The sequence below is a fragment of the Salvelinus fontinalis genome, chromosome 28 (genome assembly GCF_029448725.1).
Source record: "Salvelinus fontinalis isolate EN_2023a chromosome 28, ASM2944872v1, whole genome shotgun sequence".
Lineage (NCBI taxonomy): Eukaryota > Metazoa > Chordata > Actinopteri > Salmoniformes > Salmonidae > Salvelinus > Salvelinus fontinalis.
This window is the reverse complement of record NC_074692.1, coordinates 10,801,881-10,873,401: the sequence shown is the minus strand read 5'-3', so window position 1 is coordinate 10,873,401 and position 71,521 is coordinate 10,801,881. Positions and strand designations below refer to the sequence as shown.

The 71,521-nt window shown below is 43.9% G+C and overlaps 4 protein-coding genes across 10 annotated transcripts; 2 read left to right on the top strand and 2 right to left on the bottom strand.

Annotated features, from left to right (window-relative positions):
- Nucleotides 1-14,481: 14,481 nt before the first annotated feature.
- LOC129826114 (protein crumbs homolog 1-like) lies at nt 14,482-34,253 on the bottom strand. The gene is made up of 13 exons (XM_055886459.1): nt 34,021-34,253; nt 27,460-28,152; nt 26,827-27,022; nt 26,084-26,223; nt 24,574-24,759; nt 24,304-24,417; nt 20,049-21,047; nt 19,251-19,810; nt 18,914-19,079; nt 17,884-18,745; nt 17,651-17,767; nt 17,285-17,411; nt 14,482-17,013 (listed from the first exon to the last, which is right to left on the bottom strand). The coding sequence occupies exons 1-13, from the start codon at nt 34,088-34,090 to the stop codon at nt 16,792-16,794; spliced, it is 4,452 nt and encodes a 1,483-aa protein (XP_055742434.1). The 5' UTR covers nt 34,091-34,253; the 3' UTR covers nt 14,482-16,791.
- Nucleotides 34,254-41,930: 7,677 nt separating this feature from the next.
- LOC129826117 (folylpolyglutamate synthase, mitochondrial-like) lies at nt 41,931-50,303 on the bottom strand. 6 transcript variants are annotated; one of them, XM_055886466.1, is made up of 16 exons: nt 50,098-50,303; nt 48,879-49,010; nt 48,599-48,652; nt 48,395-48,459; nt 47,861-47,975; nt 45,277-45,363; nt 44,910-44,987; nt 44,754-44,833; nt 44,543-44,645; nt 44,342-44,419; nt 44,079-44,226; nt 43,846-43,929; nt 43,566-43,716; nt 43,181-43,256; nt 42,946-43,012; nt 41,931-42,709 (listed from the first exon to the last, which is right to left on the bottom strand). In XM_055886466.1, the coding sequence occupies exons 1-16, from the start codon at nt 50,203-50,205 to the stop codon at nt 42,327-42,329; spliced, it is 1,809 nt and encodes a 602-aa protein (XP_055742441.1). In that variant the 5' UTR covers nt 50,206-50,303; the 3' UTR covers nt 41,931-42,326. The 6 variants fall into 6 exon arrangements, with proteins under 6 accessions (XP_055742441.1, XP_055742442.1, XP_055742443.1 ...); XM_055886467.1 differs by having other exon boundaries at nt 44,754-44,815; nt 50,098-50,293; XM_055886468.1 differs by lacking the exon at nt 50,098-50,303 and adding an exon at nt 49,744-49,973.
- Nucleotides 50,304-59,796: 9,493 nt separating this feature from the next.
- im:7150988 (Golgi-associated plant pathogenesis-related protein 1) lies at nt 59,797-61,556 on the top strand. Of its 2 annotated transcripts, none has more exons than XM_055886483.1 (6): nt 59,797-59,831; nt 60,030-60,058; nt 60,266-60,475; nt 60,654-60,731; nt 60,907-61,056; nt 61,281-61,556. In XM_055886483.1, exons 2-6 carry the CDS (start codon nt 60,052-60,054, stop codon nt 61,358-61,360), a joined length of 525 nt encoding a protein of 174 aa, XP_055742458.1. In that variant the 5' UTR covers nt 59,797-59,831; nt 60,030-60,051; the 3' UTR covers nt 61,361-61,556. The 2 variants fall into 2 exon arrangements, with proteins under 2 accessions (XP_055742458.1, XP_055742459.1); XM_055886484.1 differs by having other exon boundaries at nt 61,255-61,556.
- Nucleotides 61,557-66,994: 5,438 nt separating this feature from the next.
- LOC129826121 (tubulin beta-1 chain) lies at nt 66,995-69,754 on the top strand. Its single transcript, XM_055886475.1, has 4 exons — nt 66,995-67,128; nt 68,107-68,215; nt 68,326-68,436; nt 68,542-69,754. The coding sequence occupies exons 1-4, from the start codon at nt 67,072-67,074 to the stop codon at nt 69,600-69,602; spliced, it is 1,338 nt and encodes a 445-aa protein (XP_055742450.1). The 5' UTR covers nt 66,995-67,071; the 3' UTR covers nt 69,603-69,754.
- Nucleotides 69,755-71,521: the final 1,767 nt, after the last annotated feature.

Below are 71,521 nucleotides of genomic sequence, written 5' to 3'. Positions count from 1 at the left end.
AGCAGACCACCATAGTCTCTGTGCCCAAGAACGCCAAGGTAATCTGTCTAAATGACTATTGCCCTGTAGTACTCACATCTGTAGCCATGAAATGCTTAGAAAGGCTGGTCATGGCTCACATCAAAACATCATCCAAGACACCCTGGACCCACACCAATTTGTAATCTCTACTGCACTCCAAAATGCCCTTTACCACCTGGACAAAACAAACACCTACACGAGAATGCTGTTCATTGACTACAGCTCAGCATCCAACACGAAGTGCCTTCCAAGCTCATCACTAAGCCAAGGACCCTGGGACTGAACACCTCCCTCTGCAACTAGATGCTGGACTTCATGGCAGGCAACCCACAGGTGATGAGGGTAGGCAACAATAGGGACGAGGTTCGAGACCGTGCAGTGTGGTGCCAGGAAAACAATCTCTCCCTCAACATCAGCAAGACAAAGGAGCTGATCGTGGACTACAGGAAACGGAGGGCCGAGCACGCCCCCATTCACATCGACGACGCTGTCGTGGAGAAGGTTGAGAGCTTCAAGTTCTTCAGTATCAACATCACTAAGGATCTATCATGGTCCAAACACACCAACACAGTTGTGAAGAGTGCACAACAATGCCTCTTTACCCTCAGTAGGCTGAAAAGATTTGGCATGGGCCCTCAGATCCTCAAAACGTTCTACAACTGCAACATTGGGAGTATCTTGACTGGCTGCGTCACCGCTTGGTATGGGAACTGCTTGGCATCCAAGCGTAAGGCGTTACAGAGGGTTATGCGTACGGCCCAGTACAGGCCTGGCTGAGATCTCTGCCATCCAGGACCTCTTTACCAGGTGGTGTCAGAGAAAGGCCCTAAAAATTGTCAAAGACTCCAACCACCCAAGTCATAGACTGTTCTTCGGTACCAGAGTGCCAAGTCTGGGACCAAAAGGCTCCTGAACAGCTTCTACCCCCAAGCCATAAAACTGCTGAATAGTTCATCAAATCGGACTGTTTGCATTGACTCTCTTTTTTTGCAATGACTCTATGCACACGCACTGGACTCATACCACACACACACACACACACACACACACACACACACACACACACACACACACACACACACACACACACACACACACACACACACACACACACACGCACTGGACTCATACCACACACACACACACACACACACACACACACACACACACACACACACACACACACACACACGCACACACACACACACACACACACACACACACACACACACACAGACTAGATACACTAATGCACACACACAAAACACACACGCACATGCACATTGATGCCAAAAACACACACTCACACATAGACACACGTTCACACTCTTCACATACACTGTTGCTACTCTGTTTATTATCTATCCTGATTGTCCAGTCACGTTTACCCCTACCTACAAGTACATATTACCTCAATTACCTAAACTACCTCGTACCACTGCACATTGACTCGGCACCGATACTCTTTGTATATAGCCTCGTTATTTTAATTTATTGTGTTACTATTTTTATTTTTTATTTAGCTCTGCATTGTTGGGAATGGGTTCATAGGTAACAATTTCACAGTAAAGTCTACACCTGTTGTATTCGGCGCATGTGACAAATAACATTTGAAATGATTTAAGGTCCTTGACAGAAAGTTCCAGAAACGTGCCAAATAGTGGTTTTAAGAGATTAATTCACAAAATGTCTTGAACATCTACAGTAGAGTGGGTCTAAGAGGTTATTAAGTTATGTTGTATTTAAACTCATATGTGCACATGAGGTATGTGGGAGGGGGGGAGGGTGACTTTTGTCCTCTTACTTTGCTTTTGTTGTTTTTCTAATTTATGTATTTTTACATTTCTTAAGGACTCTTGGAAGACTAGCCCTTGGGCTAAAAGCGATTCTAATAAAAAAAAATTAAAAAAAGATTCAAGGTATACAACGAGGGGGAGTGTGTGTGTGTGTGTGTGTGTGTGTGTCTGTGTGTGTCTGTGTGTGTCCACACACTCAAGGGAGCTGGTCAGCTGTTCAGTTCTGTGCTGGAGATTACAGTGCTTAATCAGGAAACCAGATCAGCTGCACCTGATGCCAGTCTCAACCCCCTTTACACCCAATTAGCCCCATTACTGAGCTCTGTGCTCTGAGAGGTACTGAGCTCTGTGCTCTGAGAGGGCCTGCCGCTTGCGCCAGGGGACCCAAGGTATAAATACCCCATACCGGTAAGCACCGGTTCACACAACTGCAGCCACATACTTCACACACAGATAAACACACACAGGCACATCAGCCACAGATATACTCACAGGAACACGGACACACACACACATATACATGCAGTTATTAACACAATCACAGGCACACATCACATTGTCAAGTTATTTTCTTCCTCTGTCTTTGGCCATGGCTGTGGCTTGCATTTGGGGGGTGCAGACAGGGAGGTGCAGAAAGGGAGGTGCAGACAGGGGAGTGCTGCGAGGGAGGTGCAGACAGGGAGGTGCAGAGAGGGCGGTGCAGGCAGCCTGACAGCCAGGTGAGATCTTTATTCCAGCTCCCACTCTGACAGAACTGAGCTCTGAGCAGCATCCTGTAACCACCCACACAGAGACTAGACAGCACACCAGCCTCCTGCTCCCCCACACCTCCAGCTCCTTCAAATCTGGGAGTCTTCAGTGTGCTCACCCTATAGAGCCAAGCTGATAGGCATGTAACAGGCTCTCACAGTCCTAATGTGTGGAGATCACATGAGGTGTCATATCTGTCCTCTGGGTGCTACACAGAAACCACTGCAGGCAGCGACAGCAGCTCTGTCCCTCTCCTTCCCCTCTCCCTGTCTGTCAGCCTGCCGTGGAGAGCCCACTCAGCTCTGCTGTCCCTTCGCTCTCTGACGTGTCTGGAGATTAATTAAACACCTGCACCCAGGCATCACAGCCACATCACCCATCAGCCCTGCCCAAATCTACCTCCATCCCTGCTTAGAAGGGATGTGTGTGTGTGAGTGTGTGTCTGTACATATATGTGTGTCCTCCTGGGTAAATCACGCTCCGGTAGCGCGATCTGCCACAGTAGACGTCAAACCCAGCAGCGGTAGCAGCAGCAGCGTCCAGAGTGGGTGATGACAGTGGGGGTTTATCTGGGATTTAGTTTGATTGTTTTGCCATCATTGTTGTCGTTATAGTTAAAGTTGGCATCACTGCATTGCTCTGACCACTCTTACCATTACTATCTTACCTCACAGTGCTACAGGAGTTGTCAATTTTCTAGCGCTTCTCAAGAATTTCTCCTGCTGTCAGGCGGCTGAAGGATTTTCTTCTCTTCTCCAGTTTTTCCTTTTCTTCTTTGTTCTTTTCATTTCTTCGCCAGCCTTAAAGGATGTGTGTGTGAGTGTGTGTAAGGGGGGGGGGGGGGGGTCAGTGAAGCAGGCAGATTGCAGACAGAAGCCTCGGTGAGGAGGGACTTGCTCAGCTCGGCTATGGGCCTTAATTGAGACATACTGTCAGAGTGACAAACACATTTGCATGGAGTGGGTTTCTGTTTGGGCTGCATGCGTCTCGGCCCGCGCTCCTCGCCACGCTGCTATGCGCTCTGTTAATCAGCTCCCCACACACACACACATACACACACACAGGAGACATCCTGAGACATCTCCCCTCCCAAACCTGACAGATTCTACATAGCCATGAGGCAGGTGGAGAGAGAGAGATAGAGAGAGAGAATGAGCTAAGGCCTCCTTTTACTAGTTTCTCCAAGTCTTTATTTTATCCGGTGTTCCTTTTCCTCCCTCCTTCTCATTTTCTCCTCCTCTCAGTTTGAGTGTGTGAGTTTGTCTGTTTACAGAAGTTTAAAGCTTACACTGTTATTATCCTGTAGATGCCATCAATCTATGATGTAGTTCAATCATCCAAGATCTTAAACTCATTTCCTTTTGGAAGATAACAACTATAACATCTTTGTTGTCATACTGTATAAATCCAGGGCCTTGTGTTAAAGGCTGAATGCTGAAACACTCTTGTGTCTCTTCGTTCCTCATAAGAAAGATATGAATAATGCAGTGGCGGTGGATCACAGTCAGTCCCTCTCCTTTGTCGGCATGGTGGAGAGTGATTTACTGACCCAAAACCACCCTGGAGCATAGATGCATTACCTCTTCTTTATAGGAGCTGATTTGATTATTCCCATAGTTAATGGGTGCCCATAGTCATTTCTTTATTCCTGTACACTTTATGGACCTGGCTTGGCAGAAAATGCATTCTAATGAATATAAAAGGCAAAAATCTAACAGGCATTTTGTTCTGGGAGCTCTTAAGGAATATGGATTATAAATGAGGGCGGGAACAGACCTGCTGTGGTTTCAATATGTATGAATCCTTTCATGTTCAGAGCACTGGCTCTTTGTCTGCCTCAGCAGGTGAGAGGAGAGGAGGAAGGATGGAACACTTTCAGGGGAACAGGCAGGGAGAGATAGAAGGAGGGAGGGGATAGATGTGCCTTTTCTCATTTGGTGAAAAATCCGCCCTCTCTCCTCTGTCAAATATCTGCCCTGCTAGAGCTGCCCCACTTAACTTTAAGTGCTGTTATTGTGAAGTGGCAAAGTCTAGGAGCAACAACGGCTCAGCTGTGAAGTGGTAGGCCACGCAAGCACACAGAACGGAACCACCGTGTGCTGAAGCGTGTAGCGCATAAAAATTATCTGTCCTCAGTTGCAACACTCACTACCGAGTTCCAAACTGCCTCTGGAAGCAACGTCAGCACAATAACTGTTCGTCAGGAGCTTCATTAAATGGGCTTCCATGGCTGAGTAGCCTCACACAAGCCTAAGATCACCATGCACAATGCCAAGCGTCGGCTGGAGTGGTGTAAAGCTCACCGCCATTGGACTCTGGAGCAGTGGAAATGCGTTCTATGGAGTGATGAATCACGCTTCACCATCTAGCAGTCTGACGGACAGATCTGGGTTTGGCGGATGCCCGGAGAACGCTAGCTGCACGAATGCAATGTGCGAGCTGTAAAGTGTATTATCATCCATACTGGATGGACTGTTTACCTTATGCTGCGCTCCAAACTTTCAATGACTCTGGGAGAGTTCATTGATGGCTTAAAAAATGTGCCTACAATTATAGTGAATTTGTATTTTGAACAGCCTAGCAATAGGGCATTTTTATATTTTCATAGTTAACAGGCTGTCAACAGTTTAATGAAATATATTTCATTGTGAAAACATGTTACTATCAATGGTCCCAAACAGATTTCACTTGGTTTCCCGAATGAAGCCCTGGGTAGCTGCAGGAACATGGTTGGAGAGTCCATGACATACGGAGTTTGCGCAGAATATCATCTGTGGTGGAGTGAGAGGCTGCATGCTCCTCAAACAGTGGATTGATGCATGAAGTGAAATAAGTGTTCTTAGAAAGAGGAGGATCCCAGCTGTTGCTATATTTAGGCATATTTCTCAGCTGCTCCCAATATAATCGGAGTAGCCTACTTGCATGATTTAAACTGCGGGAAAGCGGCCTCCATTCATTATTCCAGTGCATATGGACGACACTTGTTTTTTCACTGCCCCTGTTCCTACCCATTTCATAACGGGCCATTCTAAATCGAGACACATTTGACATGTCAGTAAAGACAAGAATAAATTGAGAATAGTCGGATGGGTGAAAATATGATCACTTGAGAGAGCAGGGTGTGCACCCTGTGGCAAAGAACAGAGCGCAAGCTTTTTCAAATAGTCAACAGCCTATAGTCGCATCCTGCAGTTCATATATGTTTACATTTGTAAGACATTCTAAGGTTTGTATCATTCACAACTAAATTTGCCCAAAAACTCTAAATCTAGCATATAGGCTAAGATCTTTTTCAACATAGGCACATTCATATGCACGCTTGCTCCGGAATGGGAAAATATCCTTTCAATTTTATTCAGCTATGTTCAATTATATTATCCTTATAATAAAATCATATAATGTAAAATAATGGCACGGGACTTATAAACGTATCTTGTCTGCTAAATGAACTGGCCTACAGCCTATGGCATGGAGCATAGCCAGAAAATATACAGTAGGCCAACTCATATTGGGTTCTTCTTAGGGCCTTAGGCAGGATCAGACAGCCACCTACGCCATCAGATTGACGTCGGCGCCCTGTCAACGTTCCCTCAACAAAAAAAAACATCTGACATAAAGCATGTAGCAGTTACAGCCAAGATAAAACGTGAGCCGTTCACATTAATTAAAGCGAATAGTCAAGAAAACTTTAGGCCATTACAGCACTTTTTATCATTACCTCATGTCAGATACATGAAAAATTAGCGAATGGACTTAAAAACAGGTGGTATAGCCTTCACTCAGAAACGATGTGGTTCTACTAGGAGAACAGTGACATTTTGCCAAGGCAGAGAGATGAGTGGCCAACGCCAAAACATACCAGTGGACGCATACACTCTGGCCTGATGGCAATAGCTATATTTGTCATTACACTTTTTGGTGTTTTGTGTAACAAATGTCTCTTTCTATTCACCACTGCTTGGAGGCTGGAGATATGTTGCAAGTGGATGGATGTAGGCGGGTCACCTATGAAGCAGCCATTTGAAGTGATTGTTTTTTTTACATTTATCTAGCTAGGCAAGTCAGTTAAGAACAAATTGACGGCCTACACCGGCCAAACCCGGACAACACTGGGTCAATTGTGCGCCACTCTATGGGTGTGGGGGGTGGGGGGGGGGCTTTGTGCAGAATGGCCAGGAACAGCCCTGGTTCTTCTGAAATACATTTTCTTCGTATCATAATGTTTCTTTAGCCCTGCCTAAAATAAATAATGGATTTATTGTGATGGTGTATATTAAATGGATTTATTCAACTATTTTCAATGTAGATGTTCCAGAGGCGCGCATCAGAGGCTTTTATGCCTGGAGGTCTGGAGATGCTAAACATGTTTATGTATATTAACGGTCAATTACCGCTAGACCGGCAGTCATTTGCATGACAATAACCTGCGGCCACAATTTCATGACCACCACAGCCCTAGCAAAGCTCTGGTCAGTGAGGTCAATAATTTAACAGGTTTTTGAATACAATATACTGTATCAAGAATCTGACTTGACCTGACTTGAGTTTTAATACACTCACAGTCATAACACACGCATGTAAGACACACACGCACGCACGCACGCACGCACGCACGCACGCACGCACACACACACACACACACACACACACACACACACACACACACACACACACACACACACACACACACACACACACACACACACACACACACACACACACACACTGCAGTGGAGCAGTGGGCTGCAGTGGAGCAGGTTGAGAGCTTCAAGTTCCTTGGTGTCCACATCACCGACAAACTAACATGGTCCAAGCACACCAAGACAGTCGTGAAGAGGGCTAGACAAAACCTATTCCACCTCAGGAGATTGAAAAGATTTGGCATGGGTCCTCAGATTCTCAAAAGGTCTACAGCTGCACCATCGAGAGCATCCTGACTGGTTGCATCACTGCCTGGTACGGCAACTGCTCTGTCTCCGACCGCAAGGCACTACAGAGGGTAGTGCGTACGGCCCAGTACATCACTGGGGCCAAGCTTCCTGCCATCAAGGACCTCTATACCAGGCGGTGTCAGAGGAAGGCCCTAAAAATTGTCAAAGACTCCAGCCACCCTAGTCATAGACTGTTCTCTCTGCTACCGCACGGCAAGCGGTACCGGAGCGCCAAGTCTAGGTCCAAGAGGCTTCTAAACAGCTTCTACCCTTAGCCATAAGACTCCTGAACACCTAATCAAATGGCTACCCAGACTATTTGCATTGCCCCCCCCCCCCCCCCCCCCCCCCCCCCCCTCTTTTACACCGCTGCTACTCTCTGTTGTTATCATCTATGCATAGTCACTTTAATAACTCTATCTACATGTACATATTACCTCAACTGCCCCCGCACATTGACTCTGTATCGGTACCCCTCTGTATATAGTATCGCTATTGTTATTTTACTGCTGCTCTTTAATTACTTGTTACTTTTATTTTTTTATTCTTATCCGTATTTTTTTTTTTATGCATTGTTGGTCAGGGATTCGTAAGTAAGCATTTCACTGTAAGGTGTTGTATTTGTCACATGTGACTAATAACATTTGATTTGATTTGATACACAGTGGGAAGGTGGAAGTATTCAGCTCAATTAAACACACTTTCATTTCTCCTTCTGCATGTGTCTCTGATACTCTTCCTCCCTCCCTTCCTGTCTCCTTCCCTGTCTTCCTCCCTCCCTCCCTGCCTGTCTCCTGCCCTGTCTTCCTCCCTCCCTCCCTGCCTGTCTCCTGCCCTGTCTTCCTCCCTCCCTCCCTGCCTGTCTCCTGCCCTGTCTTCCTCCCTGCCTGCCTGTCTCCTTCCCTGTCTCCCTCCCTCCCTCCCTCCCTCATTCCTTCCACTCTCCTTGCTTCCTTCCCCCTTCCCTTCCACTCTCCCTCCCTTTGTCTCACCCTGTGTTTCTCACTCTTTCCCACCCTCCCTCCTTCTCTTCCTCCCCCTCAGCTCCAGTCGGTCATTAATGAAGTGGTGTGCCCCATCTATCGCGCCCATGCCTTGCCACGCCACACCACTGCCTTTGTTTGCTGGCACCGAGCCATTTGGCTGGGCACTGTCAGCTACTCTCCTCTCCTTTTGCCTAATTAGCTCTGTTGTTCTCTTCCTCCCAAGATCCCCCCGTTTCAAGTTCAGACAAACAGCATCAGGCTTTGATCTCCCCCTCCACCTTCCAACCACCCCTCCAGCCTCAGGCCCATGGCCCAGCATGGCCCACATGTGACCTCTGGTGTTGACCTCAGTGTGGAAGCTCTGTTCTCCCTGACCTCTGGTTTGTCCACCTCTGTGTCTGGTCTGGTGCTACAGCCTATCACCACGAAACACTCTGCCTGCCACACTGATCTCTGCCTCTGAGCTGTGAGGAAGATGTGGGTTTGAGAAGACCTTAGAGTGATGTGGATGCCGTTTTGGGCGGTGTAGATTGTTATGTACCCTTCAGGCACTTTAGGGCGATTGGGATGCAATGTTGGAAGGGTGGTTAGGCAATGCATAGGGTGTGAGGGGCTCTGTGGTGGTAGAGTGTGTATGAGGTGTGTGTGTTGCTGGATCTGATCATGAGCTATTGGGGGATGTTCTCCTCTCCTCTCTTCTCTCCTGCAGGTCTAATTACAGTAATGAGTTATATCTCTCTCTCTATCAGGCCTACCCTCGGGTACATATTAGCATTCCATTCACATAGCGCTACACCAACGCTAACAATTATGAAATACTCATCAGCAGAGTAAATATACAGCCAAATCTCCACACGAAACTTAGTCCTCTTAAACTCCTGCTTCCATGAGAAAAATACCCTCCAGTCAAGTGATTCAGGCTGAACTCGGAAGAATCCGGAAGTATTGGAGGTACATCTGCTTTCAATTCTAATAGACACTTTAAGGTGAAAAGGGGACAGGGTTTTTCACAGAACAGACAGTATGCAATTGAGTCATTATTCGGCTGTATCATTCATACCCACTCGTCCAATTTAGTATCCAAGAGTCTGCCTGACAGCTAGATATCTAATTATGTTCCATAGTGACCTGTAACTATTATCCTTGGAGGGAAGACTACTGTGTCGTTTGTGTGTGTGTGTGTGTGTGTGTGTGTGTGTGTGTGTGTGTGTGTGTGTGTGTGTGTGTGTGTGTGTGTGTGTGTGTGTGTGTGTGTGTGTGTGTGTGTGTGTGTGTGTGTGTGTGTGTGTGTGTGTGTGTGTGTGTGTGTGTGTGTGTGTGCGTGCAAGTGCGTGTGTGCGTGTGTGCGTGTGTGCGTGTGTGCGCGTGCGTGCAAGTGCGTGCGTGCGCTTGTGGTGTGGTGTGTGTGTGTGTGTGAGGAGCTTCAGAAATGCAGGCAGTCTGCATGGTTCCAGAGAAAGGGCGAGCTGCACTCTGGGCCACAGCTTTATTCATGAGAGCTGGGGAGGATGTGAGGTTTATCCATTTAAATTGATCTGATGAGCAAACTCCAAAATGTGGAATAAACAGATCCATACTTACTGTATTCTCCTTTCCTTCTGTCCCCCTCCTCCTCGGTACAGAGCTGTAGCTTGCTCTTGCTCTCTAGTGGTGAGAAAGGGACATTTCTGCTCATGAATAAACAGCCTCAGCAGACCAGTACCATAGATAAGAGTTGAAAATCAGTCTTTTGGACACAGACCAAATGGGATTTCATTGAGTAATTGAGCACAATGATCTGAATTTACAGCTATACTCCTCAATTAAAGACAACGTAATGCTATGATTCTGGAAATGCTTGATTTGTAAAACACATAATATTGTACACCTGTTATTACCGGCTGAAAGTAAAATGCTCAAATAATGGGCCAATTATGAGTGTTAACACAGGAGGTTATAACCATATCAAGTGATCCATAATTCACCCAGTGTCTGCCAGAGCAGAGACATACCTTTGTGTACTGAAGGGGAGGCACACCTGGCTAAATTAGTTGCTAATGTTTGGCAGGGTTTGGTTTAGTTGTTGTACAGCCAATCAGCTGTAAGCCTGCTGCTACATCAATGCAGAGCAGCGCTTCCCACACAAGGCTGTCACAGCGGGCTGACAAGCCTCAGAAACACACCTCTAATCTTGGCCTGCCTTTATTCTCCTCCTCAACCACGTGTGCATAATGCAGAGAGAATGACACCCTGTGCAAATATAAAAAATCCTTCCAGCTTATTCCTACATCTTCTTTTCTCTATAGCGCTTTACATCCCTGCTTCCCCCTCTATCTCTTTTTTCTCCATCACACTCTTTCCCCCCTTCTCTCTCTCTAGTTCTCTCCCTCCCTCCCGTTTGCTCCACTGCATTCTCCTCAGAAGCTCTGGCAGCGGTATCATCTCCATCTCTTAGTGTCAATTAAAAGTGAAATATTTGCATTTGTCAACGTATCATTTGTGGCCGGAGTGATGCGCTGCTGATTTGTCAGAGATTCCTGACACGTGGGAAAGAGCAGGAGTCGGCTGTCTTCCTCATTAGAGCGAGAGCTGGCACCATGATGGCTGACACCGCCGCGTGGAGCGCTTCCCGCCGCGCGCCGCCTCCTCCTGACATGATACTTACCCAGGAACAGCCCTCGTCTGTCAGGGCTGTCACACGCCAACGCTGGGGGAGCGGGCCCCTGCACACCACGCACCCATCTCTCAGGGCTCAGGAGGAGAAAAGAGGGGGAGGGGAGAACAGTGGGCTCATCTGGGTGCAGGAATGTTTTTGTTTACTGTACAGTACATCTTTATTTCCCAACCACTCACTTCCTGCCTCTTCCCGCATACTTACTGTAGTATGAGTACCCCTTGAGGAAAAATGCATGTTTTTAGACAAGAAAAATGATCTATTTTCACAAATTGTGTAGCGTTCAATGTAAATTGTTTTCATCAGGCTTCACTAAGCTAAAAACATTGTGTAGAAATTGTTTTGGACTCTGTGAAAGATGTTCTGGTATATCTACTGTAAGGTATTCGATACGAAAAAGGTTAACGTGAAAATTGGTTAACCCAGAACTAAAATCTTGCGTAATTAGTCAGATGCTAAGTTCTGTGTCCATACGTGAGACAAAAGATGGAACGAGGATCAGAAACAGAACGAAGAGCTCCGCCCTCTCTCTTTGCAAGTTACAGGCAAGTCTATGGGCCAAATCTATGGGTCCCCTCCCCTTCCAAAATTCGAAAGATGCTAACACCTGCAAAATTGTGATTTGTCCAAATAACCAGTGACGAAAACGATTGATCTCTGTAATTGCAAACAAAGGTTTCTGTACCAAATATTAATAAGTTCTGCTTTTCTGATGTATCAAATACTTATGTCATGCAACAAAATGCAAACCAACTACCCAAATGTCATACAATGTGATCTCACGCATCCCTTTGTATCATGACATATACAGTTGAAGTTGGAAGTATACATACACTTAGGTTGGAGTCATTAAAACTCAAAAGAAAATTAGAACACCATCCCAACTGTGAAGCACGGGGGTGGCAACATCATGTTGTGGGGGTGCTTTGCTGCAGGAGGAACTGCTGCACTTCACAAAATAGATGGCATCATGAGGTAGGAAAATTATGTGGATATATTGAAGCAACATCTCAAGACATCACTCAGGAAGTTAAAGCTTGGTCGCTAATGGGTCTTCCAAATGCACAATGACCCCAAGCATACTTCCAAAGTTGTGGCAAACTGGCTTAAGGACAACAAAGCCAAGGTATTGGAGTGTCCATCACAAAGCCCTGACCTCATTCCTAGAGAACATTTGTGGGCAGAACTGAAAAAGCGTGTGCGAGCAAGGAGGCCTACAAACCTGACTCAGTTACATCAGCTCTGTCAGGAGGAATGGGTCAAAATTCACCCAACTTATTGTGGGAAGCTTGTGCAAGTCTACCCGAAACATTTGACCCAAGTTAAACAATTTAAAGGCAATGCTACCAAATACTCATTGAGTGTATGTAAACTTCTGATCCACTGAGAATGTGATGAAAGTAATAAAAGCTGAAATAAATCATTGTCTCTACTATTATTCTGACGTTTCACATTCTTAAAATAAGGTGGTGATCCTAACTGACCTAAGACAGGGAATTTTTACTGGGATTAAATGTCAGGAATTGTGAAAAACTGAGTTTAAATGTATTTGGCTAAGGTGTATCTAAACTTCCGACTTCAACTGTACCATTTTTGTTTACAATGCTTGTCTGTTCACAAGAGGTTATGTTAAGATAAAGTAAAGTAAATATGTTTTATATTGTACAGTAGATCACATCATATCTAGGTAAGTATATTTTCTACCCTGTTTTATTGTTGGGAGGGGTATACGGAATTAGACCTGCCAAGTGTGTGTGTGTGTGTGTGCGTGCGTGTGTGTGTGTGTGTGTAGATTCCAGCCCAGCATTCCTGCCTCCTCCGACCCCCACACTGTGGATCAGGGAGGAAGCCAGCCAGTGTTCCATCCCTCTCTAGTTCTGTTCATTAGGGAGAGAAGCACTGACCACCACTGCACTGCTCTGAGGGTGGGAGTCTGACAAAGACACAAAGGAATTCACCATTTAATCTTCAAAGAGGCCAGGGAGTGAGGAAGGAGGGATGGGGGTGCAGAGTGAGAGAGTGAGAGAAAGAGGAAGAGAGAAAAGACTGTGAAGTTAAAGGATTATCTATAAACTGAATTATATTAAGGCTGAATGTTATTCAGCCACCGTAATTATTCCCACTTTATCACATCATCGTAACCTAAGCACCTTTGTCAGCAACACTATATACTCTAATAAAAAGCATGGGCTGAAGCACACCCCCCAAAACTTGGTAGAGGTGCTGACTAACGGCGAGTCAACCGTATTCTTTAGAGATAAATAAAGAGAGTTGCACACATACAAGCTCCCAGTGTTGGGTAAAGCACCAGCGTTTCGGCGTCGCTGTGTTTTCTTCAGGATGCCACAGTGATGCCGAAACGCTGGTGGTTTACCATATCAATTACTGGGAGCTTGTATATACAGTGTGCGACTCTCTTTGTGTTTTTCTTTTATAGCAAACTGCAATACTGTATATCACAGGAGGTTGGTGGCACATTAATTGGGGAGGACGGGCTCGTGGTAATGGCTGGAGTGGAATGAGTGGAATGCTATCAAATACATCAAACACATGGTTTCCGTTCCAGCCGTCCTCCCCTCAGCAGCCTCAGCAGCCTCCTGTGCAAAACTAGTTCTTCCCAAATATCTCTTCTTAGCTCAACACTCCCTCCTGTGGGTTTCTCTCTCTTGGTGTTGAAGTGCTTGTATTGTTCAGGCTTCCCCTCTATGTCTGGCCCTTATCCTGGCTGTGACCCTCTGTGCCAGCCCCACTCCTGGGGAGGGAGACTCCAGAAGGATGAGTGAAATCCTTTTAGTGTCCTTCCCTCAGTTGTTCTCATATTATCTCAGCAGAGAAGATTTCATTTTGAATTCTCATCTTGGACCGGATGTGTCCCTCTGTTTAATATCACAGGCCAGTTCACATTCCCTTGGATCAATGAGCTAATACGTAACATAGCTGGAATCATACAGTATTCTTACAGGATGAGAGAGAGAGAGCATTTCTCTTTCATGTCTAATATAAGGGGGACAATTTCCAGCCCGTAGGTGTGTTATGTTATGAGAAGAAACAGAAATCGTCTGGTGAGATACTGTATTTCTATTCAGTTTATTTTTCAATTATATGCGGGCATTGTAAACATAAACTCCTTCCCTTGTGATATTCAGACAGAACGCTCCTACAGGACTGTGGGAGGAGATCCCTTCAGAAGCATTGTGAAAGACACTGAATTGCAAATGCTATTGAACAAACAGACAGTCAAGCACTTATTGGATAACTGTGTTGACTTGTTATCATTTGTCAGATACAATTCTTACCGCATTTTATCTAGTTACAAATAAAACCATGCACAGTAAGTCCAGTCATTCATTTCATGGTGTTGTTTTAATTATCATTCTCTTTTGCATCAGTTTAACTGTTGACATCCAATAGAAAGATTAGAGTTTTGAATAAATCACATTATTTACAATTGCATCATGTTACAGTGTTGCTACCCAATCACATTTTCCAGAATAATCACAGAATACTCCCTATACATACCAGTGTAGCCTACCCAGCATACCTTGCTATTCTTTACACTGTAGTTGGTACTGCCTGAGTAGAGGTGCGTCCAGTGTAAACTCCTACCATACTATTCAGAACTAAAATACAGATCAGTCTAATCTATCCCCTGTTGTAGATGCGAATCCAGAGTGTACCAGGGTTGGGGTCAATTCAGTTTTCAATTGACAATTCACTGGGCAATGTTCACTTTGTGAATTGACTATAATTGATCCCAACCCTGGAATGTACTCTGTATAATCCAACACTGGAATGTACTCTGTATAATCCAACACTGGAATGTACTCTGTATAATCCAACACTGGAATGTACTCTGTATAATCCAACACTGGAATGTACTCTGTATAATCCAACACTGAAGCAGTACTAACATCAGTGTATAGTCAGTACATATTCTCCCTGGATCGTACTGTATCACCTAGCCCTGCAGGAATGGGAGGGGGAGGACCGACAGCGCTAACATCAGTGTATAGTCAGTACATGTCTCCCTGGATCGTACTGTATCACCTAGCCCTGCAGGAATGGGAGGGGGAGGACCGACAGCGCTCAAACAGAAACCTGCTCTGTCTATTTGTCGGTCAGTCATACCGCTCTACAGCATTCCACACAGACATCAACACAATAATCACAGTGAGTTTTCCTTTGAGACAATACATAGTTCCATCCAGTCAACTATACTGTAGATAGGACCATACAAAAATCAACATATAGATAGATACCATATCCAATGGAGAATGTACAAGAGTGGAATGTTGGGTTTGTCAGCGTTCCATCCATTCTGTAAGGAAGGCACATCCAAACGCATTCATAAAGTTATGTGGAAGTCAATTCATAATTATCTTTCAATGACTTGCCTTTAGTATGGGGTTGCATAAACTTAATTACTTTCATTCAGCTTAGTTACAGTATATGCATGTCGTACATCATCCATAGTTACAGAAAAGAACTAGAGCACAAGATCTAGCTTGAGCACCTTCGGTGGACAGTGAAAACGTCCATGGATCACTTGGCTGGTTAAGTTGTGGCTCTGGTGAGGATAGATTAAGAGACAGACAGGAGTGTAGGTTTGGGTAAATGTATCCTGTCTGAGTACTGTGGCATCAGAGTTTGAGATGGCTGATAGCATTAAAGTGGTCTCAAACCACTTTCTATGAGTTCGAGTTTTAGGAGCACCTCATACATTTGCACAAGACAATGACATGAACAAAAAACACATATCATAGATTTAGAAATAAGACAATTACAGTATTTACAGGGAGTCGGAAAGAACATTATTGGTATAGTGTGTTGCCTGTTAACTGTTAACTGCACATCCAGAGAAAAATATCATGTTTTACCATGAAAATGGTCTTTAGAGTGAACTCACACCTAATCAATGTGGGCTACAGAATGTACACTGGTAGCTATTGTATAGAGAGCCACTGGAGTCCAGTATGGTTCATCACTCCAGGAAGGGGACTAGCTGATTAGACTCAACCGACAGCAGTGCTCCAGTCTTGTGGAGACGAGAGCTCTTTCATCCTCTATCTGTGATTATTATTATTTGACCATGCTGGTCATTGATGAACATTTGAACATCTTGGCCATGTTCTGTTATAATCTCCACCCGGCACAACCAGACGAGGACTGGCCACCCCTCATAGCCTGGTTCCTCTCTAGGTTTCTTCCTAGGTTTTGGCCTTTCTAGGGAGTTTTTCCTAGCCACCGTGCTTCTACACCTGCATTGCTTGCTGTTTGGGGTTTTAGCCTGGGTTTCTGTACAGCACTTTGAGATATCGGCTGATTTAAGAAGGGCTATATAAATAAATTTGATTTGATTTTGATTTGATATCCTGCCCTTCTCTGCGGCTCAGACAGACCAAGTCACCTCTTTCTATAAAGAGATTACTTCCGGGTTTAATCACCCCAACCCCATGACCCAGGAGCAGCAGTGTGGTGGTGGCACCACTGTGAGGGCACATGTCCACACCACTGGTGACCTTTCACACCCTGGCCACCTCTTAGTGAGTCTGACCAGTCCTCGCCTGTGTCTGGTTGTGTGTCTGAGCCAGGGAGGCTAGGTGTCCGACCTGTAGCCGAGTGAAGGTAGTGTGTGTTGCTGTTGTGTGTGGGGCTCATATGAGCCTCTCCTCGGGGGGCACTTTGAGTACGCTGCCCATCTCCAGCCGTGCCCCTGCCACCTCCTGGGTGCTGGGGCTGTAGGTGCCCTCCGACTGGCGCTTCTTGCGTGCGGTCAGCACCATGAACACCAGGGCCACCACAGCCAGCAGCACACACAGGCTGGCCAGAGGGATGGCCACCACCAGCCAGGGCATGCGCTGCCTCTGCTCCTGTCTCTACAGAGGGGCGAGAGCAGGACATTTAACTATTATTTATTATTACCTTGTTATTACTTATTAGTACCTTATTACTCAGATTAGACAAACTACAGCTTAAATTGTTTTAATACATCAGCCTCTTTGATCCAATCTGGTCTGTGTATAAGCTTTTGATACTCAACTTATATTATCACGACATAGTCTACTGTAACAAATGTACAGACAGTATGTCGTTACGCACAGACTGTCAGTTACTGAGTGTGATCAGTGGAGATATAGGGTGCCTTACATTGATTTCACACTGTGTGCCGCTGAAGCCCGGCACACACACACACTGGAAGCTGCTGAGTCGGTCCAGGCAGGTAGCACCGTTGAGACAGGGTCTGGACTCACACTCATCTATCTCTGCCTCACACCTGGGAGAGAACACCGGGGGGGTCAACACGACACTGACACCCCAGCAGGACGACAGCTCTCTGTACATACAATAGGAGCCTTATACAGTCCCACTGACATGCTCAGCTTTTAAACTGTAGACTTATAGGGCCGGGCTACCGGACACAGGTTAAGCATAGTCCATTTAGCATGCTTTTTAACCCTTCTTAGTCGAATAAAATGGGACTCTATGGAGAGTTGGATAGGCTAGTGATCTCACCAGTCTCCAGTGTAGCCAGGTTTGCAGGTGCAGTTGGTACCCCAGATCCCATCCATGCAGACCCCACCGTTGTCACACTGCGTCTCTTCATCACACTGCTGTGGAGGAAATCTCCATCTGTAGGATACACAACATACAGTCATTACAACGTTTATACATACTGAATACGTAGACACACACACACAGTGATGTTTGAACAGGAACATGCCCTGGTTATAGTTTGTGGTACCCACTGGCAGCGGCGGCCGGTGTATCCAGGGGGGCAGACACACTGGTAGGTACCCGTCCCGTCTAGGCAGGAGCCTCCGTTCAAACAGCTGTGCTCCAGGCAGTCATCCACCTCCTCCTCACAGTCCCTGCCCCCCCATCCTTTGTGACACTCACACTGGTAGTTTGCCAGGAGGTCTGTGCAGGTGCCGTGGGCACAGGGGCCTGAGGCACACTCGTCTGTGTCCCTCTGGCAGAACTCTCCTTCCCAGCCCGGGACACAGCTGCAGTTGAACAGGTTCCAGAGGTCCTGGCAGGTGCCCTGGTTGAGGCAGGGCTGGTACTGACACACATCAGCACCAACACACCCCATCTTGTTCTCCTGACCCCCCTGTCTGACAAACCGGGCTGCCTGAGGGGCCTCTTGGTTGTCCAACAGAGGTAGGTAGACTCCTCCCACCCTCACCTCTCCCAGACAGCCTGTGTAGTTCTCTGCCAGCCACACGGTGGTGTTGTTGAGGAAGTTGAGGTGCCCGGCTGTGCCCATGGTGCTGCCAGCCCTGCGCCCGTCCACAGTGAGGCGCCAGCGGGACACAGGCTGCAGGGGGTCTGTCATGGCCAGGTGGAGGTGGTGCCAGGCCCCGTCTGAGATGGGCAGGTCACTGGTGAAGGCCTGTAGCTCCAGGCTGTTGCCGCTCAGTAGTTTGACCAGCAGGGAGGAGTTGAGCAAACCCAGACAGAAGACCTCTGCTCCGTTAGTGGCCCGCAGCAGCACGCCGTTCTCCTCCCGAGTACGTATATCCATGGAGACACTGGTCACCGTGGCAACCAGCGAGCCATTAGCGGTGAACTGCAGAGCGTTGCTCTCAAAGGTGGCGCTAGTGAGGCCTGGTGGAACAGCAGTATATTAATAAGGCAACTCAATATTGAATACAGTGACATACCTTTTGGTAAGGTGTTCGCTATTTTGTTTGTGCGTGTGTCTGTGCCGAGAAAGATACTGTAGTAGAGAGAAAGGGAGAGAGATAATGTATACGATCCAAAAAGTCCACTCACACTCGTAACCGTCAACTAGATCCACACACTGGCTGCCCACGACACAGGGGTCGCTAATACACCACACGCGTGTCTCACATCGCCTGCCAGAGAAGTTCATGGGACAGGTGCACTCAAAATCATTCCAGGTGATTGTGCACGTTCCTCCATTCTTACAGGGACCAGCCTGAGGAGGACATAGATATTAGTGTCTGTTACAAAGAGTGAACTGAAAGGTCTTTGTCAGGACCCTAACCTGAGAAATCTAGACAGCTCTTGTACCAGTTTCCTTAAGCAGTTCATAGGTCTATAGTTACAGCAAAACATCTCTAAAGCGTAAAGGTGTTATTGACGTTACCTTGCATGCCTCATCACTGACACAGCCATCCAACACGTTCTCTGATTTTTTGGGGAAGTAGCACTGGAACGCTTTGTGGGTGTGACACTCCTCCTCTGGGAGGTTACGGTACAGGTGCATGTGGTCCAGAGTGATGTCCTGCAAGCAGCCTTTGAAGTGACCTCCCCAAGGGGCAGTGGACTCCCCCGGTGGCAGACCCCCCATGTACACCACGTCCCCCTGCTCCATCCTCACCTTCCCCAGGGATAACTGTGTCCCACCCTGACTGAACCCTACCTGACCCTGGCGTACCACCACAGTGACCAGCTCCCTCTGTCCGCTGGTGATGTAGGTACCGTTAGAGAACAGGGTGGTGGGGGGGCTGTTGAAGACCAGGGTTCCCTCCCGCAGGTACAGGGTGAGGTAGGCCCTCCTCCCTCTCCGCAGCTGGAGGAGCAGTCCGCTAGGCTTCAGAGAGCGCAGGAAGAAGGAGATGTTGAAGTTCTCTCCGTCCGTTTGGTTGATGTTGAAGGCAGCATAGCTCACAGTGTCTTCATTGCTGAATGTCCATGAGGGGTATTCTGAGGCAAGCAACAAAAAGCAATACTTTCAGTGTGAACAACAAAACCTGTACAAACCTGTGCAGTTGAAGGGAACAGGCTGTAAGTTGAGGAGACACACGTAACCCCCTTTAAATGACAATACATTGTCAGCGCCTGGTGTCTGCAGTTGACATAATTTGAAAAGCAATATTTGAAAACGTGTAAAATGTTGTAAAACGTGTAAAAGTCATGTTTTAAAATGTATAACAGTTCTTACCTTCTTCACACAAGGAGCCGTGATAGGGTCGATCACACTCACAGCTGAAGCTAGTCCACAGGTCAATACAATGCCCACGATGATGGCAGGGGTCAGGATGACACCAGTCGGTCTTGTTGCAGCCCAGCTCCATGTCTTGGATGTGCTCTGGAGAGATATCCTGAGGCAGTAGCAGCTGGTGGTCAACTTGTAGATCCTCCATGCAGCCAATAAAACCCTTCCTACTCTCTGTGTTGTCCAGATACTTCTGGGGGGCCCCACCCACATAGACCTGGGGGAATGATCCAGGTTGGAAGAAGATCAATTGGTTGTGTCCTTCGTCCTCCACTGTGCATCCCCCGTCATTGTCACAGCCTGGTCCTTTCACCATCAGCACCAGCTTCTCATCCATGGTCACTTTGGCCTCATGCCAGTCTCCGTCATTGACAGGGAGATGGTAGGTGGCCTGTAGCTCCTTCCCTGATCCAGCTCTAGCATGGATATGGCCCCCCACAATCTCCAGGGACACAAAGTAGTGCTCAGCCCCTCTGTAGAACAGCAGCATTTCAGCCAGGGTGGTCCTGAAGCGCAGCTGGACGTGGATCCCATAGTGGTGGTGGTGGTGCTGGGGGTCAATCCCTCTACTGGTCCTGTTAGCTGTAGGAGGGAGCTGGATGAGGACATACCCCTCTGTGTTAAAGGAGAAGGTGGTGGGAATGCTGCAGTGGTTCCCAGTGAAGCCAGGGGGACAGAGGCAGGTGTGGCCATGCTCTTGTTCATCCCCATCGTCACCACTGTGCTCTTCTTGGCTTAGGATGGGCACACACGTGGCTCCGTTCTCACACAGGTGTTCCCTGCAGCCAATCAGACGGACGTCACAGTTATGGCCACCCCATGGCTCCTCCCCTGGATCCGTCTTCACACAGTTGCAGGTGTAGGCGTTGGCAGCGTCCTTGCAGGACCCGCTGTTCTGACAGGGCCCGCTCTCACACTCGTTAATGTCTACCTCGCAGTGCACACCTGGAATGACAACATAACACACCATTAGTTTTTTATGTTCGACATGTATCTGGCTTAGGGGTATGGTCATGTCTTTCTCTGCCACACAGAACTGTCCCCCAGCCACACAGTGAGATTCAACAGGAGCCTACGGGTCTCCCTAACCAAACCAATGAGTTCATCAGAATCTCCCTAACCAAACCAATGAGTTCATCAGAGTCTCCCTAACCAAACCAATGAGTTCATCAGAGTTTCCCTAACCAAACCAATGAGTTCATCAGAATCTCCCTAACCAAACCAATGAGTTCATCAGAGTCTCCCTAACCAAACCAATGAGTTCATCAGAGTCTCCCTAACCGAACCAATGAGTTAATCAGAGTCTCCCTAACCAAACCAATGAGTTCATCAGAGTCTCCCTAACCAAACCAATGAGTTAATCAGTCTCCCTAACCAAACCAATGAGTTCATCAGAGTTTCCCTAACCAAACCAATGAGTTCATCAGAATCTCCCTAACCAAACCAATGAGTTCATCAGAGTCTCCCTAACCAAACCAATGAGTTCATCAGAGTCTCCCTAACCGAACCAATGAGTTAATCAGAGTCTCCCTAACCAAACCGATGAGTTCATCAGTCTCCCTAACCAAACCAATGAGTTAATCAGTCTCCCTAACCAAACCCATAAGTTAATCAGAGTCTCCCTAACCAAACCAATGAGTTAATCAGAGTCTCCCTAACCAAACCAATGAGTTAATCAGAGTCTCCCTAACCAAACCAATGCGTTAATCAGAGTCTCCCTAACCAAACCCAATGAGTTAATCAGAGTCTCCCTAACCGAACCAATGTGTTAATCAGAATCTCCCTAACCGAACCAATGAGTTAATCAGTCTCCCTAACCAAACCCAATGAGTTAATCAGAGTCTCCCTAACCAAACCCAATGAGTTAATCAGAGTCTCCCTAACCAAACCAAATAAGTTAATCGGAGTCTCCCTAACCAAACCAATGAGTTAATCAGAGTCTCCCTAACCAAATCAAATGAGTTAATCAGATATAGAAGTATACTGGCAAGCATGCGGCTCTCCAGGAAGCACTTGAATAGACTATGCCTTTTACTAATGAGGAAATGACGGATGAAAGTTAAAATATCGGTACGGATGTGAGCCCAGTTACTACTTCTCTCTGTGTCACAGTCAAATTGTATTAAGAAAACAAATGCTTTGAAGTATGTTCCTTGATTATTCACGGTGTATAGTAAATCACTGGGACTACAATATGCTCAGTAAGCAATGAAAGTTTACACATCAGCAAAATCCTCTAAAACTCCTCTCTCCACAAGTTAAAAACAAGAACAATCTCCTTCTGCCCTCCTCCAGCCCTCTACCTCCCCCACATAAACACACAGCCTGTCCTAGCAGCTCTTCTCTCCACAGTAAGTTTTAAGTGTTACCTGTCAGTCCCCATGGCTCACGCCATGCAGCTAGCAACAGAAGTAGTAGTAGCTCCCTCATTCTCCCAGAGCCGTAAACACACACATATAGCCAAACAGGTCCCACAGATGAGATCAAACTTGTGCACCCTCTCTCTCACACATGCACACACACACACGTACACACAGTCCATACACTTGTACCAGGCAGGCAATAGTGATTACTCGAGCCCAGCCCACCCTACTTCTCTCCCTCCCTCCCTCCCTCATGCCTGCATACAGCCTCCCCTCGGCAGCCAGGCCCAGCCAGGGCTCTAAGCCTACCACCCAGCTGGCTCCTGTCACTGCTGACAACAGGAATGTTGGGCTACAGTCACTCCTGATCGATGTTATGGATGCCGGCTAGTGGCAGACGGCATTCTAATCACAGGAGATGGGCTTCTGAGCAGAGGGGCTGTACTGAGCTGGACTATACTGGACTAACCTCAGTATGACATAGGTTGAAAAGGGGAGTCAAAGGTGGCTGGGTTGAGAGGGGGCTCCATTTTTAACCAGTTTCTGAGTGCTCTATCTGTACGTGCAAAGAGAACTCACAGAGAATATGTAGTCATATGATCTTGTTGTGCACCTATGTGTTATTCCCCTCTATTTTGACGGGTGCCTGGTTACAGTATACTTACTGTGCAAATAGCTTAGGACTAGGAGTATCGCAATACATTATGTTTTAATTGATAACAGGTTTTGTTTTTGTGATGAGAGGGTCTTTCAAGCTTGCTTTTATTAATTAGTGGTCCATAGGGCTTAAGCAGCTTTGTGGTAATCTCTCTCTCCCCCTGGTAAACTAGAGGAAAGACCCCTGTTAAATACCCAGCCAGGACTACCGACATATGGCACCAGGTTTTATGGTCTTTGTTGTTCTTCTACTGCTATGCCCCTCCGTATGGACACCTACCCTCTCTGTCAAAGCCGCTGTACACGGAGACTCACCCAAAGGACTGGAGATAGACTCTCAAATCAAATCAAATCAAAGTTTATTTGTCACGTGCGCTGAATACAACAGGTGTAGACCTTACAGTGAAATGCTTACTTACAGGCTCTAACCAATAGTGCAAAAAAGGTAGTAGGTGAACAATAGGTAGGTAAAGAAATAAAACAAAAGTAACAAGACAGGCTATATACAGTAGCGAGGCTATAAAAGTAGCGAGGCTACATACAGACACCGGTTAGTCAGGCTGATTGAGGTAGTGTGTACATGTAGATATGGTTAAAGTGACTATGCATATATGATGAACAGAGAGTAGCAGTAGTGTAAAAGAGGGGTTGGCGGGTGGTGGGTGGCGGGTGGCGGGACACAATGCAGATAGCTAGCCACTGTGCGAGAGCAATGGTTGGTCGGCCCAATTGAGGTAGTATATACATGAATGTATAGTTAAAGTGACTATGCATATCTGATAAACAGAGAGTAGCAGCAGCGTTCATTTTCAGTTGTTATTCATAGTTAATAACTCTGTTATTCATAGTTAATAACTCTGTTATTCAGAGTTATTCATGGGTGGTTTTCCAGCCCACCTTTACTTTTCCTTTGCTTTTCCTTATCTCTGTTTTGACTGATGTCTAATGTCCAAGCAGACCAGTACAAGCAGGAATGATCAGCAGGGGCAGGATTAACCTATTATTGTTCTGCTCATTGCAAGGCAAGTGAATCCAAAGAGATATACTGTATATCACTGCATGGGATTTATTTATTTTCTCTATTGTATCTTCTGATATACAGTATATTAAGAGCAGGTCAGGGTTTTTTGCACATAAAGAGCTGTGTTATATAACACAGTGAAATAGACAGACAGTCTTACCTGTAAACCCAGGTGGACAGTCACACTGGTATGAGTTGACCAGGTCCTCACAGCTCCCTCCGTTCTGACATGGAGCAGACTCACACTCGTCTATATTCTCTTCACAGCTCTCACCTGCAAGAGACAGGACACATTACGTACTTACTCAATTATTTACCCTCAAGTCAAATTAACATCGACTGCAATGTCAGAGGATTCCTATTCAATCAGATCCTGTACTTAAAGGGGGGTGGGAGGTCACCAACTATGAATTTCAGTGTTTTGCCTTACCAGCAAACCCAGGCTGGCAGTGGCAGAGGAACCCAGCTGCTTCCTCATAGTTGAACTCCCTGTCATCCAGTCCAGACAGCACCCCGTAGTGCAGCAGCTCTGAGCGCTGAAAACACTCTCCTCTATTCTCACAGGGCTGCAGCTCACACTCATCAATATCCACCTGACAGTTCTTCCCTTCATAACCTGCAACACACACACCATTATTTTAAACAGTTCTTCCCTTCATAACCTGCAACACACACACCATTATTTTAAACAGTTCTTCCCTTCATAACCTGCAACACACACACCATTATTTTAAACAGTTCTTCACCTCATAAGCTGCAACACACACACCATTATTATAAAAGAAGGGGGGGGGAGTTATTTGTTTCTAGCCATTTTGAGCCTGTAATCGAACCCACAAATGCTGATGCTCCAGATACTCAACTAGTCAAAAGAAGGCCAGTTTAATTGCTTCTTTAATCAGGACAACAGTTTTCAGCTGTGCTAACATAATTGCAAAAGGGTTTTCTAATGATAAATTTGCCTTTTAAAATGATGAACTTGGATTAGCTAACACAACGTGATGGTTGCTGATAATGGGCCTCTGTACGCCTATGTTGATATTCCATAAAAAAATCTGACGTTTCCAGCTACAATAGTCATTTACAACATTAACAATGTCTACACTTTATTTCTGATCAATTTGATCTTATTTTAATGGACAAAAAAATGTGCTTTTCTTTCAAAAACAAGGACATTTCTAAGTGACCCCAAATGTTTTGAACGGTAGTGTATATAATGTGCTCTCCATCCTCTGTATTGAGGATCATCTTTGTTTTTCCTATTGTTCATGGCCCTGCAGCTGCACCAGTCCTACACTAGATGGCATTGTGGTGTAACACCACGGTCAGTACTACACTATACAGGTCTCTCAATAGGTCTCTCACTATGTCTCAAACCACTCCCCCTTCTTTGCCTCTAAACCACAGGCTTGTATCATACCTTTGATCCTTTATCTCTGTGATTTACGTCTGGGAAACTCCACAAACCAAATCTTACCAAGAAAAGGGTTTTGCCTGCCTGTAAAAGGCTACATGGAAGCACCTGTAGCTTTTCTTTTCAACATACTCCTGACACCTAGGATGTTCTCACTCTCTCTCTGTTTTTACGTCAGACAGCAGATCAAATATGCTTGTACAACAATCACTGCGTGTCAGAGGAGGCTGGTGGGATGAGCTATAAGAGGGCGGGCTCATTGCAATGGCTGAAATTGAATGAATGGAACAGGGTCAAACATGGGGTTTCTATATTTTGTTTGTTGTGTTTGACACCACTTCATTAATTCCATTCCAGTCTTTACAGTAAGCCCGTCCTCCTATAGCTCCTCCCACCAGCCTCCTCTGCTGCATGTGTAATACTTCCTGTGGTGCAGAGAAGGCTTGGCAAATATGACAGACAGCTGACTGTTACTCCCTCATTTGGTGAGAAGTGTGTGTGTGTGTGTGTGTGTGTGTGTGTGTACCTGTCCAGCAGATACAGTCGTATTGGTTGACCCCCTCTAGGCAGGTGGCTCCATTCTGGCAGGGGTCCGAAGCACACTCTGGGATGTCCACCTCACATTGCTCTCCTGTGAAGCCTGTCCCGTTGCAGTCACACTCATAGCTGAGTGAGGAGGAGGAGACTTAGAGAGGCTCCTTATATCCTGCTTATTTCAGTGAGACTGGGACATCTTTGAAGCATGAAAACGCACTGGGACCTCAGTGCAGCCAGTAGAAACGTTAAACAGTCTTAACTGTGAGGTTTCTAACATCGAATCATTTCTGCATTTTTTCTTAAGGAAAGGGGTATTTCACCTTCACACATTTTTTGTTGTTGTGGGGCAGTCCCACTCTTGATGTTTTTAGTTTTATTGGATAGGACAGAGGTAGAGAGGAAATGGAGAGGGGGTGGTGAACTAGCAGTGGGCCGGATTCAAAGAAGCTTAGACCACCTATGTGGTATTCTTTGGTTAACAAATGTAATTGGTTCAATCTAATATATTAACAAGATACACCACCCAGGTCTGATGACGTTCTCTATCAGGTTTTCCCCACTTCCCAACCTCATGATTAATTACCATGCGAATAAGCAGTGTAATCCTTATCCTCGCCCTGTTAAACTTTACTGTCGGGAAGGAATCCCTCAGCTGACATACTGCTCACCGACACATTGGGGTTAAGCAGCTGATTCAGCCAATGAGAGGAGAGAGAGTTGGAGACACCTTACCTGTTCACCAGGTCTGTACAGTTGCCATCGTTGAGACACAGCCCGCTGGCACACTCATCAATGTCCAGCTCACAGTCACGGCCCTCGTACCCAGACACACACTCACAGGTGTACAGGCCCACACGGTCATGGCAGGTGGCTCCATGCTGGCAGGGCTGCTCCTCACACTCGTCAATCTCCACTTCACAGTTCACCCCTGTCACACAACACAGACACAGCTTCATATATTTATTTTACCTTTATTTAAGTAGGCAAGTCAGTTGAGACCAAATTCTTATTTTCAATGACGGCCTAGGAACAGTGGGTTAACTGCCTTGTTCAGGGGCAAAATGACAGATTTGTACCTTGTCAGCTCGGGGATTCAAACCTGCAACCTTTCGGTTACTAGTCCAATGCTCTAACCACTAGGCTCCCCTGCCACCCCAGATATGATGGGTTTCACTATGAGAACAACTATAGAGCTTAGAGAGAAACATTGAACATGGTGTATTAAAACTTTGTAGTTTCTATATGAGGTTGGCAAAGTAGTGAACTCTGAACTAAAGACACTGAGTTAAAGAGAGAGGGTAATTCCCTCACACTCTAAAGACAGCAGGATACATTGCACTGACCCAAACAGAGAGGCTGTCTCACCTTTGAACCCTAGCAGACAGTTGCACTCATAGCGGTCCACCTCATTGACACAGGTCCCATTGTTCTCGCACGGCCGCGACACACACTCGTTAATGTCCAGGTCGCAGTGGTAGCCTTGGAAACCAGGCACACAAAAGCACTGGTATCCGTTGACGTCATCTTTACAGATGGCTCCGTTCTGACAGGGGAGTGACTTACAGTCATCCACGTTCTCATCACAGTCCCTCCCCTGGAAGCCTGGGACGCACTGGCACTGGTGCCCATCCGATGTGTCAACACAGGTGGCACCATTGTGGCACGGCTCCTCAGAGCAGTCCCTCGCCTGGCAGTGATCTCCTCCATAGCCAGGGGGACAGTGGCAGGTGTAGCTATCCATCCTGTCCACACAATGGGACCTGACACCCCTACATGGGTTGCTCTCACACTTGATGTTGATGTTGAGTGTGCAGTTGGTCCCTGCGAAGTTGTCGGGGCAGTGGCAGGTGTAGACCCCTGTGCCCAGTGTGCTGGTACAGTTGGCGCATGGCGCATCTTGGACACAGGGGTCATACAGCTCCCTACAGTCCTTGCCCATATAGTGGACGGGCCATCTGGGGCAGAGACACGTGTAGTTGCCCATTTGGTCGAGACACGTACCGCCATTCTGACACGGGGACGACAGACACTTGTCTGCTGTTGCTGTGCACAGTATACCTGTAGGCAAGAAAGAAAATAAACTCAGTATTTATCATGAATGAGAAAGCTCAAAATATGTAAGCAACCTCAAACTTCATGAAACTGTGGTTAGATAATCGCTGGTGAAGTATTACCAGTCCATTACCCTGGTAATGTATTACCAGTCCATTACCCTGGTAATGTATTACCAGTCCATTACCCTGGTGAAGTATTACCAGTCCATTACCCTGGTAGTGTATTACCAGTCCATTACCCTGGTAATGTATTACCAGTCCATTACACTGGTAGTGTATTACCAGTCCATTACCCTGGTAGTGTATTACCAGTCCATTACCCTGGTAGTGTATTACCAGTCCATTACCCTGGTAGTGTATTACCAATCCATTACCCTGGTGAATTATTACCAGTCCATTACCCTGGTGAAGTATTACCAGTCCATTACCCTGGTAGTGTATTACCAGTCCATTACCCTGGTGAAGTATTACCAGTCCATTACCCTGGTAATGTATTACCAGTCCATTACCCTGGTAATGTATTACCAGTCCATTACCCTGGTAGTGTATTACCAGTCCATTACCCTGGTGAAGTATTACCAGTCCATTACCCTGGTGAAGTATTACCAGTCCATTACCCTGGTGAAGTATTACCAGTCCATTACCCTGGTAGTGTATTACCAGTCCATTACCCTGGTGAAGTATTACCAGTCCATTACCCTGGTAGTGTATTACCAGTCCATTACCCTGGTAGTGTATTACCAGTCCATTACCCTGGTGAAGTATTACCAGTCCATTACCCTGGTAGTGTATTAACAGTCCATTACCCTGGTGAAGTATTACCAGTCCATTACCCTGGTAGTGAATTACCAGTCCATTACCCTGGTGAGGTATTACCAGTCCATTACCCTGGTAGTGTCTTACCAGTCCATTACCCTGGTGAAGTATTACCAGTCCATTACCCTGGTAGTGTATTACCAGTCCATTACCCTGGTGAAGTATTACCAGTCCATTACCCTGGTGAAGTATTACCGGTGAGATTACCAAGTATTTCCTATGAGGTCATTAATAGGCCAATACACCAGATACCTTTGACCTCTCCCTTTGTCTCTGCTTTTGAGGCACTTACAGAGCACTTTCTTAATGAAAAGTTTTTAAAAAACACTTCCCTCTCTCTCTAGTCTGGACTTAACGTGAACACAGCAGATGGTGTTAGGAGTAAACGTATTGCACACTCACTGTGTGAGCAGTTGTCACCTGAGGCTTCATCAATGAAAGTTCCCTTCGCCCCGAAAACTACTAATCTAACCTGAACTTGACCCCATGGGTCATCTTAATACACACCGCAACAGGTAGTTTAATAATCACAGACTATTTGACGCTGGTTAGATTTTCTGCTATAATTGTTGAATAAATGTATGGAATATTCCTTTTGTCATAAGTAGAAATAATAAGCGTACAGTGCTAAAATATTTGAATATGAGGGGGATAAAACTGTGGAATGCTTTCATACTTGAGTACATGTTCCTATTACGTTTATGGAATGTGTATGTTGTCTTAAATCCTGATTTGATTAGATTGCTAAAGCTCGACTTAATGAACACAGATATATAGCTTCTGAGTTATTCAATATACTAGTATAGTTTATACTGTATTTAACAAAGAGTGTTAGCAGGGATTGTTACTATATGTTTACCTGTGTGGTGTTCCCTTACTTCACTCACTCACAGCTTATCTTAAAGGGAAGGTTACATTGTCCTTCAATCCACTGTAGCACCTACTGTACCTATTACTGCCATGCCCCCGGCCCTTTAACACCTCTATAACCCTCCTGTCACACCCCTAAAACCTCCACCTCACACCTGTTTCCCTAATATAATGTGACCATCCATAGTGCTCGGGAGATGTAGGGTGGGCAGGCTTTTGATCCAGTTCAGCACTTGATTAAATGAATCAACTGATCATACCTAGATTCGTTGAATCAGGTGTCTGATTATTGGCAAAAGCCAGCACACTCTGGCTGTTGCTCTCCATGACAAGTGTTAGTGACCACTGATCATTCATTTCCACTCAATAGATCTACAGTACTGGTTGCTGTGTGTCACAATCCACTTGTTGTGAGCCACAGTCTTCTTCCCCTGCTATGATATCTAGTGAATGTTCCAAACACCATATATGTTCTTCACTAATCCCCTGACACCCCCAGATACACTGGAACATCCGTTGCAACCCGCAGTTTCTTCAGTTTCCTCCTACTGTCAACCCATCAACCCACAAGCTTCCCTTAACTCATGGTGTAAAGGACCAGGTTTTCTGTTCCCTTTATACACTGCTCAAAAAAATAAAGGGAACACTTAAACAACACAATGTAACTCCAAGTCAATCACACTTCTGTGAAATCAAACTGTCCACTTAGGAAGCAACACTGATTGACAATAAATTTCACATGCTGTTGTGCAAATGGAATAGACAAAAGGTGGAAATTATAGGCAATTAGCAAGACACCCCCAAAAAAGGAGTGATTCTGCAGGTGGTGACCACAGACCACTTCTCAGTTCCTATGCTTCCTGGCTGATGTTTTGGTCACTTTTGAATGCTGGCGGTGCTCTCACTCTAGTGGTAGCATGAGACAGAGTCTACAACCCACACAAGTGGCTCAGGTAGTGCAGTTCATCCAGGATGGCACATCAATGCGAGCTGTGGCAAAAAGGTTTGCTGTCTGTTAGCGTAGTGTCCAGAGCATGGAGGCGCTACCAGGAGACAGGCCAGTACATAAGGAGACGTGGAGGAGGCTGTAGGAGGGCAACAACCCAGCAGCAGGACCGCTACCTCCGCCTTTGTGCAAGGAGGTGCACTGCCAGAGCCCTGAAAAATGACCTCCAGCAGGCCACAAATGTGCATGTGTCAGCATATGGTCTCACAAGGGGTGTGAGAATCTCATCTCGGTACCTATTGGCAGTCAGGCTACCTCTGGCGAGCACATGAAGGGCTGTGTGGCCCCACAAAGAAATGCCACCCCACACCATGACTGACCCATCGCCAAACCGGTCATGCTGGAGGATGTTGCAGGCAGCAGAACGTTCTCCACGGCGTCTCCAGACTCTGTCACGTCGGTCACATGTGCTCATGTGCTCAGTGTGAACCTGCTTTCATCTGTAAAGAGCACAGGGCGCCAGTGGCGAATTTGCCAATCTTGGTGTTCTCTGGCAAATGCCAAACGTCCTGCACGGTGTTGGGCTGTAAGCACAACCCCCACCTGTGGACGTCGGGCCCTCATACCACCCTCATGGAGTCTGTTTCTGACCGTTTGAGCAGACACATGCACATTTGTGGCCTGCTGGAGGTCATTTTGCATGGCGCTGGCAGTGCACCTCCTTGCACAAAGGCGGAGGTAGCGGTCCTGCTGCTGGGTTGTTGCCCTCCTACGGCCTCCTCCACGTCTCCTGATGTACTGGCCTGTCTCCTGGTAGCGCCTCCATGCTCTGGACACTACGCTGACAGACACAGCAAACCTTTTTGCCACAGCTCGCATTGATGTGCCATCCTGGATGAACTGCACTACCTGAGCCACTTGTGTGGGTTGTAGACTCCGTCTCATGCTACCACTAGAGTGAGAGCACCGCCAGCATTCAAAAGTGACCAAAACATCAGCCAGGAAGCATAGGAACTGAGAAGTGGTCTGTGGTCACCACCTGCAGAATCACTCCTTTTTTGGGGGTGTCTTGCTAATTGCCTATAATTTCCACCTTTTGTCTATTCCATTTGCACAACAGCATGTGAAATTTATTGTCAATCAGTGCTGCTTCCTAAGTGGACAGTTGGATTTCACAGAAGTGTGATTGACTTGGAGTTACATTGTGTTGTTTAAGTGTTCCCTTTATTTTTTTGAGCAGTGTATTAGTGATAAATATGGATACATGTAAACACTCTCATCCTCCAGACCATCATAATAGATAGGATTTATACAGTATTGTGATTTCCAAGACCTAGAGACACTTCTGTCCAGACATGGTACCTACCTACACTGTTTATATGCACTGTGCTGTATACCCACTATAATGCACTGTGTACGCTAACAGCTGGTACTACCTGAACCCCATATCAGATTAGGTAGCAGTGTGGTGATTGGCTGAGACAGTGGGGGTCTCTGACTGGTCTATCCTGCTGCAGCCAGACCATTCATCCCTGAAACATTCCACTGTGCTGATGTCACTGCTGCCTCCTGTGCCATGAAACAGTATGTCAGAGCATCCCTCTAACAGTGTGGAAGAAAGTAGCAAGGTAGATAAGAGATGATTAATAGTTGTTATGCTTAATGTTTGTCCAAATAAAGATTATTTGTTTCCTCTGCCCTATGTTAACAGTTACCAAAACTAAAGTTACCCAAACATGATCTTTACATATACTCCAAGTCAAATGTCAGTTGAGACCCACACTTTGGGGTATTATGGACCCGTGGTGGCATGTCGTGACTCATGTGGGGCAGCAGGGTAGCCTAGTGGTTAGAGCGTTAGACTAATAACCAAAAGGTTGCAAGTTTGAATCCCTGAGCTGACAAGGTACAAATCTGTCATTCTACCCCTGAACAAGGTGGTTAAGCCACTGTTCCTAGGCCATCATTGGAAATAAGAATTTGTTCTTAACTGACTTGCCTAGTTAAATAAAGGTGAAAGGATGATCCAGTTTTAGTCAGAGGAATTATATTTTATCTCCACAGGGGACTGTCAGTCATACCATGCCAGTGTTGTGCTTTGTCCAAAATTGTATTCATACTCAAAGGCTAAACTGCAGTGACTCACTTGGCTTTAAAAAGCACACATTCTGACACGTTTAGTCATAGTTATCCTGTGATGTTAGTCAGAGATGTAAATGCCTGTGTTTCATGTGGATTTAACGTATCATTATTGATAGTATAGTATATCCAGTCTTTTCTATCAACAATGGTTGATCCAATATTGCAGTTGATTTTTCCATCAGCCATGCAATCTAAAAGTACTGTGTTCGTTTCCACAGTGCTCAGAACACTTGGCCCTCCGTTCAAAGTTAAGACAAAAAGCTGTTACGGCCAGACTCTTAGCCCGTCACCATGGTGATGGGAAACAATGGCCTCTGCGTGTGATCCGCCCTAGCCACCCCGTCCTGTCAGTCTTTCCAATTTAACGAAGTTCAGACACTTCCCACAGGGCCGCGGGAAAAATGGGTCAACGCATCATTAGGTGGGGTTCAAAATGTCCCCCACACAAACATACTGTACCCCATGACACCACACCCCACATTCCCCACTGTTTCCTTCTCTTTACAAGTTTTAACTGTTCCTATCATAGGTTATCAGGGAATAATATCACAAGCCATTTATCTCACTATGATAGATCATTATGATCTATGAATGACTTCATGATAAGTGCTCAAGCCAATTATATTTTTGTCTTACATAGTAAGACATATCAATTACAGTGACATATCATACGTTTCCATTGTTTTTTTAATGTATGATATGAAACAAATGTTTGATTGGTGCCTACTTCGGGCAGGTCTCTCTTGGTTCTTTAAAATTCATTTCTAAATAGGACCAGCCGTATCATTAAATAATAAATAACTTATTGAAGGGATACTGCACTCAGAGATGTTCAGATTATCACCAACTACAACAACCTGTCTGCCAGCTGGCTACTACCGCTTGTCCTCCTGTAACAACCTCCCGCCTTGCTAATGCCCTATTACAGCTCTGTCCACATCACCCCTACACACGCACACGCACACGCACACACACACACAGTGTACACACATTTTCACATTACTACTTTCCACATCAATACTCACACATGCAAGTGCACACACAGGTTTTCTGTTCCCTTTATAACCTATATTGATACACCGAGACAGTGAGTCCTACCCAGTTTGAACGTCATCATGATGAGCAGCAAAGGTTTTTGGTACTTTGAATGAAATCTCCCAAACTCCATGGCGGTGAAGGGACCCACTGTGTCACACAACGTCCAGCCTGAGAACTGCTGCCTGTCACTCCTCCACAGGATCCCCTCCCAGCATACTGGTCCAGCCGATCAGCTCTCTGCTCTGATAGAAGTTAGCTGGAAGTGTGCTGCAGGATCTCCATGCTTGGTCAGTAGTCAGTACTGAGCTCTCTGGGGACAGAGTTTGCCTGGCTGGAGTAAGGCCGAGTAATCTCCCCTGCAGAGAGCGGCCAGGAAAACATGGCTTGGATTCACTGACATGGACTGTCTGTCTCTCTAGTGCCCTCTCTTTCTACTACATCCCTATTTCCTCTATCCCTCTAACTTAATCATGTTGATTTTCATCTTTCTCTTCATTCCTCCATCCTACTTGATTTTATTTAACTTTCTGAAACAATATCGAAATAGTTATATATCAGTGGGTACCAACATCAAATGCACCTGCTGATATGTGTCAAAAATAGACCATGAAACTGAACTCACTTTAACAAGAGTTTTCTCTCTTATAAACATTTTAAGCCAGACCTTGATGTCACTCTACCCTCCTGCCTGACAACAGTCCCAGGAGTGGTGGTGACAGGTCCAGTCCAGGTTTAATGAGTGTACGCAGGATCCATCAATGGCTAGCCGGGTCCTTTGTGAGTGGGGGGCTTATCCTGGAGCACTCTAACACCTAGCAGGACAGCGGAGCCCCCCGTGGCAGCTGGGTCACCTCTCCGCCCCCCACCCCCCAGAACAGAGTCCTGAGCCCGGGCCTGGCTTAACCACAGCATGCTGGGATTGGAACGACACAGAGTTTAATTAAACACTTGGCATCTGTTCAGGCCAGAGATAAGTCTATCTCCATCCACCCACACAGCCACACACAAACCCTACCTGCAGTCTGTGAGCCTGAGAGTGGCAGAGTGACAGACAGGGTCAGTGCTGAGCAGAGCACCTCTCAACATTCCTGCCTGGCAGGATCACAGTTGCAACTTTCATTAAGCACCAAGACAAAAGAGAGAGCCGGACCTAAAGGCTGTCGCAGTTAGTCAGATGTTCGGCCAACTCAATAGCGAGCACAGGCAGATGAAGAAAACAAGAGAAGATAATTAAAGTACTTGAATATATATTTGATCTGTTAGAATGGATGTTCTATAGTGGAAACAATTACAAGATCACTTCGCTGATCATCCATTTTGATCTTTGAAAAATGATGTGTCTTTATAGTTGTTATGGTAATTGGAGCGTTTGAATATTTTCTTTTACATTGCTCGTGTTACTTGTTTTTAATCTTCAGCCATCTTCAGAGAGATGAAGGAGATGCTTTATCTATCTAAGAGGATGTATGTTATTGTAGGACCCTGATCAGATTTAAAGCTGTGTCTGGGTGGGTCGTCCTCAGACATAGACACAACCCCAGACAGACAGTTGTTTGTTATGAGTGATCAACGGTCTGTGGGTAGACATAATTGATGAGGTTATCTTCTTCACCAGTGTGAGTAAAAATATTTTTTTTTATGAAACTGGTGAAATCCCGGGAAACATGTTCAGAATAATTATATGAAGTTGATTAGGTTATTATTCAAAGTCTATGAAAATTGGTCATACATAGGGTCAACATGATGTTATGGATTAACATAAAAAGCGAATTATCCGACTGATAAGTCAGGAGCCCATCAGCGTTTAGCTTGCAAAAATCAGACAAAATAAACTAGTGAAACAATATCTACTACAGAGAAGTGATGTACTGTGGAAAAGCTATGACAACAAATCCGGGGCGCTCCAGAAATGGAGGATTGCGATGATAAGGGTAGTTATCCTACGCCATAAAACAAAAATACTACCCAGATTAGTGCTAACAGCACAACAAAATCTGTCTGCCCACTATGGAGTTTCCAGCTTACCAGTGATATACCATATGGGCCATGCTGGGCCAGTGATCTAGGAGAGGCTTTAAGAGCCTTTAAGCTAAGTAGTCCGTGGGCAAACAAACATGACCATTAGACCATGATTAAAACACACACATGCCATGTGACATGACATGCCATGACATCCCCTCTGTGCCTTTGCGATTACCATTGTGACAGGAAGCCCATTGAACCACACACTTTACAGCAGCATTGTATGGAAATGTGGTGAACCAATGACGGCTTCCTCTCTATCTAGAGGTTGGCCCTTCACATGGGTGGCACTGGCACTATAATAAAAGGAATCTACAGGTAGGTAGGCCTGTGTCTGGGTGCTGGCTTGCAGCTATAACGAGCAGGGTTTAACGGTGGGTCGTTTACAGGGGTGTGGGGCGATGAGGAGCAGCTAATGCTAATTCTGTCATTGGCAGATAATAGGGGTTCAAGGCAGTCTTTCTCAGCATACTGAATGTGCATCTATTAACACCTTTACTACCGCTACCACTGAGACGGAATCAAAGCATGCATGAGTGAGCCTTGGTGACAGAGCGATGGCCTCTCTGGGGCTGGGCTTTCACAGGCCAAATGTCATCCGACACGGCCCACCTTTCTTAGAGATGGGGGGGGACCTGCTGGATTTATGAGACTTCTTATAAAGGCCCAGACTAGAGCTTAATCTGCCTGCTCCAACACACACACTCTGCACTGTCCTCCCTAAAACACACACCTGCATGCATGCACACAAACACACACATATGCACACACGCATGGGAGTACCAGTGACGCGCTCAATATGGAAGTGGTCAGATGAAGAACACGTGAAGCTATAAGACGGTTTTGCTAGTAAGGGAAAGGGGGATACCTAGTCAGTTGTACAACTGAATGCCTTCAAATGCAGACTGAGATATGCTCCGGGTTTTATCCAGGACAGTCATGGGCTTCATCAATAAGTGCATAGACGACATCATCCCCAAAGTGGCTATACGAACGTATCCAAACCAAAAACCATGGATTACAGGCTAAATGCACGCTGGGCTAAAAGCTAGAGCTAAAGCTTACAAGGAACGGGACACAGACATGGACGCATACAAGAAAGCCTTCCGCTACGACCGACGACGAGACATCAAACATGCAAAAGGACAAGTTAGGAGGAAGGTGGAATCCTATTACACCGACTGTATGTAGCAGGGCTTGCAGACAATGACGGATTACAAAGGGAAACCCAGCCATGAGTTGAGCAGCGATGCAGATCTCCCAAACGAGCTAAATGCCTTTAATGCACGCTTCGAAGAATATAAAACTATGCCTTGCGTAAAAGCCCCTGTTTCTCCAGATTATGTAACCTCTCTCCTTGTCCCAGTCTGTAATCCTAACATGTTTCAAGCTGACCACCATTGTCCCTGTTCCCAAGAGCTCCATGGTAACCTACCTAAATGACCATTGCCCTTTAGCTCTCACATCTGTAATTAACAAGTGCTTTGAAAGGCTGGTTAGGACACACATCAACACCATTATCCCAGACACCCTGGACCCACTCCAATTTGCACACAGCCAAAACAAATCCACAGATTACGCAATCTCAATTGCACTTCACACTACCCTCTCCCACCTGGACAAGAGGGGAAATAACTATGTGAGAATGCTATTCATAGACTACAGCTCAGCGTTCAACAGCATAGCGCCCTCCAAGCTCATCACCAAGCTAGGGACCCTGGGACTGTACCCCTCCCTCTGCAACTGGATCCTGGACGTCATTGAGTGTGTGCTTAGTCCCCTCCTGTACTCCCTGTTCACCCACAACTGCGTGTCCAAGTTCGCTGACGACACAATGCTGATCACCGACGGCGATGAGTCAGCCTACAAGCAGGAGGTCAGAGACTTAGCATTGTGGTGCTAGGACAATAACCTCTCCCTCAACTTCAGTAAGACCAAGGAGCTGATCGTCGACTACAGGAGAAATAGGGGAAAGCACCCCCCCATCCACATCGATAGGGCTGTAGTGGAGTGGGTCGAGAGCTTCAAGTTCCTTGGCGCCACATCACTAAGGACTTAACATGGGCCACACACATCCGCACAGTCATGAAGAGGGTACAGAAGCACCTCTTCCCCCTCAGGAGGCTAAAACGATTTAGCATGGGCCCCCGGATCCTCAAAAAGTTGTACAGTTGTACCATCGAGGGCATATTGGCTGGCTGCATCCCTACAGTGCAAAAACAAAGCTATGAGGTTGAAGGAATTGTCCGTAGAGCTCCGAGACAGGATTGTGTCTGGGGAACGGTACCAAAACATTTCTGCAGTATTGAATGAATCCAAGAAAACACATTGGCCTCCATCATTCGTAAATGGAAGAAGTTTGGAACCACCAAGACTCTTCGAAGAGCTGGCCAACCGGCCAAACTGAGCAACTTAGGGAGAAGGGCCGTGGTCAGGGAGGTGACCAAAATCCCGATGGTCACTCTGACAGAGCTTCAGAATTTTTCTGTGGAGATGGGAGAACCTTCCAGAAGGACAACCATCTCTGCAGCACTCCATCAATCAGGCCTTTATGATAAAGTGGCCAGACGGAAGCCACTCCTCAGTAAAAGGCACTTGACAGCCCGCTTGGAGTTTGCCAAAAGGCACCTAAAGGACTCTTAGACCATGAGAAACAAGATTCTCTGGTCTGATGAAACCAAGATTGAACTATTTGGTCTGAATGCCAAGCATCACGTATGGAGGAAACCTGGCACCATCCCTACGGTGAAGCATGGTGGTGGCAGCATCATGCTGTGGGGATGTTTTTCAGGGGCAGGGAACGAGAGACTAGTCAGAATCGAGGGAAAGATGAAAGGAGCAAAGTACAGACTGCTCCAGAGCGCTCAGGACCTCAGATTGGGGGCAAAGGTTCACCTTCCAACAGGACAACGACCCTAAGCACAAGACAAAGCAGGAGTGGCTTCGGGAAAAGTCTCTGAATGTCCTTGAGTGGCCCAGCCAAAGCCCGCACTTGAACCTGGTCAAACATCTCTGGAGAAACCTAAAAAAAAGCTGTGCAGCCAGCCAGAGCTTGAGAGGATCTGCGGAGAAGAATGGGAGAAACTCCCCAAATACAGGTGTGCCAAGCTTGTAGTGTCATACCTAAGAAGACTCGAGGCTGTAATCGTTGCCAAAGGTGCTTCAACAAAATACTGAGTAAAGGTTCTGAATACTTATGTAAATGTGATATTTCAGTTGTTTATTGTTAATACATTTGCAAACATTTCCCCCCAAAAAATTTTGCTTTGTCATTATGGGGTATTGCATGTAGATTGATGAGGGGAAAAAACGACTTCATCCATTTTAGAATAAGGCTGTAATGTAAGAAAATTTGGAAAAAGTCAAGGGGTCTGAATACTTTCCGAGCAAACTGTAGTTCCATTGTTGCTAATTTATTTTATTCCCCTCTATTATTTTTGTTTTTATTTGTAAACTCTGCATTATTGGAAAGAGCTTGTAAGCAAGCATTTCACAGTAAAGTCTACACGAGTTGTATTCGGCGCATGTAAACAATTGCAATTTGATTTGTTGGAGACGCACTCTGAGCAAAACCTTAGCGAAGCTGCTGATCTTCAATTCAAGCCTGACCCTAAACTATTTGACAATGCCTTGTGACCCACAGCTCTACTGGGTTTACAGTTCTGACTAGCATTTTAAATGTGGGAAGAGCAGAAGACTAGAGGGCATTCAGACTCCATTGGACAGATAATCCACCAGTACCTTTGTTGCCTCATATTCATCAGCACTGAAGAAATTTTTTTTTTTCTGCGTTAAAACCAACTTTCCATTGTCTCCTAATTCACTGCAGTAGTTACAGTGCTGCCACCTCACAGAGTAATGAGTCTCTGATACAGTATAAGTGCAGCGTTGCAGTTCACTCACCGCCACTACCAGGGCTTTAGCCAAGGACCTGTCCTGGGAGTCCCTGCTGTAATCGGATTCTAAGTAGTACAATCTTCTTAAAGAGCTGCAGTATTCCATTGAAGGGGAAAGGAGTCCTCTGTCAATTAGTTGCTAGCACCAGCTAGTATCCTCATCAAAACTTCAGAATTCATCTGTTGCCTCTAAATTCCTATTGACTTAAATGTTTTGTAATTTATGTTCAATGTAACAGCCTATTGGGCCATCTTTTTAGCTTCATTGTTTGTTTGGTGTAAATTGTGTTTTTTTGATGTGGTTGTCACAAAGGCTTTCAATCTACTGAAACGTTCAGTCCAGCAGCAATATCCAATATACCTGTACCTTTGTTGCCTATGGCTAAATCTCTGAGCTTAGCATGAAAATGTTTACTGATTCGTAGAACAGTTTAATTAAATGCCACCAGTCATATTGTCTCTTTAAAGTTGAAGCAGATTGTAGGGCTCCTCTCTTATAACCTTCTGTCTGGGGTAATCTTGATGAGAGGCTAATGAGCAGGAGCGAGGCCCTGAACCCACACAAACATCCCACTTCAACCCCTTCTCTCCCAGACTTGGCCATCGTGCTAACCCACTCAGATGCTGAAGTAATGAAAGGATTCATCCAGGATAGGGGGATTGGAGCAAACTTCCTCTCATAATATTTTGAAGGTAAAGCTAATGGCAAAATATTGCAGTCCATTTAGCTTTTAAGATGGTGTTTGTCTGTAAGCTTACCTAAGACATTACCGGGAATTCATTCACTGAGGTGGCCTGCAGACAGAGACACACAGGCATGTTGTTCTGTTTCAGTGCAACTCTGGCAAAGGTCAGCGAATATGTGGCAGTCTGTATGTATGAACAGTCAATGCTAGGCTAGTGTATAAATTAACATAAAACAACCAATTAATATACAGTACCAGTCAAAAGTTTTCACACTACTCATTCAAGGGTTTTTATTAATTTTGTACTATTTTCTACATTGTAGAATAATAGAAAATACATCAAAACTATGAAATAACACATATGGAATCATGTAGTAACCAAAAAAGTGTTAAACAAATACATTTTATATTTGAGATGCTGGCAGCCCTAGAGTTACCAGGCTCAGAAATTGCAGCCCAAATAAATGCTTCTCAGAGTTCAAGTAACAGACAGATCTCAACAACAACTGTTCAGAGGAGACTGCGTGAATCAGGCCTTCATGGTCGAAATGCTCCAAAGAAACCACTACTAAAGGACACCAATAAGAAGAAGAGACTTGCTTGGGCCAAGAAACACGAGCAATGGACATTAGACTGGTGGAAATCTGTCCATTGGTCTGATGAGTCCAAATTCGCAATTTTATGTTCTACCCGGCGTGTCTTTGTGAGACGCATAGTAGGTGAATGGATGATCTCTGCATGTGTGGTTCCCACCGTGAGGCATGGAGGAGGATGTGTGATGGTGTGGGAGTGCTTGCTGATGACACTGTCAGTGATTTATTTAGAATTCAAGGCACACTTAACCAGCATGGCTACCACAGCATTCTGCAGTGCTATGCCATCCCATCTGGTTTGCGCTTAGTGGGACTACCATTTGTTTTTTAACAGGACAATGACCCAAAACACACCTCCAGGCTGTGTAAGGGCTATTTGACCAAGGAGCGTGATGGAGTGCTGTATCAGATGACCTGGCCTCCACAACCGGCCGACCTCAACCCAATTGAGATGTTTTGGGATGAGTTGGACTGCAGAGTGGAAAAGCAGACAACAAGTGCTCAGTATATGTGGGAACTCCTTCAAGACTGTTGGAAAAGCATTCCTCATGAAGCTGGTTGAGAGAATACCAAGAGTGTGCAAAGCTGTCAACAAGGCAAAGGGTGGCTACTTTGAAGAATCCAACATATATTTTGATTTGTTTAACACTTTTTTGGTTACTACATACGTCCATATGTGTTCTTTCATTGTTTTGATGTCTTCACTATTATGTAGAGAATAGTAAAAATCAAGAAAAACCCTTGAATGAATAGGTGTCCAAACTTTTGACTGGTACTGTAAAAGTCTTTATTCACAAGGAACAAAACATTTTAAGAAACTATGTACAAATTCATACATGCTTTCATTTTAATTATGTACATTAGTCAAAGCAAGAATTCAAAGAGAAAATACAATCCAAAACAATCGTAATTCAATCCCCCTGAGAAAATCATTCAACTTGACTTGCTGACACAGTACAGCACAACTTCGTAGTATGAAAGCCCAGGGATCCTGCACTGAGGACAGAGCAACTTGAGTGCACTGCACTGGACAAGGAGCACACATCTATTCAAGAAGACCCTAAGCTATAAACATCTAAAATATAATACCTGTCAAACATTGAGCGTTTCTCAATGTCCTACAAAAATCCAAGCCAGACTGATGGGCCAATTGTTGGGCCAATAGTTAATTAGGAGGCTAGCGAGGGGTCCAGGTATTTCAGCGCCCCTCCTACTAGGTGTAGACTACCTGTGACCAGGACAGAGACCTGGGCTGCCTCTCTCAGTGGTTCTGCTTTTGCCTTGACACTGGGCTGTACTGGGAGATAGGGGCTCCATGCAGTAGCCAGTACAGCGTCCCTTCCCTGGCTGATCCACTGGAGGGCGCTGAGGATGCAAGGGAAGACCAGGGTGTGGGTCCTGATGTTGGCCAGCAAGGGGAGCCTGTCCTTTATCAGCAGCTCAGACTCAGACCCCTGCTTAGTCTCTGTCCCACTCAGGCTCTGCCAGCTGATCTGGTTGTCAAGGCAATGGGTCAGCATGTTCTCCACAGACACATTGAAATTCTGCTGATCTGAAAAAGAGCAGAGCAAACAAAGAAAGTGAAGGACTGCACACACACCTCTCATACATTTCTCACAGCTGGACAATGAATGTGAGAGCATTTCTTTACACAGCCAAGAAAACTTAGGAAAAATATTCCATCTTATGTAATCATATGTTTCATATTCGTTGTGGCAATTATGTACCAGTAAATTGCAATTTCTTTGCAGCTGTCTGTTAAAACCCCAAACATAGAAGAAAACTCACCTGCATTGTTTTCTGTAATAGTTTCAGTAATGTTGGGACAAAACACTGCAAAATCAAACTGGCATGGCTGCAAGGACAACAAAGGGAGAAGATGTTCGATATTTATTCTATTTCAGGGTTTGATCTGTTCGTGCTTCTTTAGGTGCTGTACCAAAGTTAGATTCCGGCCAGAGCTACAGAATAGAGCAGCAGACAGCAGTATCTGTGTATCTGATCCCAGACCTGTAGTACTCACCTCTAGGAGTTTGAGCATGGCAGCAGAGTCCCTCTCTCCTGTGGTGTTGAACAGCAGTACTCTGATCACAGGGCCCCTGTCACACACACACACAGTGAGTAGGCCTACTCAGAGATGCTGTCTATCAAAGAATGACATAGTCAAATCTGACCGTGAAATGAATGGATGGTCAATTGTACACAAAATGTAGTATTGAATCTATATGAGTGTCAAATGATTAGAGTGTCAAATCTCACATAGATTCTGAGCTGGTGTGTGCTGATGTTTGCGTGCATGCTACTATTTCTCACAGTCATATAGGCCTACAGTTTTCTACAATCATTTGACCAACGAAGGCCACTGTAGAGAAGTCTGTGGGCCCCCTAGAGGCCAGGCAGGGACTAACTTTTTGCTACTCTCTTCCTGCTGGATCTCCTGGCTGAACCAGTGTACACAGGCCTGCATGCTGCCCGTGGTGTGGGCTCCGTCCAGGTAGTAGGTGACAGGACCATGCCTCAGAGTCTGAGTTCTTCCAGGCCACTCTGTCGCCTCCAGGCCTGGAGACAGAGGGAGGGAGATGAGTGGAGAAGTAAGGGAAGGGTAAGACAGATCATTTTTCATGTTGTGCTTTCAGGCACAGATGTTTAATTATCTGGATGTTTCATGGGTGAGAGTTTGCTACCGACCTTTGACCATGATGGGGCTGGGCTTAAAGGCTGTTGCCTGGGAGACCAGCCTGTTCTCCACTACCGGGGCAGCAAGCTGATCATCTGAAAGTAAGTAGAGTCCCACAGTAACTTACTGAACCTCATCACGATTGGAATGTGTACTGTTATCTTGAGCAATATGTTCCTATACTAGCTAGAATAACATTGTCATTCTTTGTGAGTTATAATATAACACACATACACACACACACCAGACTGTCTGTAGCGCTGTAGCCAGGTCTTGGTGAGCTGCAGGGCGAGTGATGCGTTGCAACGCTGCTGTTGTCCAGCCAGGCCCAGACTCAGAGGGCCAGCCCCAGACTCATACTGCTCCAGATCTGGACAAACCCACAGAGGACACTACACAACACAGGGGGAGAGGGGGTCAAAAAAGCATCTGAAATATGAGCACGTTCAAACAAACCCATAGCAAATCCATCCACATCCAGGAGGAGAAAAGGCCCCAGTCACTCACCCCTATCTCTTTGGCTCTGTCCTGTAGAACAGTCATGGGCCTATCTGGCTGCTTGACAGTGAACACTGGCACCCCTGGCTGGGGAGGAATAATACTTTTTTCAACTACATTCACTCCCTGCAGACAGGCTATAGACAGTAAGTACTGTACACAGTGTATATAGTAGGTTGACCTCACTAACACAACATGCATTACGCTCACCTTAAATATGCCTGCTTTCTGCCAGGCAATCTCCTCTATGGTGTTTCCTAGTATACTTGTGTGATCAATTCCTAAGGAGGATATCCCACAAACCCACGGCTTCCTGTACGTCAAATGTCAGAAAGAAAAATAAGTGATAACAGATTCTGTAACTAATCAATCGTATGTTTGACTTTGATAGTACATCCTCTATGATATGCAGCAAAATTACCTGATGACGTTCGTACAGTCATAGGCCCCTCCAATCCCAACCTCAATAACAGCTAAATCAACCTGTTGTATGAAGAGATACTGCTCAGAATGGTTTACAACTTTCATCTTTGATTTGTAAACAAACTGTACATGTGACAGGGTATGTGAATGTTACCCTCTCATGTATGAAGACATGGAACGCCAGGATGGTGAGGAAGCGGAAATAGGCCGGCATACTAACTCCATGGGAGTCCTGAGGATCAGTGCAGTGACACAGTCATGACAGGGAAGGGTCAGAGTTTCTTTGAGGCTGGTGGGCTACATCAGTGTTCATTCTTACACACTACACTCTCAGAAAAAAAGGGTATGTTTAGGGTACATTATTGTTCCCTGGGGTACAAAAAGATCAAAATACACATAATGTACGTTCAGAGGTGCACATACAGTATGTACTGTTCAGTACATTTTAGGGTACATGTGTGAATAATCTAGTATAATGGTAAATTTTTGTACCCAATATTTTGAATATGGAAGTGTTGTACCAGAAGTGTTGTACCAGAAGTGTTGTACCAGAAGTGTTGTACCAGAAGTGTTGTACCAGAAGTGTTGTACCAGAAGTGTTGTACCAGCTAAAGCGGTCCAAAGAGATTGATCGGGATCTTAAGCACTTACAAATTCATAACAAATTGTACAAATTGACATTTGTAACAGATCATACTAATTGCAGGAAGCATATATACAACATATATACAGTACATACATAGAAATAAACAATTACATTAATAATATTGATATTTGCCCATTAATTTCTGCAAAACGTGCAGTGTTGATGGAGTGGTTGTCGCTTGCTAATGTTAGCCAACTAGTTATCTTATTCGATCCCAAAACACCATGCTAGATCCGAGTGAGCCAGTTTGTTTTGCATGGCACGGGACACTTAGATAGCTGGCTATCTTATTTTATCATCTACTAGCAACATAAAATGACACATCTCTTTGGGCACTTTAGTACCTACTACTTACACGATTCGCCTCCATCACCGAAGCCACCAGCAGGCTGTTCCTGAATTATATAGATTTTTTTTAATTGTTAGATGTAATAGACTGTAAAAACACCAGGAAATCAGCTCCAAGTGAATTTATATTTAAGAAATCTGTTCCCAAGTAATCCCACGCATAGTAGAGAGACACGTGATCGTATACAAATGCATGAAAGGCTAGGAATTATTATGTTTTAGTCAAACGTTATACAGTATCTGTTTGGGCTTCTTGCAGTCAATTTATTTATAATTATGTTTACATTTTAGTCATTTAGTAGACACTCTTATCCAGAGCGACTTACATGAGCAATTAGGATTAAAGTATTGTATTTTCAGCTGTTTGAAGCTGGTATGCAAAACAGAAAGTAAAAGACGCAACAACAAAAAAAATTAGAAAAATCTAGACCTGCTTTCAATGAGAATGACAGATCTATAACACACATTTCTATGTGAATTTGGTCGAGTCGCCCAAAAAGTTACACATTGCAGCTTTAAAAGGAACAAGCGGCTTTGTCACTCTGGTGGTACCCTAAAAAGGCAAATTTGGCTATTTTAAGGTACAAACTGCAAGGGTAAACTTATGTACAGTTGAAGTCGGAAGTTTACATACACTTAGGTTGGAGTCATTAAAGCTTGTTTTTCAACCACTCCACAAATGTCTTGTTAACAAACTATAGTTTTTGCAAGTCGGCTACTTTGTGCATGACACAAGTCATTTTTCCACCAATTGTTTACAGACAGATTATTTCACTTATAATTCACTGTATCACAATTCCAGTGGGTCAGAAGTTTACATACACTAAATTGACGGCTTGGAAAACTCCAGAAAATGACGTCATGGCTTTAGAAGCTTCTGATAGGCTAATTGACATCATTTGGGTCAATTGGAGGTGTACCTGTGGATGTATTTCAAGGCCTACCTTCAAACTCAGTGCCTCTTTGCTTGACATCATGGGAAAATGAAAAGAAATCAGCCAAGACCTCAGAAAAAAGATTGTAGACCTCCACAAGTCTGGTTCATCCTTGGGAGAAATTTCCAAACACCTGAAGGTACCACGTTCATCTGTACAAACAATAGTAAGCAAGTATAACACCATGGGACCACGCAACCGTCACACCGCTCAGGAAGGAGACGAGTTCTGTCTCCTAGAGATGAACGTACTTTGATGCAAAAAGTGCAAATCAGGCCCAGAACAACAGCAAAGGACCTTGTGATGATGCTGGAGGAAACAGGTACAAAAGTATCTATATCCACAGCAAAACGAGTCCTATATCGATATAACCTGAAAGGCCGCTCAGCAAGGAAGAAGCCACTGCTCCAAAACCGCCATAAGAAAGCCAGACTACGGTTTGCAACTGCAAATGGGGACAAAGTTCGTACTTTTTGGAGAAATGTCCTCTGGTCTGATGAAACAAAAATAGAACTGTTTGGCCATAATGACCATCGTTATGTTTGGAGGAAAAACGAGGAGGCTTGCAAGCCGAAGAACACCATCCCAACTGTGAAGCACGGGGGTGGCAGCATCATGTTGTGGGGGCAAAATAGAACATTTTTGGCCATAACTGAAAAAGTGCGAGCAAGGAGGCATACAAACCTGACTCAGTTACACCAGCTCTGTCAGGAGGAATGGGACAAAATTGACCCAACTTATTGTGGGTAGCTTGTGGAAGGCTACCCGAAACGTTTGACCCAAGTTAAACAAGGTAAAGGCAATGCTACCAAATACTAATTGAGTGTATGTAAACTTCTGACCCAATGGGAATGTGATGAAAGAAATAAAAGCTGAAATAAATAATTCTCTCTACTATTATTCTGACATTTCACATTCTTAAAATAAAGTGGTGATCCTAACTGACCTAAGACAGGGAATTTTTTTCTAGGATTAAATGTCAGTAATTGTGAAAACTGAGTTTAAATGTATTTGGCTAAGGTGCATGTAAACTTCCGACTTCAACTCTACCTACTGTATAACTACTGTTACAATGGATGCACCTTACAGGATACAACTACAGTGACAAGCGTTTGTACCCCTTTAAGTACAATTCGTTACCTTTTTTCTGAGAATGTATATGAAGACCTACTGTACCTTTGTAGCATCTAACTGAGCAAACACCTCCCAGAAGTATTTGGTGAAGAGCTCTTTGCTAATTGGTTGTCCATTGATGCGTATTCTCTCTCTGACCTGTACCAGGTGTGGTGAGCTGTATGGAACAGATGACATTCACAATATTCACAGTAGGAGAGCCACCACGTCGCTGACTGTATGTTAGGTGACATAATATTGTGTGTGTGTGATAAGAATGTTCACATAGCATTGTACAAGCAAGCCAACAGGTAATATTTTGGCCATATTTTCCCAATACTACAGTTAAGCTTTCTTCATAATTTGAGCACTTCAAAGCAGGCACACTTGTAACAGCACAGGTTAATAATTAATTGGGCAAAGACCTAACAAGTCAAAGTTCAGTATAGGGATACCAGTGCTTCTCCATGCGCAAAAACCCTGACACTACACTTCCTGATGCAACAGGTAAAAAAAACGACAAACGAAACATGAGCTTGAACTCACATACTGAGCGAGAACACACCAACACCTGTCTTGTTCAGTTATATACTATACCTGTAAAACCCAGTCCGAAAGCCATAGTCCCTGAGGATTCTCTCAGTAAAGGCACATGTTGATCCCTGAAAGAGCAGAAAGAGAGAGTAAGCAAGTCTTACATTACTTCTATTGTATTTCATGTACTATTGTACTTCATACACATGTCAAAATAATATTTTAGAAAAGCCTTGTAATTTTTTCACAAAAAAATACCATGTTTACCTTGCCCTTGGTGCCTGTCACATGGATTATATTGAGGTGGTCCAGCTTGTCTACCTAAAGAAACATCCAACCGTGGAGTAGTGAGAGCGGCCCCTATGTCTCATAAGTCAACGGGCCAAGAGAGGCAGTCAACAGATCAAGTAACAGGAGTCGCCAGTGAGGAAATAGAGATTAGCATGTAATGATGCTCAGAATATATATATATATATTTATTTGAGAGTGTGCAGATTGTGTGATGGCAGTCTGGATGCTGGTTTCAGTGTGTCTGTTGGTCACTCACTGTGAGGCCTGTACGATGGAGGAAACCCCACATGGCCTGGAGCTGCAGCTCAGGTAGCTCCCTCCGCTCCCTCCGCACCTGATCCAACACACTCACATTGGTCTGCAAGGTGTTCAGAGCACACACTGCTTCCTGCACGCACACACGCATAAATGTTTGTTTTATTATCCTTGTGGGGACACAAAAATGTATTCCAATTCAAAATCCTATTTTCCCAAATTCTTAAATCTAAACCTAAACCTTAACCATAAACACTTAACCCATGACCCTTAACCTAACCTAAGCCTAAACCTAACCTTAATCCTAAACCCAAGCTTAATCCTAAACCCCTAACCCTAACTGTAACCCCAACCCTAACCTAACCCATAAGTCTAAAATAGTATTTTTCCTTGTGGGGACCGGTGAAATGTCCCCACTTGTCTGAAAGTTCCTTGCTTTACTATCCTTGTCAGGACTCCTGGTCCACGCAAGGATAATAAAACCAAACCACACACACATGCATGCACAAACACACACACACACCAATAAGTACATATTGTTATTTGATAACATATTCATATGATTTGAAAGAAATTACAAAGAAAGGACGGAGTGATCTATCAGTTAATGACAGAATGTCTCACAACATGTGTTCGAATGCAGCAGCTATGGAACTGTAGCAACCAATCAGAACCAGATACAACTGGCATGCAGTGAATGTCAACAACCTATTCACTGTGTTCAATAATTCACCGAACTGGGAACTAAAAAGTGACCGATTTGAATCAATAATCAATTGTCTACTTCTAAAATCTGTTACCTTTCACACATTATCTGACAATAAACCTCTGTCTGATATTTTTTTCACAAACTGTAGAATACGCACATAAAAACCTTTAGTTCTCCTCAAGGCGACAGATATTTCCATGGTGTTATGTCAGCAGCTGTATGATAAGGCTATCTGCTACATCAAATCCCAGTAGAACCTGAACTTGAAGCCATGAAGTAGACAACTGCTATAGTCCCTGCAACATCGTGAGTGTAACTGGCATGCCACTTGGGCCCGAGACATCAATACCAAACTGGAGTGGCCAGGTTCTCGACTTTTTCAGCATGCAGCATGCCAATTGTTGACATACGATTTACAGCCTCATAAAGTGTGATGTCAAAGGGGCTTACAGAAAGCGCGCCTTCAGTCACCCTATATTCTAGAAAAGTAAGTAAGATACAATCCACGTACCTCATAATCCATTATGAAAAGCCCAGTAGATGAGGTTGAGAAGTGTAGTCCTGCCTGGTCCTTAGTGTGCAGTAAGAATGACAGTATGACCAGAGAGTAGCGAACCATGACAGACTTGATGAGGAAACTTGCAGTCAGCAGCAGCACGAGGCATTATGCAATGGTGTGGTAGTCTCTGCCAAGTCAATTATTGGTGAATCTATTGATTGATTTGTTTTGTAAAGTGATGATTAGATTTTGTAAAGTGAAGCTTGATAGAACTAAGTATTCAAACACACCAGGTTGACCATCACATTTGAGACGTTCAAGTTTGAATTACTATTTTATTTTCATGACAACCAGGGCTACAAGTAGAATACAAAACAATTTGACATGAATATTTGTCTTCCTGAGTTGTATTGGCCAATGCCAATAATAAAATGAAGTCAGACAAAGCAAAACCTGATTTGTTTTTATTTCCAGTGAGCTCCAAAAGAATTGGGACAGTGACGCATGTTTGGTTGTTTTGGCTCTCTACTCCAGGACTTTGAAATGATACAACGACTACGAGGTTAAAGTTCAGACTGTGATATTTAATTGGAGGGTATTTTTATCCAATTCGGGTGAACTGTTTAATAATTACAGCACTCTTTGTACGTAGTCCCCCCATTTTAGGGAACCAAAAGTATTGAGACAAATTCCCTTGTATGTGTGTTAAAGTAGTAAAAAGTAAAAAAAATTGTCTCATATTCATAGCACGCAATGATTACATCAAGCTTGTGACTCTACACATTTGTTGGATGCATTTGCTGTTTGTTTTGGTTGTGATTCAGATTATTTTGTGCCCAATAGAAATGAATGGTAAATCATGTATTGTGTCATTTTGGAGTCACTTCTATTGTAAAGAAGAATATATGTTTCTATGATTCCGGATAATCCTGAATAAAACGTGCAATAATGAGTGAGAAAGTTACAGACGCACAAATATCATACCCCCCCAAAAAAGATCTCGGGGGTAGGATATTTGTGCATCTGTAACTTTCTCACTCATCATTATTCATGATTAACTCACAAAATAATCTCAAACACAACCAAAACAAACTGCAAATACATCCAACAAATGTGTAGTCACAAGCTTGAGGTAGTTACTCATTGTCCATGTTCGTGAGTCTTAGCTAGATAGCTAAAAGATAGATTTTAAGTTTGTAGCGCAAACCATTATTTTCATGACATTTTTGTAAAAAAAGACCCGGCCCGGGCCCCTTCGGGATCCGCCCTTGTCTCACCCCATTAATCAGACTAATGGTTGTTACCATCGGATGCAGAAGAAATAGACAAATCCAATGGTACATCCAGATGTCTGTAGCTCAACCACAATGTTTAAAAGGGGCTTTCCTGCCCTAAACCCTGGTGATATGTTACACAAACAACATGCTACCATTGCAACATCGTCAGTTAAATATATGATGTAAATTATAGGGTAGTTTTATTTGCAGCTAAGAATGCTTTTCTTGGTACTCATTGGTGGGGTTAGAAAATGGTACTTCAAGTTTAGTTTTATGGTAATAGAACCTGCGATTTGAGTCTGTGTGAAAGGGGGGCAACTCATCCAATTACAAGTGACACAGTTAGTATTACTAGAAACTCCTTTCTATGATGCGCTACGTATAGGCAAATGGAAAATAATGGGTCTTTATGAAAGGCGATGTTTTATGTTTTGCTCAACTACAAAGACAATACAGGCTACTTCTGTTACAGTACTGTATCGTGGAAAAGACTAGCTTATGCCCACAGCATACGTCTAAAGCAGTCACTACAGAGATAATTGATATTTACATAAAAGAAGACATTTTTAAGGAAGCCATGTGTTTAACTGTAATTAGAAAAAAATATCTGGTGATTGCATCTGAAAAATGCCACATCAATTGAAGCCATATTGCTTCCATTTTATAAGGCCCTTATGTTCCTCCCGAAGAAAATGTTTCCAAAAGTTACATAATTTATTGGACCCCTGAATGATTAACAGGAATCAGGTTGATTGTAAACATGGCACCGACACTCAGACATATTTCATACCACCATCTGGGTCGCAAATGTTGACCATCTGTAACATACACCGCAAATACTACAGTCTAAGTATATAGTATGTGCAACATAAGGACACATAGAAGAGAGCATGTAATGGGACCAATGTAAAAATGCATTTCAAGTGTTACGACTTTCAATGTATAGTACAGTACCAGTCAAAAGTTTGGACACACCTACTCATTGAAGGGTTTCTCTTCATTTTTACTATTTTCTTATTATCAAAAATTGAATTGATTTGATTTGTTTTAGTGGGTCTCTGACCGCATTCATCTTTCTGTTTTGGCTGCGTATAGGCTACTTACAGTAGGCCCATACAACAGAGAAGGACTTCTCCTTAGTGTATGAATCACTCAGGTGGGTGTCTAGGTTATAGGGCTGGGGACCATTCCATCATGATAGGACAATAAATAAATAAACTATATTTATAATTTATTTTAAAATGTATATCCCATATCTGCACAAAATTGAAAGTTCTCTCTGTCACAACTCTTGCTCGCAGACACACATGGGCTCTGGCATTTGCAACCATTTCCCTTTTTCACTCACTTTTAACTCCACACTTTTCCAAACACAAAAACACACTCCCAAACTTCCATCACAATACACCTTCATATACTGTACCGACATACTGTGCCTTCTACTGTATGTCCTCAGTTTACTGTGTTTTTATCCGTACCATGTTGATTCCTACCTAATTTCAGGCTTTTGAGTACTTCTTCATTTCAATAATGGTGCCTTCTAACGCTGTCTTTTATCTCTTTATAAATACTATGAATAGAAAGTTGAATACTAATTAGTTTACAACATTGCCTATCTTGAATTGTATAGTGTATTTGTAGTTTATTTCTTTGTCAATTGTTGTATTGTTTGTACGACTGCCAAAGTTAGACAATTATCTAAAGCCTTCAAATCAGGTAATTGTGTAGGGTAAATGACTATGAAAAACCTACAAGCCCACAAGGTTAACTCATACCTGTCTGAAGTGTTACAGTAGCATCACCATGCCTAAATATGAATAATTATCCTTGGTCAATGTACCAGTGATGAGTGGAACAATGAGTTGAACATGGAAAGCTTCCTGGGCTTTCATGCTACGTGGAAAGTGGGTGAGGAATGTGTGAAATGATCTCAGGTCCTCCTGTATCGTTACGCTGAACGAGAAGTGACAAACATCTGTTCTCTTGTATTCAAATCAGAAAATAAAAATAAGCATCCCTTTTCTGCTTGTCTTGTGTGTATGTGGTGTGTGTATGCGTGCATGCGCGTGTGTGTGTGTGTGTGTACAGTAGGGTCCGAAATGATTGACACCCTTTATAAAGATGAGTAAAAATGACAGTTTAAAATAAATATCAATCAATTGACTGTGTACAACAAGAAAATTCACAAAGTCACTTGTTCACTGCACCAAATCACTCTTTTAATTTGGAAAAATATTCAATCTATCTATTTGGAATTATAGTGTACTGTACAATGCACTGCTGAAATACCTGGGTTGTATTTAACAATATATTTCACTCATTTGAATTTCATTGATACACTGTAAGCTGATTAATTTCAAGCAGAGAGACAGGCGATAGCAAAGGTGATCTTGTACAAAGTTGCATGGGGCAGAAATGGCATACAACACCGTGCTACATTTTTACAGTAGCCAACTGCTTTACAATACCCCTATTTCTGATGATATGTCCTACATATGTACTGTATAAGGATAATGAAACTGTGAGACTGACATATTTCTTCATATTTCTCAACATGCTCACAACCTGCCATTAGATACACATTGTGCAAGAACAGATTATGTTTCTAAACACTTCTACATTAATGAATACTACCATGATTATGGATAATCCTGAATGAATTGTGAATAACGATGAGTAAGAAAGTTACAGAGGGTCAAAGATCATACCCCCAAGATATGCTTACCTCCCCTGTTATTGATACAGTAGTAGTGAGAGGTTAACATGTCTTGGGGATATGATCTATCACCCTCTGTAACTTTCTCATTCATCATTGTTCACGATTAATTTAGTATTATCTGTAATCATGGTAGCATCCACATGAATGTAGAAGTGTTTAGAAACATAATCTATTCTTATTTATAATAAAACTGACTCCCAAATGACAAAATACATTACTTACCATGAATTTCTACTGGGCACAAAATAATCTGAAACACAACCAAAACGACCTGCAAATGCATCCAACAAGTTTGTAGAGTTACAACCTTGATGTAGTCATTGTGTGCTAGGAATATGGGCCCAAATACTAAACTTTTGACTACTTTACTTATAAGAATCTTTAGGGGTGTCAATCATTTTGAACTCTACCTTTTTGCGAAAAGAAAATATTACTTGTTAAACAAAATCTCTTCCTCTGAGCAATTGTATTAGTAAAAAAATTGAATTATATTTCGGGGTGGCAGGTAGCCTAGTGGTTAAAGTGTTGGGCCAGTATCCGAAAGGTTGCTTGATCGAATCCCCAAGCTGACAACGTAAGAACCTGTGGTTCTGCCCCTGAACAAGCAAGTTAACCCACTGTTCCTAGGCTGTCATTGTAAATAAAATGTGTTCTTAACTGACTTGCCTTGTTAAATAAAAATATTTTTGAGCATACAATAGAGCTAAATATATGTATTGTTTATGTTAAACAGTCAATTTCGCTCATGTTTATCAAGGGTGCCGATATTAGCGGACACCACTGTATGTGGCGCTCATGTATGCATGTTTGTGCCTGTTTACTTGCATGCCTGAGGGCATTCTAGACTTTGGGCAGGTACAGTGTGATTCATATCATTTAAGTTAAGGTGCAATATAATGATACTTACTTGATGTTAGTTGCCTGGAGTACAAAAACTGACAGACCTACTTACAACCCTAAATCATTTCCATTCAGAAAAGGTTCCTTGGTAAGTGTAGGTTCAAACCCTTTGTCCTACTAGGTCTCATGATTAAACCAGACTAGTAGATAGGATGACAATTAAGAAACATCCCACGACAGGGCACAACGATCAGCCTACTTCATGCAAATCACTCTATAGGGCCTTGTAAACGTGGCCATCCTCGGATAACCCCACTTTAGCTTATGTTATATAACTGACCTGTCTGTCATGGATAAACCATGGATATGTAATCAGCTGCTTTGAATACTGTCATCATGAGACATGTGTTGTGAGGCAAGCAAATATGTGGTAACTGAACCAAACATTATGACCTTACACAGGACTTTTACCAGCCATCTTATGAGACCTGGGTAGACCTGGGTTAGAACAGTTTACCATCATTCCAATTGGCAAATGTGTTGGTATGTATAATTAAGTGCTAATGCCAGAGAAGCCAGTGTTTATAAGATATGAACTCAGCAAAAAAAGAAACATCCTCTCACTGTCAACTGCGTTTAATTTCAGCAAACTTAACGTGTGTAAATATCTGTATGAACATGACAAGATTCAACAACTGAGACATAAACTGAACAAGTTCCAGAGACATGTGACCAACAGAAATGGTATAATGTGTCCCTGAACAAAGGGGGGTTCAAAATCAAAAGTAACAGTCAGTATCTGGCGTGGCCACCAGCTGCATTAAGTACTGCAGTGCATCTCATCCTCATGGACTGCACCAGATGTGCTAGTTCTTGCTGTGAGATGTCACCCCACTCATCCACCAAGGCACCTGCAAGGAAATCACGCACAGAACGAGCAGTATGGCTGGTAGCATTGTCATGCTGGAGGGTCATGTCAGGATGAGCCTGCAGGAAGGGTACCACATGAGGGAGAAGGATGTCTTCCCTGTAACGCACAGTGTTGAGATTGCCTGCAATGACAACAAGCTCAGTCCAATGATGCTGTGACACACCGCCCCAGACCATGACGGATCCTCCACCTTCAAATCGATCCCGCTCCAGAGTACAGGCCTCGGTGTAACGCTCATTCCTTCGACGATAAACACGAATCCAACCATCACTCCTGGTGAGACAAAAACGCGACTCGTCAGTGAAGAGCACTTTTTGCCAGTCCTGTCTGGTCCAGCGACGGTGGGTTTGTGTCCATAGGCGACGTTGTTGCCGGTGATGTCTGGTGAGGATCTGCTTTACAACAGGCCTACAAGCCCTCAGTCCAGCCTCTCTCCGCCTATTGCGGACAGTCTGAGCACTGATGGAGGGATTGTGCGTTCCTGGTGTAACTCGGGCAGTTGTTGCCATCCCATACCTGTACCTGATGTTCGGATGTACCGATCCTGTGCAGGTGTTGTTACACATGGTCTGCCACTGCGAGGACGATCAGCTATCTGTCCTGTCTCCCTGTAGCACTGTCTTAGGCTTCTCACATTGCAATTTATTGCCCTGGCCATATCTGCAGTCCTCATGCCTCCTTGCAGCATGCCTAAGGCACATTCACGCAGATAAGCAGGGACCCTGGGCATCTTTCTTTTGGTGTTTTCTTTTGGAGTCAGTAGAAAGGCATCTTTAGTGTCCTAAGTTTTCATAACTGTGACCTTAATTGCCTAACGTCTGTAAGCTATTAGTGTCTTAACAACCGTTCCACAGGTGCATGTTCATTAATTGTTTATGGTTCATTGAGCAAGCATGGGAAACAGTGTTTAAATCCTTTACAATGAAGATCTGTGAAGTTATTTGGACTTTTATGAATTATCTTTGAAAGACCGGTTCCTGAAAAAGGGCCGTTTCTTTTTTTGCTGAGATTATTAGGATATATTAGGCGTTGTTTTTATGAATTTATTCATGCTATTTCATCCTTCCACAAGATATTGTCCCACAACAAATCTTGGATTGCTACCCAAGCCGGCTAGTTTTTCGTTCTATTGGTTCGGTTGCCAGCAACGTGACCCAGTTGTTCATTCTTTTTGTTCTGTAGCTATGGACACGACCCAGTTGTTCGTTCTAAATGTTCCATTGCCATATTGGCTGGCAATGTTCTTATCCCTTGCTTGCTAGCTAGCAAACTACGGCTAACTTACGGTCAAGTGCAGCCAGTGCAGCCAGAATAACAACAAAGTAGCTGCATTTGCATATGTTTAAGCTGTTTTCTAGTGACATTTATTTGAAAACATCCATAGAAAATGTGCTCTCTCATCAGGACACTCAGAGGAGCTAGCCAACAACACAACACAAAACTGCAAACTAACTGCACATCGTTTCGTTTGACCTTTTTTCAATTGAGATTTCATTGTATACACAGTTGAAGTCGGAAGTTTACATACAAATTAGCCAAATACATTTAAACTCAGTTTTTCACAATTCCTGAAATTTAATCCAAGTAAATATTCCTTGTCTTAGGTCAGTTAGGATCACCACTTTATTTTAAGAATGTGAAGTGTCAGAATAATAGTACAGAGAATGAATTATTTCAGCTTTAATTTCTTTCATCACATTCCCAGTGGGTCAGAAGTTTACATACACTCAATAAGTATTTGGTAGCATTGCCTTTAAATTGTTTAACTTGGGTCAAACGTTTCGTGTAGCCTTCCACAAGCTCCCCACAATAAGTTGGGTGAATTTTGTCCCATTCCTCCTGACAGAGCTGGTGTAACTGAGTCAAGTTTGTAGGCCTCCTTTCTCGCTCACACTTTTTCAGTTCTGCCCACAAATGTTCTATTGGATTGAGGTCAGGTCTTTGTGATGGCCACTGCAATACCTTGACTTTGTTGTCCTTAAGCCATTTTGCCACAACTTTGGAAGTATGCTTGGGGTCACTGTCCATTTGGAAGACCCATTTGCAACCAGGCTTTAACTTCTTGACTGATGTCTTGAGATGTTGCTTCAAAATATCCATATAATTTTCCATCCTCACGATGCCATCTATTTTATGACGTGCACCAGTCCCTCCTGCAGCAAAGCACCCCCACAGCATGATGCTGCCACCCCCGTGCTTCATGGTTGGGTTGGTGTTCCTCGGCTTGCAAGCCTCCCCCATTTTCCTCCAAACGTAACGATGGTCGTAATGGCCAAACAGTTCTATGTTTGTTTCATCAGAGCAGAGAACATTTCTCCAAAAAGTACAATCTTTGTCTTCATGTGCAGTTGCAAACCATAGTCTGTTTTTTATGGCAGTTTTGGAGCAGTGGCTTCTTCTTTGCTGGGCGGCCTTTCAGGTTGTGTCGATATAGGACTTGTTTTACTGTGGATATACATACTTTTGTACTTGTTTCCTCCAGCATCTTCACAAGGTCCTTTGCTGTTGTTCAGGGATTGATTTGCACTCTAGGAGACAGAATGCGTCGCCTTCCTGAGCGGTATGACGGCTGCGTGATCCCATTGTGTTCCTACTTGCGTACTATTGCTTCTACAGATGAACGTGGTACCTTCAGGCGTTGGAAGTGGCTCCCAAGGATGAACCAGACTTGTGGAGGTCTACAATTTTTTCTGAGGTCTTGGCTGATTTCTTTTGATTTTCCCATGATGTCAAGCAAAGAGGCACTGAGTTTGAAGGTAGGCCTTGAAATACATCCACACGTACACCTCCAATTGACTCAAATGATCAATTATCAGAAGCTTCTAAAGCCATGACATCATTTTCTGGAGTTTTCCAAGCTGTTTAAAGGCACAGTCAACTTAGTGTAAGTAAACTTCTGACCCACTGGAATTGTGATACAGTGAATTATAAGTGAAATAATCTGTCTGTAAACAATTGTTGGAACACTTACTTGTCTCATGCACAAAGTAGATGTCCTATTCGACTTGCCAAAACTATAGTTTGTTAACAAGACATTTGGGGAGTGGTTGAAAAACAAGTTTTAATGACTCCAACCTAAGTGTATGTAAACTTCCGACTTCAACTGTATACTCCCGATATGTTCATTATTATGAGTTTGCTGGAGATCGAATTTGAATATTGAAACAATGTTGAAAATGTCGGAGAGACAGAACGCAAGGTTTATACAAATCTCCACTGTTGAAAATTAAATGTTAGTCTAAAAGAAATGTAAAATAATGTCGAGATGCTTTTTATAGTGGAGATCAAGTTTATAAATTGCCTGGCTGGGCTGAGACAGTTGCGCAGTCAGATGGAACAGAGTAAATAGGCATTTTAACATCATAGATTAGCTGGTGGTAACTTGTGGAATTGACACTAGCTGGAATGTGATTTTAACCAATCAGCATTCAGGATTAGACCCACCCCATTGTATAATGGTTAATAAACCAGGGTGGTACCTAGATTGAGCAATGGTAAAAGAGCCTCTTAATCTGTTTGTTATGTAGGGATTAGAAGAAATATAGAGCACAAGACATGATTCCATCAGGAACTGGTTATTGGTTTGATCAAAGACAGTGTTTCTTGTCTGTCATCAAGTAATAATATAAATAATTAGGAGGGGCAGAATCAAGGACATTCACTAAACATCATTAACCTTCTCAGAACATCTTATTATTGTCTCACTATTTTGTTTCAGTGGTGAAATCAACAGCCATGTCTCTGGTCTCTCAGCATCATAGTGGACATAGTGGAAGAGCAGCAACATAGTGGAAGAGCAGGTCCCTCCCTGCATGTTACCAAAATGCAAAATGCTTCAGATAATTACAGGGAGGAGAGAGGGTGTGTCCTACATACAGTTTTAGATGATCCAGCTGAACTATATAAGTGCTTTCTCGGTCTCAACATATAGAGACAAGGAGGTAAAGAAGACAAACCACAACCGCTACATAATATAAAGGTGAGTGCTTGGATAATACAGTTAGAGAATAATGCATGTATTATTACTATGAGCATCCCTCTTACGGTCAACATCCAATAATGGAATTAATTAAATTAGGTTTATAATGGAATTATACACAGAATTAAAACCTTATTATTCTTTTTTTTGGTGTTCTTCATTTGAATGAGTCTTACCATACCTACTTTTGTCTTGCAGCTCTTAACACATAAAAAGCAATATGGGAGGTCAGTATTTGCCGCGTTCTACACTGGTCTATATTCAAGAAAGTTGTCTATGGTGACTGTGTAATTCCAAAATTCTGACAAAATAACAAAAAAATATTGCTGAATAAATAAATATAAATATATGAATTCAAAATATGTCCCTGTATTTAGCTAAGTATCTTTTAAAAAAAGAGAAAAAGTGGAATCTAAATTGGCATATTTTATTAGGTGCGAGCTTTAAAAAGGAGTTTCTGGATACCCACAATGCATATAGGAGAAAGCATGGCACCCCCGAACTGACCTTGAACAGAGACCTGTGCAACTCTGCTCAGGAATGGGCTGACCACTTGGTAGCAATCAATACCATGCAGCACAGCAACACGAACAATGGAGAGAACCTCTACTACACATGGAGCTCTGCCCCCAATACTCTAACGGGTGGGTTACAATAATTCACTTTGACACTGTCAAGTTGGGTTTTAGAATTTGACGGCTCATGGGTCTTTGATACTAGTACTCTCGCCGTAGATGTGCTAATACTCATTCAGATTACCGTGTGTATTTGCCATGTCAAGTAGGAGGGGTCCTTACATTTGTACCTGACTGCATGTTTTAGGGAAGGAGGCTGTCGACAACTGGTACAGCGAGATCAAAGACTACAACTTCAGCGAACCTGGATTCGCCTCAGACACTAGTACACTGCTTTACACATCTTTCTGGAAAATGTGTGGTTTGAGATCACGTGTTCAGAACGCAAATTATGTCGAACTTAAACAGAAAGCTTTCAACCATATTGGATATAACAAAGCCAAGACCCAGAGAGGGGCGCTTTAATCATAACCTTATGTATTGTGGCATTTCTCCAATAGGCCATTTCACCCAGGTGGTGTGGAAGGAGAGTACTGAGGTGGGGGTGGGCCTGGGGATTAATGGCGAGACTGTCTTTGTGGTAGGCCAGTACAACCCAGCAGGAAACATGAACATGGAGGGATACTTTATAGATAACGTCCTCCCTGAAGGTAACTGATTGTCTATTCAAAATCAATGATTTACTCCTGAATTGATAACTAAGCCAGTCATGTTCTGTTACGGTAACTGGAGTGTCATGGGGTACAGTGTTGGTATACAGTACATGCTGCTCTTGCACGTTACCCCAGTTTACTAACCCCTCATGTCAGCAGGCTCATGCTTCACCATTCTCTGTTGTCTCTTTCCAGTGTAATAAAAGGCTCTGCATTGTTAGGTGGTGGCGAGAAGAACACCTCTGGTTCAGACACCTCTACCCAACCACCTCGCTCCGAGGCAACATGCACTGTGCTATAGGAGCCATAGTGATCAGCCTTCTCCTGTCTGCATGTCGACGGACCCTCATCGTTGGTCATATTGGTCTGCAGCTGCTTCACTCCGTAACAGGCTTACCAATCGACACAAACCATTTCCAATCACCTTCACTGTAAGAAAGACGTACGGTTTCATGTATTTTAAATGAAAAATAAAGTTTTGCTTTTGCTTTACAAGACATCCGTGTTGAATTGTAATGTTGTCATAAGCTAAACATACAATATTCACTGTTGAGACAGTTGGAGTTTTGTTCATTGAAAAACTAGATGACAGTCACTAGGCAACAGGGACGATCTGCGACTCAGATAAACGGGGTGTAAAACCCTACATCTAACATATTCAAATGATCCTGCATGCTCATACTCATGGTCTGTTCTGTTTTCAATGAGCCATATCTGGGACACTTGCATAGTCAAGCTAATGAAAGAGGAGGATTGTTAACAGACATCTTCTACTGCTTCAGGTACACAGAGAAAATAACTCAATATTAAACAAAGAAAGTCCAACACAATGGCGTTCCTACATGCTTTTCAACTTTCTCATCATGATTTTTAACAAACCTAGGATTTGTTTTGATGAATCCATACACCCATACAAGAATGCCAGTGTGCTGGGATGTCTTTTTCCAATAATCCATAAACAGCCATGGTTTCCAATACAGCCAGAAGATGGCAGTAGATGTCAGTAAATGGCAGTAGGTTGGTATGTGATTGCTCTCAGGGAGTGTTGGGAGTGGGTGTGGAATAAGGGAGGGGTTTGGAGTCGACACACAATGGACTGCTTAGCAGCTGCCTCCAGTGGCAGGCCTCTGAAAGAGATCATCACACCAAATGAGTATATGTTTGTAAACTATCCCAGAGATTTTTTTATTTTGGGTGAATGTAGTTGTGTCCAATATGCTTCAATAAACACTATAAATGGTAGGCAATATTTATTTATTGAAATCATTGATTGAGTGATTCAAATCTATGTCACTACCACAGAGCTCATTTAAACCATTTGGAGATAATCTCTGCCCTTAGGAAAGAGAAAAAATGCCACAGAGAAAAATACATTTGATGGGGAGACTACATTAATTTGATTAAAGATTGACTTGAAAGAGCCCACATGCAATTGATTTATTAATGAATGGACAGTATTGATCAAAATGATTTGAACCATCTCAACATCTGCTCGGCACAACCTATTGTACCATACATCAGATATGAGGCTTTTTCTGAGGGCCCTCTAGTGGGCCAGTATTTATTACAAGAGGTCATGAAAATATGTATTTGAATTGTCTTTGGGAAATCTAATCTCAAAATCCCAGATGCAGCAGTATTACATTAGCACCCTCCAGAAGGTTATAAATCCAGATTGATCTAGTGTACCGGCTCATCCTCAAACACACCCATTACCTTTCATCTCAGCCACAATCCCACTCCGTCAGTCCGCCAGTGGCAGTGATAGCACCCTACATAACCAGCAAAGTATATTGTCTGTAATGGGATTTTTTGGTAAGCCTGTTTTGGTAAGTGTCATAGTGGAGGGCTGGACATCCCCGCGCCACAGCTGACTATGTTCTCTGAGTACGTATCATCATCATCAGTAAGCTCAGTGGATGTGCTGCATAGTCTGGAGCTGAATGTCCGGCAGCATTAGCATCAGCTGTGCTTCCTGACTGACTGTTCTCCCAGGGGACCAGCTATGGAGACAGATAAAGAAGCACAGTTAAAGGCAAGCATGCATGGCCAATCTCTGTAAAATCAATGGAAGAAGGATGCATTCCCTCTCTGTGTCTGGGCACTGTTCCAGTATTCATACTGCAGCCTAGCCTACTCTCCCACCATTGAAGGAGTGCCCTCCCTCCCCCTTCCTCTCTCTTACAATAATGAAACTCCCCCATTCACTCACAGATTGTTATGCTGTATTAAGGACAGCTATGGTGATACAGTTTACTACACTTAGAGATAGGGATCAGACATCTATTTATTGTAACAGCATCTCAGAGTGAATGTAAATACTGAGGAAAGTTGTGGCTGAATCATTGGGGTCCCTCAGTAGACATACTGTACAGTGCCACTGCCTCACGTCAGATGGCGTCACTCCTACGCGACGATCGTCCCTCAACCAATCAGTGCAGACATGAGACAAAGGTGCAGTACATGATAACTGTGAGACACAGCTGTTCCTGTCCAACACCTGCCCTGTAATATTAGTCCCACCCCCCATTCCACCCACAATTGTAGTGTATAGTGCAGGCCAGGGCAGACCACCTGTGATTTTTGGTTTTAGACTACTAAATGTCACCCAAATAACTGTTTGGAGAACCCTCTTATAGCAAGTAACCTTCTGTCTGTACCAATATGCTGGCTAACTCTTGAAGCTGGGCAGACTGGGCGTGGCAAGTGCTTTACAATCTTTTAGATATATGTCCACTGTCAACCTGTTGCAAATCAGCATCCATTTATAAATTGCCTTGTGTGTACGTGTTCTACACTGGTAGAAAACGGTCAGGACGCAGTGCTTGGATAGCAACATGACATTCCAACTGCAACTATTGTAGGCTGGCTAGCATTTGCATTCTGCCAGGGAGTCTTTTTTTGCATGGTCATGGTCTCTTTGTTATGATGATCAATTACAAGAGCAAACAATGTGGATGTGGAGCTCTGTCTACCGCTTTCTCACACCACCCTGAGAATAATGTAGTAATAAAGATATAACACGGATTCTGTTATATCTACAGTGTTCTAATCCTTTTGCTATGGGTGTAGCATAATGTACCACTGCAACACTATCTGGCAGTCTACAGAGAGGATAGGGTGCAATACTGCAGAGGGTGGGGAGATGCAGGAAAGATGCAGAGTCAGGACAAGGCAATTTAACCATCAACCTTCTGGGGAGCTCTAGTCTAGTGGGACAGCCAGGCTGTATGTTACCGTGAGCAGATAATGAGGTATCATTATGGCCAAATTTTAGAAAATTGCTACCTAAGTCCACAAAGAGGCCAGCAAATACCCTCCCTTCGACTCGGAGGGGCTTTTATGCGGATGTACAGCAGACACACTCAGCTTGTTGTCAGCCTCACATCAAATGACATCACACCACACAGGGTACAGTCAGATTCTATTCCGCTCCAAACAGATGAATAATGAATTTACTGCAGAGCAGTAGCAACTGCAGAGGGATAAAAATGGGTTGGATGAAAAGGAAATGTCACTCCCGCAGTCCTGTCTTGAGGCTGTCTATTGTTGGATAGGCCCATCCCTTTTCTGTCTGCTACTTTTAACTGAGATTGAAGCTAAGGCTAAGATACAGGCTAGGTTGAGACAGAACTAGAATGGGGATAATATGAGTGACAGACAGAGGATGGTATGGGAGAAGTATTGTGTGAAACCATAGTGAGCTGCTACCACTGTGTAGAATGTTATTCATGGAAATGCCTTTGTGACTGATTACTTTTGTCTCTCCTCTTCTTCTGTCAGCCCCAACAAAGAAAGCCCCACCGTTTTCCCCTTGTTACTATTAACACACCCAGCTGACTGTGCCCTGTCCTCTGTGACTGTGACCACTACAGGGTATGAAGAATGGAGGGGGCCATGAAACTTTCGTTGAAAGTACACTGTGGTTGAGATTTGGATTAAATGTTGGTCATATTTGCCACCAGCCCAACTGAACAGCGCCTGCAGTCATAGGCATATGTCTAGGCTAGTATTCTGCATACTATGTACTATTTTCTACATTGTAGAATGATAGTGAAGACATCAAAACTATGAAATAACACACATGGAATAATGCAGTAACCAAAACTTGTTAAAAAAATATATATTTCAGATTCTTCAAATTAGCCACCCTTTGCCTTGATGACAGCTTTGCACACTCTTGGCACAGGTAGCCTAGTGGTTAGAGCATTGGGCCAGTAACCGAAAGGTTGCTAGAGCGAATCCCCGAGCTGACAAAATAAAAATATGTCATTCTGCCCCTGAACAAGGTAGTTGCCTAGTTAAATAAAGATAAAATTAAAACAAATTCTCTCAACCAGCTTCATGAGGAATGCTTTTCCAACATTCTTGAAGGAGGTGTTCCCACATATGCTGAGCATTTGTTGGCATGAAAATGCATGTAATGCATACAGTGGTAAGAGCTGTAAGTGGGCCTTTATCATCAAACTAGGTCCTCTACCAAGGTCTGCTCAATGGATATCGTTCATAACTAGCAAAGAAACAGGGTGTCTCTCCTCTGTCCTCCAACGCACAGCTCTGTGCCCATGCAGTTGATGAGTGCTGGCGTCACGGACGCATTCTCCCCCTGGCACACAGTTTAACTATTAATAAGCCCCCCTGCCCTAATTCCAGCACTGACTCAGCCATGCACTGCTCCCTTCCCAAGCCCGCTATCTCTCTCCTGTTGCTGCACCCCTCCCAGTTCTGTTCCTCCTTCCAGACTGTGGCTGTCTCCCTGGGGTGTTGAGATCGATAGTGTATGCTAAACTGGATTTGAGCTGTTTCATTTCACCATGTACCTGTTGTTTAATGTTATATAATTGAGACTTTGCCAATACAATAATTTATACAATTTAACATGGCATCTTAAACCTTTTACTGGACTGTCTGTCACTTTATGACTAGACTATCTTGTGAACAGTAATACATACTAAGGAGCCGGATATTTTGGTTCACAGGTCAGAGTCTGCCATTGGCATTTGCATAGAGACACATTATATTATCAGACATGGATTAATTCCAAATAATAGGCTATGTAAATGCAGGATTTCTTCTAGCTTTATGTATGATAATCCTGTGATGAAGTTCTCACTGTGGTCTTTAAGGGGAAAGGAGCAGCAGCCAAGATGTCTGTGTGTCGCACCTGACACAGCCCAGGCAGCCATGTTTAACAATGCGCAAAAAGGGAGTCGCCCATAATCAGAAATATGTAACAACAATAACACTGAGAATTGGAGATATAAATGACTCTGGGAAAATATAATCTCATCGAATGTTTCCGGCCTGGTGCCACCGGCTGTAGCTTGTTACATTTAGATTATTATATTAGATAACAAAATAACTGACTTCTGTTCGATAACATATTAGATCCCTTTCTTGGCAGAACACATATAATATTTAGTTGGACACATTTTCTATAGCAAAATGTACATTTTAAGACGAAATAGCTGCCTTTTACCGCCACGAAGCAAAATAATAATGCCAGGAATGGTTACAAAGTAACAATGAGCCACGTGGACGTGGAATAAATTGGTGAGGTATTTCGTAGTTTTACCATTTAAGGTGAAAACGTTTCACGTATTTTTTTTGAGTTAACGGATGCCTCTCTTAATCATGGACTCTGTGCGGTTTATTGGACAAAATATAGTTAGAAATTATAGTTTAAAAGGTGATCAGATTTTCGCCGGCATAAAGGAAGTAGGACAAATCTTCAAGATTATGTGAGAATCACACGTTTGCGTTCAGTTTGAATGACAGAAAGAACAGGCCAACGAAAATCATTCTGTATGAATATGATTGGTGTAGAAGTGTGTCAATAACTGGGTCTAATAAGCGTTAGCCAATAAATGTTTCAGATTTGGTGACATGATTATAAGGGGAGGGCACAAAGTTCTTCTTATATAGTGAGGTAGCACATTCTTTCAGCGCAGTCTAAGAACGGATAGAACTGGTTTTTATTCGCATAAGAGTTGTTCTACAGTCAAAGTAAAAATGAGGGAAATTGTGCATCTTCAGGCTGGACAGTGTGGAAACCAGATCGGAGCTAAGGTTTGTACAATTTTTTTAATGAATTTGGTGCAACTCGTGCGATAAATAGGCATGCGTAAAATCGCCGGTTCTTTGTATGAGTGTCCAGTTAACCACACCCAAAGAACTGTATTGTTAATGAAAATGACTTAATTATATTCCTAACCTATTGATTGGTTTGTTTGTTGTGTACAAATGAAAAGAGTTTTGGTGTTATGCACTTCTGTATATTTTTATTCTACCGGTTTTATTTGGTCTCGAAATAATCTTGACACTGTACTGGCGAGTAAGTCAATATACATGAGAATGGGTATTCATACAAAAAAATAATTAAATGCCATTTCTTAACGATATCACAATGATCGATTAAATATGAATATAGGTGGGCCTATGGATTACCATAATTTACCCGACCTACTGCAATGCGCAAAATGGGAAGTAGTTCAGATGCCAAATAACATGGCCATATTACAACTAATCCCTTCAGTAGTGAAAACAATTCGGTTGTTTTAATATAAATAAGAATTCTTACCCCCCCCCCCCCCCCCCAAAAAAGGAAAGAATTGGACATTTGTTCAACGATACATTATGGCCTACACTTTTTTCGATTCATTGAGCGCGTGCCCCGCCCGTTTTTCTGGCGGATGTGGGCTGTGTTTCATCAAGTGACGTTTTGAGAATTTCAAAACCATAACTGATGGGTTTCAGCCAATCGGAGGTCATGCCGCGCGCGCGGAATTGTATAGGAGGGAGGTTTTCATTCCAGATGCCTAACTCATAAACGTATGTAGGCCTATCTAACGTTCAATGCAATAAAGTAAATTTGATCCAATGAGGTGATCAACTGAGAATATTGAACCGATGTAATAATTGCATAGGCCTACCAGTGTAATGGTATTTATTGTTTACATGCATTTGATGAATGGATCCCACTTTGAATGACATATTAGCTTACCTAATATTGTGCGCTGTAGACTAAACCTAATGCTCCTCTTGCAGTTCTGGGAGGTGATCAGTGACGAACATGGCATTGACCCAACTGGTACATACCATGGGGACAGTGACCTCCAGCTAGATAGGATTAACGTGTACTACAATGAAGCCTCAGGTAAGCCTTGTTTGTCTAATTTATTACCACATTCATTACATTCTATTATACTTCAATTTATTACATGTGTGGTTCTGACATTTACCTTTCTTTGCCTCATGGTTGTCTAGGTGGTAAATACGTGCCCCGCGCTGTGCTTGTCGACTTGGAGCCAGGGACCATGGACTCTGTGAGATCCGGACCCTTCGGCCAGATCTTCAGACCTGACAACTTTGTGTTCGGTAGGTCCCTTTGCTTTGTATTTTACTTTATGAATCTGACACAAGATACTGTATATAATGTCACCAAAGAAAGGAGAGATGATTTACAAATCTCTTATTTTGCAGGCCAGAGTGGTGCTGGAAACAACTGGGCCAAGGGCCACTACACAGAGGGAGCTGAGCTGGTGGACTCAGTCCTGGATGTTGTGAGGAAGGAGGCAGAGAGCTGTGACTGTCTACAGGGCTTCCAGCTCACCCACTCCCTGGGAGGTGGAACTGGCTCTGGGATGGGCACCCTGCTCATCAGCAAGATCCGTGAAGAGTACCCCGACCGCATCATGAACACCTTCAGCGTGGTGCCCTCACCCAAAGTATCAGACACTGTGGTGGAGCCCTACAATGCCACCCTGTCAGTCCACCAGCTAGTGGAAAACACTGACGAGACCTTCTGTATTGACAACGAGGCTCTCTATGACATCTGCTTCCGTACCCTGAAACTCACTACTCCCTCCTACGGCGACCTAAACCACCTGGTGTCGGCCACAATGAGCGGCGTCACAACCTGCCTGCGATTCCCAGGACAGCTGAATGCTGACCTCCGCAAGCTGGCCGTCAACATGGTGCCATTCCCCCGTCTCCACTTCTTCATGCCCGGCTTTGCCCCCCTCACAAGCAGGGGAAGCCAGCAGTACCGCTCCCTCACTGTTCCCGAGCTCACCCAGCAGATGTTCGACGCCAAGAACATGATGGCCGCCTGCGACCCCCGCCACGGACGCTACCTTACAGTGGCTGCCATCTTCCGTGGACGCATGTCCATGAAGGAGGTGGACGAGCAGATGCTGAACGTGCAGAACAAGAACAGCAGCTACTTCGTTGAATGGATCCCCAACAATGTCAAGACCGCCGTCTGTGACATTCCCCCCCGTGGCCTCAAGATGGCCGCCACCTTCATTGGCAACAGCACAGCCATCCAGGAGCTGTTCAAGCGTATCTCCGAGCAGTTCACAGCCATGTTCAGGCGTAAGGCTTTCCTCCATTGGTACACAGGTGAGGGTATGGATGAGATGGAGTTCACTGAGGCTGAGAGCAACATGAACGACCTGGTGTCTGAGTACCAGCAGTACCAGGACGCCACCGCTGAGGAGGAGGGAGAGTTTGAGGAGGAGGGAGAAGAGGAGCTGGCCTAAATGTTTGCGTAATTGTGCTCTTCCAAGCTGTATTCACTGACATGTCAGTCTCAACCTTTCCAGTGTTCCATTATCTGTCTGTTTTGTCATCTCTGCTATCTGTCATTTCTTGTCTGTACAGAAACATGTCAATAAAATTTCTTATGTTTAAAGTGCTGTTTCCCTTGATTCAATGATTACTATTTTTCAATTAAAATACTCAAAACACTTCTGCCATCCAACAGTTATTCAACTAAGCAGACTGTTTTTTTTTTTTTTTTTTTTGTGGTGATAACCTCTTCACATGGCAACAATATGCATCATGAATTGGGTGGTTTGAGTGCTGATTGGCTGACAGCTGTGGAATATCAGACCATATACCACTGGTATGATAAAATGTTCATTTTTACTGCTCTAATCACGTTAAACAGTTAAAATAGCAATAAGGCACCTCAGGGGTTTGTGGTGTGTATATAGCCAATATACAACGGCTAAGGGCTGTATCCAGGCACTCTGCGTTGCGACTAAGCACAGCCCTTAGCCATGGTATATTGGCCATATACCATACCCCCTCAGGGCATTATTGCTTCAACATAGTTTTATATAAAGGTAGAGCAGCTGGTCTGCTGGTGCATTTAAGAAACCCCATAATTGACATTCCTGTAGGTTTTCTGTACACCGTAAAATGAGTGGCTGCAGTGTTCCTGAGCACAGTCATGTGCTAGTTCTTTGAGCCATAGCTCAAAGATTTGTTCAGCCATGTCTCTGAAATCTTAGCGAGCTAAGCTCATGGCATGTCTGTTTTAAATGTTTGGAATTTTAGTCATACAAGCTATGATTTAGTCTGACAACATACACTGTAAAACTAATAACCCTGCTAGTTATCTAAAGACTTCTATCCTATGTAATCTTAACACCAAATTGGCAAACTGATATTTCATAGTCCCTATTTAGTTCCTTATGTCTACTTAGATGTTGGCACGCATAAGCATACATGTATCATAATGAAGTTTATTGTTCATTTGGCTGACGTGTCGCATGACTAACATTAGAATGTCTGTACAGTCATTATGTAGCCATAGGTTGAATTTGACAATCCAAAGAAGAAAAAATTCAGCTGGATTTGGCAATTTCAGTTTTGTATATCCTAATGTGGACAACTGATATACAGAGTGAAAAGCTTATCTCTCCTGAATAGAATTATGATTGTGTAGTAAACTCGCTGGCTGGTTAATACTTTGAGCCTATTGTATCTTTGTTGATCCCTGAAACTGTCATATGTCAACGTCTACAGAGCAAAGTTCAGTACCTGCCTGTCAGGCAATATTATCCCTGTCTCTGACGTGTTCATCCTGCCCAGCAACACCTCATGTGATAACTATTCAAATATTCTTCCACCCTCTGGCACATTACAGGTTTTTTTATCGCTTTGGTACTACTTTTACAAGTACGCAGCCAGTCTTACTTTCAAAACCTTTCATTGTGCATTGTGCATTTTGTATGTAGACATCTTTGTGAGGCTGGTTGGATGTACTGCCAAATTCTCTAAAACAATGTTGTATGGTAGAGAAATGAACATTCAATTCTCTGGCAACAGCTCTGGTGGACATTCTTGCAGTCAGCATGCCAATTGCACGATCCCTCAAAACTTGATACATCTGTGGTATTGTGTTGTGTGACAAAACTGCATGTTTTAAAGTGGCATTTTATTTACAGCTCAAGCTGCACCTGTGTAATGATCATGCTGTTTAATCAGCTTCTTGATATGCCACACCTGTCAAGTGGCAAAGGGGAAATGCTCACTAAATGGGATGTAAGAAATAAGTATGTAAAATTTTCAGATTTTTTATTTCAGCTCATGAAACATGGCACCAACACTTTACAGGTTGCGTTTATATATTTGTTCAGTGTATAATGAGGACATTGGTGTAACAACCAAA

Excerpts from the sequence above, each read along its gene's own strand:
- LOC129826114 (XM_055886459.1), bottom strand. The coding sequence starts at position 34,090 with ATGGAGTTTGGGAGATTTCATTCAAAGTACCAAAAACCTTTGCTGCTC. Across the intron at positions 21,048-24,303 it reads CTGTCCACCTGGGTTTACAG|GTGTGCACTGCGAGGTAGAC; the intron begins GTAAGACTGTCT and ends TTGTCATTCCAG. Across the intron at positions 19,811-20,048 it reads CGGCTCCTTGTGTGAAGAAG|AATACCCCTCATGGACATTC; the intron begins GTAAGAACTGTT and ends TGCTTGCCTCAG.
- LOC129826117 (XM_055886466.1), bottom strand. The coding sequence starts at position 50,205 with ATGGTTCGCTACTCTCTGGTCATACTGTCATTCTTACTGCACACTAAG. Across the intron at positions 44,834-44,909 it reads ATGTCTTCATACATGAGAGG|TATCTCTTCATACAACAGGT; the intron begins GTAACATTCACA and ends CATTCTGAGCAG. Across the intron at positions 43,013-43,180 it reads CCATGCTCAAACTCCTAGAG|CCATGCCAGTTTGATTTTGC; the intron begins GTGAGTACTACA and ends TTGTCCTTGCAG.
- im:7150988 (XM_055886483.1), top strand. Across the intron at positions 60,476-60,653 it reads TGCCCCCAATACTCTAACGG|GGAAGGAGGCTGTCGACAAC; the intron begins GTGGGTTACAAT and ends TGCATGTTTTAG. Across the intron at positions 61,057-61,280 it reads AGATAACGTCCTCCCTGAAG|GTGGTGGCGAGAAGAACACC; the intron begins GTAACTGATTGT and ends CTGCATTGTTAG.
- LOC129826121 (XM_055886475.1), top strand. The coding sequence starts at position 67,072 with ATGAGGGAAATTGTGCATCTTCAGGCTGGACAGTGTGGAAACCAGATC. Across the intron at positions 67,129-68,106 it reads GAAACCAGATCGGAGCTAAG|TTCTGGGAGGTGATCAGTGA; the intron begins GTTTGTACAATT and ends CTCCTCTTGCAG. Across the intron at positions 68,437-68,541 it reads ACCTGACAACTTTGTGTTCG|GCCAGAGTGGTGCTGGAAAC; the intron begins GTAGGTCCCTTT and ends CTTATTTTGCAG.